At 38.5% G+C, this 61,106-nt stretch overlaps 4 protein-coding genes and 1 long non-coding RNA gene across 8 annotated transcripts in view; 2 read left to right on the forward strand and 3 right to left on the reverse strand.

Moving 5' to 3' along the window:
• Window positions 1–3,699, forward strand: part of LOC103138467 (uncharacterized) — a 9,555-nt gene extending 5,856 nt beyond the window's left edge. For both annotated transcript variants that reach the window (XR_001662208.1, XR_476284.2), the window contains exon 3: window positions 1,957–3,699. This is a non-coding gene — a long non-coding RNA (uncharacterized LOC103138467). The remainder of the gene's footprint in view (window positions 1–1,956) is intronic.
• Window positions 3,700–4,531: 832 nt separating this feature from the next.
• cdkn2c (cyclin-dependent kinase inhibitor 2C (p18, inhibits CDK4)) lies at window positions 4,532–8,750 on the forward strand. Of its 2 annotated transcripts, none has more exons than XM_016671802.1 (4): window positions 4,532–4,629; window positions 5,110–5,189; window positions 6,088–6,214; window positions 7,960–8,750. In XM_016671802.1, the coding sequence occupies exons 3-4, from the start codon at window positions 6,089–6,091 to the stop codon at window positions 8,317–8,319; spliced, it is 486 nt and encodes a 161-aa protein (XP_016527288.1). In that variant the 5' UTR covers window positions 4,532–4,629; window positions 5,110–5,189; window position 6,088; the 3' UTR covers window positions 8,320–8,750. The 2 variants fall into 2 exon arrangements, with proteins under 2 accessions (XP_016527288.1, XP_007552724.1); XM_007552662.2 differs by lacking the exon at window positions 4,532–4,629 and adding an exon at window positions 4,638–4,984.
• A 3,191-nt stretch (window positions 8,751–11,941) lies between these two features.
• rnf11b (ring finger protein 11b) lies at window positions 11,942–23,727 on the reverse strand. Its single transcript, XM_007552663.2, has 3 exons — window positions 23,168–23,727; window positions 15,015–15,184; window positions 11,942–14,166 (listed from the first exon to the last, which is right to left on the reverse strand). Exons 1-3 carry the CDS (start codon window positions 23,288–23,290, stop codon window positions 13,995–13,997), a joined length of 465 nt encoding a protein of 154 aa, XP_007552725.1. The 5' UTR covers window positions 23,291–23,727; the 3' UTR covers window positions 11,942–13,994.
• A 1,251-nt stretch (window positions 23,728–24,978) lies between these two features.
• ttc39a (tetratricopeptide repeat domain 39A) lies at window positions 24,979–54,370 on the reverse strand. Of its 2 annotated transcripts, XM_016671834.1 has the most exons (21): window positions 54,110–54,370; window positions 52,308–52,358; window positions 52,097–52,147; window positions 51,752–51,808; window positions 44,243–44,347; window positions 35,571–35,702; window positions 34,364–34,404; window positions 34,038–34,105; window positions 33,888–33,952; window positions 33,623–33,722; window positions 33,278–33,343; window positions 31,876–31,984; window positions 31,717–31,784; window positions 31,578–31,637; window positions 30,747–30,908; window positions 30,373–30,464; window positions 29,206–29,326; window positions 28,439–28,550; window positions 27,688–27,802; window positions 27,415–27,531; window positions 24,979–26,772 (listed from the first exon to the last, which is right to left on the reverse strand). In XM_016671834.1, exons 1-21 carry the CDS (start codon window positions 54,160–54,162, stop codon window positions 26,658–26,660), a joined length of 1,860 nt encoding a protein of 619 aa, XP_016527320.1. In that variant the 5' UTR covers window positions 54,163–54,370; the 3' UTR covers window positions 24,979–26,657. The 2 variants fall into 2 exon arrangements, with proteins under 2 accessions (XP_016527320.1, XP_016527321.1); XM_016671835.1 differs by lacking the exons at window positions 51,752–51,808; window positions 52,097–52,147; window positions 52,308–52,358; window positions 54,110–54,370 and adding an exon at window positions 50,080–50,504.
• Window positions 54,371–55,272: 902 nt separating this feature from the next.
• LOC107836327 (epidermal growth factor receptor substrate 15-like) overlaps window positions 55,273–61,106 on the reverse strand; it is a 9,463-nt gene continuing 3,629 nt past the window's right edge. Inside the window, exons 2-4 of the mRNA XM_016671803.1 lie at window positions 60,572–60,750; window positions 60,280–60,479; window positions 55,273–57,432 (exon numbers count right to left, since the gene is read on the reverse strand). Coding sequence (XP_016527289.1) covers window positions 57,292–57,432; window positions 60,280–60,479; window positions 60,572–60,750 — 520 coding nt within the window. The 3' untranslated portion in view covers window positions 55,273–57,291. The remainder of the gene's footprint in view (window positions 57,433–60,279; window positions 60,480–60,571; window positions 60,751–61,106) is intronic.

The following is a 61,106-nucleotide window of genomic DNA, read 5'->3' on the forward strand; positions in this document are numbered from 1 at the left end:
AATGTACATTATGCAGCAAAGGAAATTAGAAGATCGGACATATATCCATTATGGAGATGATAAGTTTTGGACGGGCGATGTGCCTCGTACTCAGGGAAGAAGCTTTTTAGTTATCTAGCTTTGCTAGCAAAGTCGTAGCTAGCAGTTAGCTAATAGCACAACAACAGCCTAATGTCAGTATGATAAAAATACTGAATCGATAGATAAGAACAGATTTTCCTCACCTGGCTGTCTCCTCCCGCTCAGTAGTTCTTTAGAGAAAAGGAGACGCAGAGGTCTGTCAGTGTCTGTTGTATTTCATTACCTCTCTGCTTAAACTGCGACTCCGTGCTGAAGCAGAAACGATACTTCAACGTTTTCCGTCATCTGACAAGTAGCAAGTCTACTCCACTTTATTCACCAAAAACGTTGTTTTTTGTATATATATATAATTCACCAAAAACTGTTCTGTAATCTGGAACGTTCGCTACGTTGAGCTCCAGTTAGCCGCCTTATCTCACTGCGCGAGAGGCAACTGCGTCATGCCTCACGGGCAAAAGGTCAAAGGTAACAAGGTGACCGGAAGGCTTATTATGTTGTACAAAAAAAATAAATAAATAAAATAATGTTAGTACATGTTATTTCAGAAGAGGGCTTTGAAAATAATAATACCAAAAAAAAACAAAAAAAAAATGACCAAAAGGGCACTTTGGGGTAAGGTGCTCAAGCACCCCCAGCACTCCCCTCTGCACGTGCCTGCCCTGATCCTTGTTCGATTCAGGTGCAAGAAAATCTGAAAAAATCTGGTAGAATAATCTTTATCGTTGGTCGCCAAAGTTCGAAACTCGCTCTGGAGGCCTGAATTAGGCTGTAAGGAGCGTCTGGTCAGCTCGTTTGTACCCGACTTTTAAAGTGGCCAACATTGCAAAGACTAGAAACGGAGGAGAGTCGCCTGCACCCCTTCTGTTTTTTTTTTAATTATGTAAAGCACTTTGAAATGCCTTGCTGCTGAAATGTGCTATACAAATAAAATTTGATTGATTGATTGATTGATTGATTGATTGATTGATTGATTGATTGATTATTGTGCCGTTTTCTAGCTTCAAAGAAATTAAATCGAGCGGAATGTTTTATTTTATTTTCTTTCATTTATTAAATCAGGTAAAAACCCCATTGACATCCAGATCTCATTTGCAAGAGGGACCCGGGCCGAAATCTGCTATTTATTTGTTGCATTACTTTTATGCGCATATAAACAATTTACGCGAACCAAACTTGAACGTCAGCGGTTTGTTTTTGTTGTTGTTGTTGTTGTTGTTTGTTTGTTTGTTTTGCTTTTTTTTTCCTTAATGGAAACTTGGGAGATGATATAATTATCTTAATTCTGGAAGATAAGATTATGTATTTTTTTAGGCTGTGATTATCAACACACCTCCGTAAATGGCCGCAATTTACTGGTGAGCTATTCTAAAAGCCTCATCTGCAGATTGTGACCAGCTAACACATTCAGATATAGTCTAAATCTAAATGCATAATGTGATTCCATATTAAATGTCGCGATAAAACATACTTTTACAAACTTTGAAAGAAAACTTTAAGTTGGAGGCCAACCGCTCTGCAGGAGCGGCTTCCCGCATCTCTTCGTTCCGTCTGATAATTTCACTTTTTTTTTAATAAACTAATCTCCGTAGTGCGCTGTCTCTCAAAAGCCCAAACAGTGCACGACGTTGCAATCCAGGGAATAAATATAATAAACACTTAAGTCAGATCTAGAACTCAATGTCATTTCCATTAAACAGCGCTATATTTTCCTGAGGGAAGCAACAAAAAGGCAAAACACTTTTCTTTGTTCATGATATGAATGACGCATGTTTCCCATGTATTTCTCACTGCATTACAATACAGTTTGTAAACGTAAACGTTTGATTTATAATCTAATTCAGTTTTTCTCTCTCTCTCTCTTTCCCTCTATTACAGACTTAAGAAAAGGTCAGTGAAGATCAGGACTTGGAGTTTGTTGTCAGAAACATTCTGACATTTACACATGGATTCATATATATATATAAGTACAACTGTAAATGTGTGTTTTCCAAATTAAAGCAAACAAATCCTGCTGTGAATATACACAGCACCACAAATTCCTTATAACTACATCTTCTCTGACAACCTCTGAAATCTTTCGTTCATTTGCTCTGGGACCAGTAAGGCGAAGCCAAAGACTGGAAGTGAACCAATGACAGCCCAAGACCGTGTTCATAATTTTCTGCTGTCTCCACAGATTGTGGCTTTCAGTATGCGTCTATTGCTATTGCAACAACGCCATAAACAAATGAGAAAAGAATCATCATCAGGTACGATTGTCACTTGATGGGTCCAAATATCACTGACAATATTTCATGTTTTCCATTAATAAAAATATATTGTGCAACATATTCCGTTAGGAAAGAATTAGGTTCACTGACAAGTGCCTTTTAGCTTTTAGTAGAGAGGCTTTACTTCTTGTGAATTTAACAGGAAAGATGAATTGTGAAAGTGACTTCCTCTGCTGAGATTATAAGAAATGTCAGAGCTATGTGTGCGTACATGTGGGTATTTCACCAAAGTTATGCAGTCGAACTGACCACCTATCTTTAGCCTTAACAGAAACACATGCAGGGGGTTACAACATTCCTGTTTGCTAATATTTAATCTTGGGTTGCTTGTTGGAACAGCATCTCTTTGGGTTTTTTTTATATATAATAATCACTATCACCACTATTATGCAGTCTGGATTTATATTAAGTTACTTCCCAGATTAGTTGAAGGATATATCTCTAAATATAAAACTCTTGGCGAGGTAAGGAACCCTCTAAGACACTAATATGCAGACTGAAATGTCAGTGCACACGATCATTTGCCACTGAAAATAAGTATTTTTATAGTTTATTAAATGCATACAGCTTACCCTTTAGATGAAGATCATTATGTCCATTAGAAGTCCACTTCATTTTAAGCTGTTAGATGTCAACATCCACAAAACGAACTTGAATCTAAATGAGACAAACTGAAGGTCCTTGATTTCGAAACTAAAAATTGGAAGTAATGAGTAACTGCTTCCTTCTTTACTCTGCAGAAAGGAAAGAGGTATAATAGCCTTACGTTTTTGTTCAGTTGCATTTTTGTTATGAGCTTCTTGCCTAATTAGTCAGTTAGCACACTATAAAAGCTTTCTCAGTCATCTTCATCCCAGGGTCTTATTAAGCCACCCTTCCAGAATCATTTGTTGGTAACAGAGCATTTTCCAGTTATCTTCTCCTCACACTTACTGGAGGACAATATTTTGAGTAGCAAACAAAGGGGACCCATGATCTGTTCACACACACACACACACGCATACATCCACACACACACACAAGAGTATGTTTACAGTCACAATTCCCCATTCATGCAGAAGTCATCCATTCATGGTTATTTTGAAGCAAAATTTTACAGATGTGTTATAAAAAGAGAGAAGTGCCCTTTTGTGTGGACAGACAAGTTTTTTGCAATCATTTCAGGAACTGGTTATATCTTGACCTTCATTGATAAAGTCCCAAAATGACTTAAATTAAGTTTTTTTTTTTTTATGTTGTTGTCACAATTAATGAAAGGAAGCACAGTCCAGTCTGTCGATTTTAATCATGTTTTAAGCAACCTATTCGGAGCCCTGAAGAGCTGAATTGAAAATGGCACAATTAAAAATAAAAAAACAGTGTGCCCTAAAATAATGATACTTTTTTTTTTATCACACTTTGTAAAAAAATGTATATATACATATATATAAAGACAAACGGCAGGAAATAACATAACCCTGGATTGTTAGGGACTTTTTCATTTGAAAAAAAGATGAATGTGCAGAAGAGGGCAGCTTGCTGCAGAAAGCCATTTTGTGGAAAGAGAACGGTATGAAAGAAGAATGTGTGTGTGTATGTGTGTGTGTGGGAGGAGGGGGCGGGGTGGTATTTACTGTTCAGGGCTGTTTTTGCTTTTACTGTCGTTATTATTTCTCTGCAGCACATTTGGGATTTATTAAACGTGCTTTATAATTAAGTAAACTTGAACATTAAAATACAGGTATCGCTTCCTTGCTTTAGGTGCGGAGTGTTAGACTGGCAGAGCCCATTTTGTCAGCATATTCAATCAAGTTTGAATTTGAAATGTGTTCCGGATTTTATTCTTTCATCAAGTTCGTGACCCGCCACGTTTATAGCGGAGATAAAAGGGTGGCACGCTCCTTCACAGTTCGCCGGCGGATGATCTGGTTAGAGGTGACGAGGAAGCGGAGACGGCAGCGCTTTCCTGTAACGTAGAGGACAACGCGCTTGTTGAAGAGATGATGAGGACAGAGAGGAGAGAGACAGCACGATCTGTTAGAGTTTTGCGCAAAAATAACTTCTAAACTCCGAGAGGTTCTTTGACAGCTATTATAGCATATTATACATATACCCTGACTTTATTCAGAATCCTCTTCAGGAGCATAGTTAATCGTATCCTGCTGAGGGCACTGCTGTGTTTGGCTGATATAAGTCACATGATTGAAGTGCACCAGGACTGGTGGTCCAGTTTTGAGCCGCCATGGGCCGCAGACCACACCCCCACGGAGCAACAGTCGCTCCTCTAGGTGATAAAATGGTGCGTATCCATTTCTTCTTCTTCTTTTTGTCTTGCAGCTAGGCTTCGCCCAATCAGGCCAACTTCATAGTTTTTAAAACAAAGCGCCTGAACGTTAACTTGCCTTTGAAGTCAAACAAAAAGGAGCGCTTTATTCTTCCTCACTTTGAACCTAAAATACACCATTTTCGCATCACAGGGTATTTTTAGAGGGCTATTTCTGTTTCTACCCTGAGTATTAATATTGCAATTGTTCGTTCGGGTTGTGGTCCGACAGCGTCATTCGAGCTGTAATCTCTGGAAACGACATGTTTCTCTATGATTCAGCGATATTTGGATCCAACCTGGACTGCTGATCGTGCCTGATGATGCCTGGGTATAACTTTATTGATTTGAGAAATGGGACATCAGCCGTTTGTTAATGACAATATGGTGCAGGATTGCTTTGTCAAGTCAGTTTAATTCAGTTTATTTTTTTTCTCCCCATGTTTGACTGACTAGCTTTCTTACTTGTAAGAAGTCCCTAAAGCTGGTTGCCGAGTAAGAGGAAGACATGTGCTGCGATTCAAACCTCATTTCAAGTAAGTTCCACACTTTTTTCGTTGTGTTTGTAGTTTTATTTCTTTTTAAGCCCGTTTTGTTTTTATTTTTTACGCACAAAAAAAGAGCATATTTATTGTAGTGTGGTAAACTCATCTGCAACAGGTGTGGCTCCAAAGATAAATGAGCAATGCCTTCAAAATTTGAACATGAATTTATAGTTGAGCAAAACATAGGCTAAAGAAAAAAATATATATATTTAAAGCATTAATCTTAGGCATATTTTAGAGACTTTAGCATTTGAGAAAACTACAAATAAAGCACCGTCTGTCTGCATATGCATCCATGTTAGAGGAAGAGTCCATCAACTTTTGGCAGACATTTTAAGACTGCTAAAAGTCTTAAAATGTCTTTTAACACATTCATGTGTTTCTCCCACACATGAATGGGAGAATCAAATTAATATTATACATACATATACAGTTTATGGAAGAAAAAAAACACTTTGAAGGTTGTGACTCTTTACTTCTTTTTTTTTACATGTATAGATTGTTGAGTGGTGCACTACCAAACATTGTGTTGCCTTACTGCCGTTTATTTTCATGTTAAAAATATTTATGTTTTAAAATACTATAAGTTTCTAGGTATACTGTGAGATTAAGTAAAATGTTAACTACCCTAATTCATAGTTTGTAATTGTATGATGTGTGATGAAGAATGGATGTAGCTTTGGATGCATGAAATTATATATATAAAAAGAAATGATAATAACAAAACCCTAAAATTGTTTCAACCTTTAATATGCAAAAATATGCCCCTCTTGAGGTCATCCGAGCAGCAGGTTTTAGGAAGAGGAGGAGAAGAGCAGGAGGAGGTGAAGAAAAGGAGGGGCCTCAATGATAGGACCACAAGACAGACACTTTTTCTTTGTTCAACCAGGATGGCGTGTCGAACAGACCTTCTCTGTAATGCCTCAGCATGTGGAAAGCTGGAAGAAGTGTTGAATTTATTGCAAGCTGGAGCTGATGTTAATGGACTGAATGCGTTTCGGAGGACTCCTCTGCAGGTCTGGCTAATACTTCACTTTCTCCTATTTAGTAAAATTGACACCATTAAATCAACACGGTGCCGAGTATTTAGTTTGTGGAAATGTAACTCTTTCAGAGTTATTTCAACAAAAGAGGGTAGTTTTAACACTTGAAAGAGGTAAAACTACTCGGTCTCTTGTTTGCTAAAGGCTCCAGTAGCACAGTGTTGATTTAACTGTCATTTCCTGCTTTTTCTCTCTCTATGTTCAAAAGTCAGCTAAGTTAAAATTTTTTAAACTGTGTGCTGGAGTTATATTTATTTCATATTAACTATGTTGTATATTGCAAATAAAAAATGTCTAACCTAAAGTAATTAGCAGTTTTTTTTTTCTCAGTCTTGTGAACTCAGTCATAACAAAGAGAGATGTAATTATTTTATTATTTATTGCTATTTGTTTGGATGATAAATAGCCGATTAAGTCTGCACTAAAACATTTTTGAGATGAAGTGCAAGTCGAGAGAAGGAAGTTGTCAGTGGAAAAATACAGGCCTCATGTTCGAGGTGAAGTCTTGCCATGCTCCAGATTAAATGAGAGCTATTTTCACAGGGAAAATTTGCACTGCCATTAATAACATGTTTAAATCTGTTTTTTTCATGTTCATCAAGTAAATTTTAAACTATTTTCACACACACACACACACACACACACACACAATCTCTTTCTATCTTTACAGGGACTTTGCATTGACTTCCATTCATTTTTCATTTAGGGGTGGAAATTAAAAAAATTCTACCAGCTACTGTGGTAGAGGATGGTAAAACTTCACCTCTAACATGAGACATGTATTTTTCCACTTGTTGAGCCACAGAGGCTGAGGGAATGGGGAGAGAAAGGCATTTCCCAGGAGAATTTCACAATATCACATATGCCAGTTTTTTGAATAACTGGCATATTCAAAAACTATAAAAACATTTTTTTTTTAAAATGCTGTCACAACCTCAAGACTGGACATATACACAAGAAGGGACAACTTAAAGATATGCATATGGAGTCCGTATTCTCTCTGAAGTAAGATGGAGCTTTCTGCACAAGGATACTGCTTTCATGCTGTTCGTGAACTGAGAGAGGCTCACGGCAGTACTCTGCTTCCTCACCACAGTTCCTGCAAAACGTTTCACGTTATTGGATAACCAAAGTCTCCAATAACAAGGAAAAAAAACGTCAGGTTTCTGGGTCTGAAAAATTGCCAAGTTGACTATAGTTCTCAGCCTTCATCTGACGATTAAGTTCTGGAGTGTCCTTCCTCCAACAAAAGTAGTCCTTTTTCTTTTACTACAAGTATTGTTTTATGTTAATTTTATATGATCCATCTTTGTTATTTAAGTCAGTTGAATCCATATTCAATACTGGCATGCAAATGTTGCAGGAAAAACCTTACATTAGAAATTAAAATTAAAACATAAACTCCCTTCAGTTCTCAGTGTTTGATTTTCATTGTCGTGCCTTGGGTCCAAGAAAGTAACGGAATTCCTATATTGTCCTTTTTATATTATAGTATTGTTAATCAAGCTGACTAACTTTAATTTCGAGTGCACTCCCACTATTTTTGTCTCTGTTCTGTGAAAGTGCAAACTTAAAAGCCGTAATTTATTCAGCTCATGGGCACATGACAAAATTATCAATTAACATAACTTACAATCAACTTATAAAGTTGTTTGACAAAATAGTTGTCAAACATCCGACCAGTTCACTCGTCTCTTTTATTTTCCTCATGTTTCCAGGTGGCGATGCTCGGAAATGCCAACCTCGTCGAGCTTCTGCTCGAGGCAGGAGCTGATCCCAACGCGCGAGACCCGACCCTAAACCTGACCGTGACTCACGACGCCGCACGCGAGGGTTTTGTGGAGACTGTGCGTGTTCTGATAAATCACGGAGCGGAAGTGAATCTCGCGGACGAAACCGGTAACCTGCCGCTGCATCTGGCCGCAAAGGGGGGACATCTGGAGATGGTCAGGATGCTCCTGGACCTCACCGAGGACCCCCGGAGGACCAACGACCTGGGACACACCGCGCTGAGCCTGGCGCGAGACTTCAAGCACGAGGAGACGGCTGATTTCATTGAACAACATCTGGGGCCCTGAGTGACGTGAGGGAAGGTCTTGTTGCTAATTTGTGTTTATTATAATGGGCCCTCAGAGGAAGAGCAGCTCTTGTAGTAGTGGCATAACAGTCTAATTGTCAGAAGGCAAATGAAAATGTTATTTTTATCAGAGTCACCTCTTGTGACCAGACTCTACTCACCAAAGGTGAGTAAATGAAAGAAGTCTTCAGTGTCGCACTCTATTATCTTTAATAAAAGGGCTTTTGCGACAAGAGGTCACTTCCTCACGCACGTGATTCCAGCAGAACCGCGGCATTGTTTTCGATTGTTCAATAAGTTTGTAGCTTCTACTGTTGCGTCTTCTTTGTGCTGAAGTGCTTTATAAATAAAACGGAAATACGTCTTTATCATGTGACATCAGAAGCCATACTGATTGTAAAAATAAATAAAGAAATAATGCCCTTCAACAGACACGCCTGTGTCATTTCTGCTCAGTTTTCTCAAATAAAGTCTATTGTGAAAGATGGGCCTACGGTTAAATGACGGTCAGTTTCAAATCACTTTATTTCCAGAATTTTAAAAACGACAATAAAAAGTGACACATGATGCAATAAGTAGATGTCTTCTTCGAGTCTGCGCCACAAACAAAGACAAAAGCAATTTTCTGAAGCCGATTAAGTCTGACCAGGTAATGCGGTAGATCCACAGCGCTGTTCATATTTTTTGTACACGGTAAAGATGTGTAAAATGCCTTAAAATACATTCGTTTTATTGCAGGAGCGTAATCTCACGCTGAAAATTGTACAAAACGTCCAATACATTTATTTACTTGCGTAGAAAACAATTATTGACCAATTATTGGCACCCCTGCACTTTTCAATTCAATTCAGTTTAAAAAATTCTTAATTTATCCGAAATGGAAATTAAATAACCAAATGTACCATCTTTTGTCAATAGAACGCATCACAAGAAGAGGGATATTATTCCACTTTGCATAATTGGAATAATATACTGCTCAAAAAAATAAAGGGAACATTTCACTTTAATTTTGTGTGTGGCTCCAAATCCAGGCCTCCATTGGTTAAGAAATTTGATTTCCATTGATGATTTTTGTGTGATTTTGTTGTCAGCACATTCAACTTTGTACAGAACAAAGTATTCAATGAGAATATTTCATTCATTCAGATCTAGGATGTGTTATTTGAGTGTTCCCTTTATTTTTTGAGCAGTGTACTTTGCGTAATTATTACTGAGGAGTCTACGTGCGTCTACGTGCGTAGACTCTTTTGGGAGGGGAGGGGGGGACAAGCAACATTTTAGGGTATATTTTGAGTAATATATGCCCAAATATTTCCGTTTGATGCCACATGTATTTTACCAGATAATCACAAACTACTTCTTGTTGCATTAAGTCTATTTGTTTTTGCGGCCTCCTATTCTCTCCACCAGTTATTTAATAGCTACACTATTTAATGAATTTTCTGAAAACGGAGCACTGCAGAACTGGATCCACTATATTATAATGCGCGCAAGGTGAAAAGTAGCAATTCGACCTGGAATGGTTAGTAAAAACATGTAGGCCCGTTTCATTTCGAGTAAAACTTCGGCTGCATTCACTTAACATTTGTTTATTTCTGGTAAAGAAAAAATAACTAATAAACGCAAATTAGAGAGCCGATTCTAGTAATAAGCGGTTTTTGGGTGATTACTATATTCTGACGTGCGTAGACTCCTCTGTTCTGTGGAGGAATCTTTTTCTCATTTGAAAAAGAGGGGGCGGAGTTCAGCCATATATGGACCTTTATGACGGAAGTCCCTCTCACGTTCAGGGTTTTAATTGGCTGGACAGTGTTTGCAGACTGACCTATCAGTGGTCTGTTCTGCGTCTGAAACGGCATTTAAAGCAGACAAATACGTTTTCTGTTATGCATATTTCAGGACTGCTTGTAACTGTAGTAATTTGAAGTTTGTAAACTGAGACATCTAAAATAAATCATTGTCTCTTTCTCTCTTACAGATTTGAAACGTGAAGACCAGGACCTGGCGTTTATAACCAAATAAAACAAAATTATCGCAGAGCATCTGTCTTCATTACATGAACAAGTTAGAGCAAATAACATTTACCATGTTTTCATTTTTCCCTCTGTTGCGTGCTTACCTTTTTGTGTTCAAATTGCCTGACAATCACGCAATCTCCACTGCAGAGGAAATTATCGTTTTAATATGATGTAAAGGACTTTTCTGAAATAAGAAGTGTTTTCAATCAAGCAATCACGTTTTAAGCAAACTTGATTGATTCATTTAAGACAGAGCAGGCAAAAATAAGCATTTAACAATGCAATGTTTGCTAAGTAAGCACATTCAAGAGATTGAATGCGTTTACTTGACTTGCAACTATGCCAATAGCACCCAGGTGGTCTGCATCTACAAAGAAATTTATCCATAAATTATGATAAATCAGGATCACTAACATTACAAGATGATAACTCAATTGATTGCCTATAAAAACCTATCAGTTTCTGGAGGTTCCTGTGAGAACAGCATGGACCCATCATCCATAATTTGATAGGAACGTTTTTCACCATTAACCAACCAGCAGAGTCAGAGCAACGATGATGATGATGTTAATAACAATCATAATAATAATAAATAAAAGGATTAATGTCCACTTGCTAAAAACTTCAGAAAGACCCAGAACTAGCAGGTACACTTGTTTGAACACAACAATATACTAAACTGCAATGGCATCAGTGTAAGCTTATTGTACCAACCTCCACTGCAGAGGGAAAAAAACACAAAGTTTGCAGCAGAACATTTAAAGTCAGTAAAGTACTGTGAGAATACAAAATAAACTCCTTGTATACGATTACCATCTTGCTTGGGGAACAAAAAAAAACAAACAAAAAAATCACTATTCACTATTCCTGCAGTGATGTTTGAAGGTGGAAACATTATGATGCGAGGCTGTCTTAACAAATGGCACATATGGTATATTCACATAACTGAATAAGTGAATCAACAAATGTACTAAAAAGGTCAAATGTCAACAATAAAGGAGAGATGACTTTCTCAGCAATGCAATTATCCTAAATACACAATGAAACTCTCACATAGTTTCAGTTAAAAAAAAACAACTAAATAGCTAACTTTAATTCAACAGAAAATCTGTAGAAAGAACTGAAGATTAGTACAAAGACGAGGCCCAGAAAACTTTCAAAAATGTATATGGGTCAATAATCATTCCTGGACAATGAAACCTGTTTCTCCATAGAAGATAAATCTTGCAATAACAAATTTTTTTAAAATTAATATTTCTTCTCAGTGCAAGTCCACAAGACTTCACAAATTAAACAGATTTATTTGAATTTGAATTGTTTGGGACATTTCATATGGGCTATAGGCCAATAGCCCATAGGCTTAATTCATATTAGCCTATTTTGAAACAAATTTATTAATATGCTGACATACAATACTTTATTTCCCTGCTGTAATTATGGAGTCTCAGAAGAAATTCATTTAGGCTCTTATGAAGTTTCTAGAAATGTCTTGAATCAAGATTAAGAGTCATATGAATCAAATAACACTATATGAGAAACTGAAAGCTGTTGAGTTTTACAGGTGAAACGGTAATTTAGGGAAAGCAGTGAAGCGCCCCCCAGCAGTTGTGCTTCTTTGTATTTTTATTTGCTTTTAATACAGAGCATATGCATATTTAATCTTACAAGAAAAGTTCTTACAAGCATTCACAAACACATACATACTCCATCCACATGTGAGAACACCTTGCCATTTTGTTCTTTCGAAATTAAAAAAGGAAAAACCTTAAAATCACCCAGTCAAGTGAGTTTGGTCAAATTTCAATAAATAGGTCACCAAACAAATGAGTCAGAGTCCAACAGTACTCCATTTTGTGATTAAGCAACATCTTGCGCAAAGATGTGGAGACAAAGGAAATGTTTCAGTCTGTATGCAGACTCCTATCCTGGGCCAAAACTTGAGATAAAGTAGCTGGAAAACCTCTAATTTTGTCACATCAGCAACACTAAAACTGAAGTAGAGAGCACTTTGTTGCCACATTATTTCCAAAAAAGAATGAAAAGTTGCATCATTCAGCAGTCTCTCTCACATGTGTAAAGTATAAGGCCAAGAAGCTCCACCTAGCGGATGGAGGACAATATGTACAACAAAGATATAAAGTACTGTGCAAAAAAACAAAAGTACAGATGGCTGATCAGCTTTCTATGAAGGTTTCCAAAAATACTCAGGGTGGGAGCCTTAAAACCTGTAACATTTTTAACTCTCAATGAGAGCTCACTTGTTTTCTTATTTAAAACATGATCCAAGTTATACCAAGCAGGGCAGAAGGATAATATAATAAAGTCATTTAATATTTTTGTGCTCTTTCAGGTAAACTGGGTGACATTGAGAATGGAAATGTAAAAATGTAGCAGATCAATAAAATTGAGGCCTATTTGTGCCACATAGGAAAATTACATTTAAAAAGAAATATGATTAAATAAAAGACAACTGTTCCTAAATGCAAACTACTAAACATTTTTTTGTCTTTGTTTTGATGAGGCCTCAAAATGTTTTCTCTTGTATTTGGTGCCAGTTTATAGATGCAACGACTCTTATGGGGCTTTTCATATAGCAGATATTGTTGATCACATTGTAAAAATGTTGATTCTATTGCTCTAATCCGACTACAATGTGCAAAAAAAAACCAAAAAAAAAAAAACCCAAACAGCTGTTGAGTTGTGCTTTTGCTAATAATCTGAGGGATGAATCCGAACTTTTGACAGGACAGTTTCACCAGCAATCCATCACAATAGTAAATAAAGAACATACACTGCATGTCCTTTTGTTATGTCCACACTCTTGGTGAACACAGATTCAACAAAGCCCTTTAAGTTGGAAAACAAAAACAATTCACAAAACCACAGGACAGTCAGTCAAGCTGTTAACCAGTCATATTTGACAGAAAGGATCTGTACAGACAAACAGAACTGGGCCTGTGTGCTGAAGACGACTAGCGAAGGCCTGTGGTATCTCAGCACTAAGCATCAGTAGTCTTAAGTTGGACGTCCATCTCAAATTATCCCACCTGCAGTCCGCTTTGCATCAGAGACAGTTTCTCAGCTAATGTGACTCTGCAGTTCTCACATCTGCTGGAGATCATCTCTTTTAGCTTTTATTATGAACGCCATCAGTTACCAGCAGTCCACGAGACATGATATGCAGCCCAGTGATGAAGGTCAGATGTCTCTCGTCACTTCTGGTGGACACATTTCAGAGGCTGGAAGTCAATGACAGAATTGTGCGCGCGTGTGTTTGTGTATGTGCACACATTGTATGTTTAAAGTCTTCTTAATCATGACGTTTGCTCTGGCACGCTTCAGTGCTCTTCTCCGATTCCTACCTTCACACCGACTGTCTGCACTACTGTCTTTACTCCGTCAGTCCTTTCTCAGATACAGTCCTGCCCAGCAGGCTAACTGAGGAAATGTTGCACAAACACAGAGTCATTTATATGCCTTCACATTTAAGTACATATATCAGCACAGAAACAGAATTGAGCCAACATTTTTAACCCTCCTCAAATCAGGACCTAAACTTTATAATCTTACTAATCCAGGATATAAGTTAGCAGTGAGGAGGTTTAGGTTATATGATGTGTGGGTAGATTTTGCTGTTCCAGCGTGGTCCAGGAGGCGGTCAGTTGGTCTCGTAGGAGGAGAGCAGTGCTGCGTCCACAGGCTCCATGCAGGAGGGGCAAGTGAAGGATCTCATCAGCCAGTCGTCTATACAGTCCATGTGGTAGATGTGCATGCAGGGCAGGAACCGGATGGGGTCTCCATAAACAAAGTCCATCATGCAGATGACACACCTGTGGAGATGAACACAGAATCTCGGTAACAGCCAGCATGCTTACTAAACTGAGTTTGTGCTGACAAACTCATGAATGCAACAGATTGGTTTCTGTTGCAGTCATGAGTTTGCACAATATTGCACATTAGGAAATCTTGCGACGGCGATATTATTGGTAAATATTGTGAAGGACTCCTAAAACATATTAGCCAACAATCCAAATCCAAACGATCTTTTGCGACATGAATGTTGCAAACAATGATTTTGCAATGACGATATAATGACGAAAACCACTAGGTGCAGCCTAACCAATCATATTTAACATGAAATATCTGTCAAAGATGATTTATCATAAAAAGTATATTTTTTTAAATAAAAAATAAAACAACTTTCATTTCAGAGCAACTTTTAGTCTTTTCATCTCCATCTCCTCTAAAGCTCATATATGGTGTAGAGTTACACTCTCAGAGCACAAGGAAGAGGTGAGCAATAATTAAATGAAGGTCGTTAGCCGATTCTTAATTGGATTTTGGTCTAGACTTTGGCTGGGCCACAGAACCAAAACAATACTCATTCTGGGTGTGTGTTTAAAGTCGTTATCCTGCTGGAACATGAACCTCCTCTCAAACCTTTTCCAGCCTCCAACTATTCTATTCCAGGATTGACCTGCATAAAGCTCCATCCATATTCCCATACACTGACTAGATTCTCTGTTCCTGCTGAAGAGAAGCATCTCCATCAGGTGATGCTGCCACCACCACCACCACCATGTGTCACCACAACAATGGTTTAATCAACGTGGTGTGCAGTGTTATTACATGTTGGTAACCTGAATTTTACCCCGATCAGCGTTAGGTTTGTACTCACTCTCTGATCTTCTTTTCGGAGCCATCGCGGCCTGGGTCGTACACACCCTTCGGGAGGTGCTGGATGAGTCCAATGCGTTGAGCGATGCGGACCTGCTCCTCTTCGGTCAGCTGAGTGGCCAGTCGGGCCTGGCTGGGAGTTGGGTGGTAGACAGGCACGTGGATCTGCTCCTGCAGACAGAGAGTCTCATTAAAATATATCCAACAACTATCTAATGGCGTTGATAAATGTGGGCAGTGAAGGGAAAGTCTTTTGGTAAATATTCATGCTACCTAAAGTTTTGTGAGTATGATCATGGGAGTCATACATGTGGGGGATGTGTGTGTTTCAACACTCACTTGGTTAAAACATCCTCACTTTTCCTGTAGATTTGCTCAAAACTTGCACTTCCAGTCTGATTCCACAGCATAAATATGATTTTATATTTGTGCTGTGAAACTGATCTGAACGAATACACTTGGGTGAAATGTATGCGCCCTTTTACAACTTAACCACGAGCCAATCACAAAGATATCTTTCATCCACTCAGAGTGCTCCTTACAAATACCGCATTCACTCAAATGACAAAGAACCAATCGCAACCAGCATATCAAAAAACTGCACTAAGCAGAGGAGAATTACAAAACAGTAGGACTTAAGAAAAACAAGAGGAAATAATAAAATACATTTTGTAGCTTAAGAATATTTAGGTAAGCATACAAATACACTTACATATTACATTATGGGTTATATTTATGCATCTCAAGGTACTATGTGGCATGTAAAAATATTTCAAACATTTTTACAGTAAATTTTCAGACCCAGTCAAAGTAGCTCATAATCCCTCCACCTCAAACTGTACCACACTTCAGAAGCCACAAGCCTTTTCCGCTTGGCTCACATCCCCCACTACTGGCCCAGACTGGCAGTGAGCCTCCAAAACTGAACTTTATCACTGGAGGTTAGACTAACTTGACAACAAGCCTGGCTTACTAATATCTACTCACTTTATGAAACCCACAGACAGCGCTCATGCATAAGACAAAGCATAAAAATTGTGTATAATTAGGTAGTAATATACAATACCAAAATCACAGAAATACATCTACAAATCAAAGATGTTTAAAGGCACTGACGTGTGAAATTCCTCGATATCTACAGTGAACTTACAAACGAATGAAAATACTCAGTTGAATGTTTAAGTTTCATGTCCCCACACAAAGCCTTTGTTGTGAGCGTGACTGTTACCATCCTGTAACGACTTGTGAAAAGTTTTCACTTCACTGCTGTCAGCAGCAGACGGACCTTCCAGTCATAATGTGAGGCTGTAGGTGGAAATAAGTCAGAAGGTGGTAGTGTTTCCCCAGAGTTTGCTTGAACAAGCGGAGGCCACTCTGCCCTCATTTGACTTGCTGTCAAACTGCAGTAAAGTCTTAATCTTTAAAGACTTTCTAATCAGCTCACACAAAAGTATTCATGCCCCTTTGCATTTTCCACATTTTGTCAGCTTGAAACAACAAACTTATTTCACTGACACTTTATCTGATAGAGCAACAAAGAAACGCAAAAGAAAACTTACACATGTGCAGAATTGCCGTAAAACACTCATAACTATCGTGTCAACAAATTACCTCATCAGAGATGGAAATCTGCAGATTTTCAAGAATTACCAGAGAACTCTTCATCGTTTCCCTTCTTGGCCAGCCAGTCAGATGGGCGGCCATCTTTTGGTAGGCTTGCTATGCTCTTTACAGTAGACTGAACAGTGACTTGTGTAATGTCCTAAGCTGTACATATTGTTTTATTACCCAACTTTGCTTTAAACTTCTCCAGAGATTTTTCTTCTACCAGTTTGCTGTGGTCCTTGGTCTTCATGATGCCATTTGTTCACTAATCTCTACAGAACTGCTGGAGTTATTAGGACTGTGTAATAATATCGATATTGCAATATATCAACATTTTCTTTCCTAGAAAAAAAAATCAATATTCATCTGCAAGTATCGTAACATCCAACTGTCACCTTGCTCACTCACTGCTTGCTCCACCAGGAGAGTGATTATACACATTTCCTTCCAAATTACAATAATGTATTACCCAGCAATATAAAGTGCATAAACAATGTGGTTGTAATGTTGACATGCTACAGAAATTAAAGTGATAAATGTGTCCTATCACAGAGTTCTGTGCTAGAAACCAATTATGTCATCTACATTTTTGAACACAGTGTCTTCATTGTTGTTTTCCATTCACTGAACTGACTTTGCGGTCTGGACCGGTTCCTTTCCCCCTCCGTCTTTGCACAAGATCAAACCCTCAGCCGTTACTTATGGTGCATGTTCTGCTTCCTCTTCTTACACTTGAATGAATTGACGGTTATCTTCTTCTTTTTCAGGTTTCAGAACCAAAACATAATGCCAGTGTGAGGCCCCAACATCCAATCACAGATCAATAATCCCAATTTAATGTAATGTTTGTAGATATTTTGAGCAAATTGAGCGTTTATTTATAGAAAAAGCTCTTTTAGAGGTGAATAGTTTTTTGGAGTCAGATGTAAAAACATACCAGCTACTAATTGGGCTTCTAGCAGCAGAGCATTTAAAACCACAAGTCAGCAGATTTTTTTTTAAATTGGCCGAGCTTCTCTACTGCTCCCCCGGCTTCTTTAGTTTACAATGAAGAAAAAAAGGCTGACAGTATGACCAGGATAAAAGCTACAAACAAGGCCTCACAGTGGGCAACAGCTGTGCTTGGGTGCTCAACTATGCGATGGTCAGCAGTTCCATTGTCACATATCTGTCCCACTTAATGCCTTGCATGTCAGCTGGACTGACAGCTGCTAATTGAGTGACGTCAGGTTAACCAGAAGAGGAGTTAGAAAGGCAGAGGGAGGTGAAGGATGGAGCTGAAGAGCAGATTTTGATCTCATCTGCTAAAGATGCCGTACGTAGGCTGTTAAACCAAGCTCACAAGAAACTGTCAGCCTGCCAGACTCGGGCTGCTAATAGTGAGCGGGAAGAGGGCAGACGCATGACGCATGCAGTTAAAATGAAAGGAAAAACGGATAGTCTTCCTCTGTGGGCAAGAATCTGCTGAGAAATGGGACTTGGTTTAACCAAAAATCGTGTTCAAGCATGCAGATCATTCCAGTTTACACCATTACTCACTCCAAATGATGAAACATTAAACATCTGCTTACATGAGGAGTTCACACGTTAAAAAAACAAAACATAATCCAGAAGCGTTTTTGAAACATCTTTTTCAACATTCAAATACAATTGCAAATGCTAAAATTTATTTGCTGAAACACTATATTTTCTTGCAGCCTAGTAATTTATATCAGTGAGCATTTAAGGGATGAAACAACTGAAGCATAAAGAGGTCACAACCTCTGACATCCAAGATCTTTGCTTGTCAACTTCAGAGTCTGATTGTTTGAACAAGACACCTGCACACAATACAAGGAAAGCATTCACATCAGACGCAAAGTCCACGGACGTTAACGTCACAGGAAATGTTTGTCAACATGATAACAGGACAGACAATACCAGTACAGTACATGGGTATGACATCACATAATTTATTTAGGAAGCTGGGTCAAAGATACACACTCTGTATACAAGATGTTCTAAATTATGCAAACCTCAACTAAATATGAAGAAAAAAAAACATTATTTTTGCTATAAAACTTTTTACAAGCTAGAACTGGCAGAGCAGTTCAGGTTATTGTGTATGAATAAAAAGCTTCAAATGTCAGCATGAGGGCTGTAAATATCAGCCGAAGTGAAATGGGTAGACATAGGTGAACAAAATAATGCAATACAGGCCTCGTCTGGAACATCAAACTTGAATTATGTGTCACTGACCTCCAGCACAATGTCCTTGCCAAGCATGAAGAGTTTTTCTAACCTTATTTGGGCAATAGTAATGTAAACGGGGGTGGTGGTGAAAGTGGTGCCTCTTTTAAACGAATCAGAACATTAAAAATACATAATCCAACCTTTCACTTCAGTGTGAATATCAGAGACTCAACATATCTAAGACATGGTCAAACCACAGTTAACACACTACTGCAGAAACACTGAGTTTGAATCAAAATCCTCTTAATTTCACTAAGAGCAGCAACTGGACTGCAGCAGTGTAGCCAGGCAGTCTCAACAGTGTCAACACACAGATTTGTCTTTATTGATTTATGACTTGAGATTCTATGCATATTTGTTCAGCAAAAAAAAAAACACTTCTGACTTTTCCTTGGAAAAGTCCTGTTCCTCTGAAGTCTCTTTCACAAAACATTTCTATTGTAAAACCACCAAGACCTGAGCTTCCCCTGGTCACGCAAAAGTAAAGCCAAGTTTTGAAGGAACAAACTGGGAGTTTGGCACCACAGGGGCACTGATGTCAGCACAATTCTTAAATATGCGTCAGAAGTCCTGTGCACTTCTTTTTAGAGCAAAGTTAGTGACACAACCACCGAGTACATAATTCAAATGTAAATTATATACATCACACCTTATTGTCTGAACCTATTTCTAGTTTTGTTTAAATTCTGTGACTGGCTAGTCACACAAATAATGCCTCATCATTAGGCAGCCTGGCCTCCTTTGACAGCACACACACACACGCAATGAGGTGCATCACCTCTCAGAGCTCCAGCAGTCTGTTGCTTACATAACGGCTCGCTACTACCCCTAATTACAAGAGATAAAGATAGTTACAAAGACGTTAGTCCCAGACGACGAGCCTCAGTCAAGTCTAAAGTCTTTGTTTTTGTGACTTGGATCAGACTCTGAAACTCAGTTCACCATCACCCTGGATGTAGCATCTTTTTAAGGTTTGTTTGTCTAGGTGTGGGATGTAATTTTGTCGTAAGGTTTAATACTTTGATGTGCAATTACAAATTACTTCAGAATAGTAATTCAGATTAGTTCACCGAATAATTTCAGCGAGCTAAGAAAAAAAAGACTGCATCATAACGTTTGTTACTCTAAATGTGTAGGAGTTGCATTTTTATTTCCTGAAAATCTGAATTTGTTTTAGGAAACAGGTGAACTAATTTATGGGGTTTTTGTAGCACATAAATTAGAAAGCTTAGTTTACATAGAACATAATCCTCATTTCTACAATCCACCATAACTTACTAGACGTTGCTGGTCTATATATATTGCTCCATCACACCAGTACTGCTTCTGACACAAAATCAAACCAACTACAGTTTCTTTTTACGATGAGTAGACTTGGACATTTGTGTTTAAGAGCTCTACACATCCCTAGATGTGATGGGTTGAATGATAAATACGTTATCAAATTCTGGGTGAACCTCAAAACCCTACATTTACAGAGACATTGTTTGGTTTTCCAAATGCATTTTTGGTAAAATGTCCAACAAAGGCTGAAAGCTTTCCAATTTGATTATCTCCCAAAGAAGGCGGGCGTCTTTGCACCCGATATCTCAGAAACTCTGCCGCAAACACAAAAGCAATCTACACAATTAAATAAATAACACAGTTACAGAATCATACCACAAAAATGTAAAGCTTAGGCAAGCTACTTTTTGATTTTCAGAATCAATTATTATAAAATATCAGAAAAATTCAATGAATGTTTTGAGGCAGAATCAAGAGCACAATGGAGAGCTGCCTAAATATAATAATTTCAAATAGAAAACAAGGAAAATACTTGATTCTTTACTACAAAAAACTCTTCTTAAATATATTAAGCTGAACTTTAGGCGCAGAGAAACAGACAAGACTGTGAAGGTGCCAAGTTACCATTAAGAAGTTGGGAGATTTGACAGAGTTTAACAGCCCCGTCAAACCTCTTATGAAACTTTGTCAGTTCAACCAGACCAAACTCTAAACAGACTTCTTCTAAAGAACTGAAATATTGACTAAGAGGGCTATTATAAAAAAATGCACAACACGTGTGTTTATTATGTCATCCCTCTTCAGACCACAGCTGACTGACCTAATTACACAGTGGGAGGGATATGCCTGTGTAATAACGGGTGGGTGATTAAAACAAAACAGAGCCTCTCCTAAAGGGGAAAGTCATCTGCATTGCTTTGACAGACATGAAACAAAGAGCTGAAGTCAATATGTCTGACCTGAAATGTTTCACCTATAGACTACATGATGTGTCCTCAGTAACTTCGTGTTGTAACAAAAATGCGTTTAACTACATAGTCAAGTCACACTTTTTTCTTATTACTTGAAATGTGAATCCCAAAGAATGGGTCAAATAAAGAAATATAATGAAATTATAACAATGGCAACTTTCTGTACTTGGTAATTATTCAGTAATATTTTTAATGCGTTCAATAACACATTAAAAGGAGGAGAGAGAAAAACCCTGCAAATCCATTCTGCACTTACTTGATGGCAATAAGGGAGTAAACTTGACCTCAGTTTAAAATAGTCCAATTAGATGCCTTACAGTCAATTTTTCTTCTGTTGATTAAACTGTTAAAATGTGTGTAAATAAACACCACAGAATTCACCTGGGTATTTTGGAAATCCAGACACTGCTTAGTTGAGCAAAAACAGCAGGAGAGAACAAAAGCAGATTATGGACTGTGGCATAATCCAGTGTTTAACAAACCTGATCCTCAAACCGCCCTGTCCTGCATGGACCAGAAACATCTAAAACATGTAGGGATGTAGTAGAAAAAACATAAATTGTATCAAATGCAAGATCATACACACATCTAAACTCAAATTAGAGAGACCAACTAACCCAACAGTAATAAGTTTGGACTATGGGAGGAACCCGGAGAGAACAGGCAAACTTTAAGAAGACACCAGGCTGGGATTTGAATCCTAAACCTTCTTGCTGTAGGGCAACAGTGCCATTAACTACTCCACTCTGCTGCTAAATGACATCATGATTCTTTATGTTTTTTTACTTTATTAAAAAGATCATGAAAAATGAGCTAGGTGGTGAACAATAATCACAAGTCAATTACTTAAACCTGGCTGAACTGCGTTAAGAACTAGTTCTTGTTATGTATGAATTGGTAAGCTACCATCCAGGATAACCTTAGACACTATCTATAAGCTTAATCAAAAAGGAAGATGTAGACGTCACCTCAGAGACGAGATGGTGTTGAAGTACAAATTCAGATAAGCACACAAAAACGACAAAAAAGAAAAAAGAAAAGAAACCGGCACCAGAACACGTCAGAAAGTGATACGATTATAATTATTCAGATGTGGAGGATGTTTGAAAACCCCAGACTCTTCATAGAGTAACCAAAATGGTTGACCAATAATCCAACAAAAACTTAAGTAAAGGTCCACTGCTTGGTAGGAAATGTCTGGTGGGAAACAGCTGCTTTTCATACATGCCATTTTATTTTAATGTATTCATTTTAATTTTTTTATTTGTTCTGTTATCTTGAACATCAGAAACACTCTTTCAAATGATCAATAATACAACAAGTTTATGTTGTACTGACATTGTATTAAGTCTCCCATACTTTAAAAATGTGTATCCTAAACCTGATGATAAGCTCTGGCTTGACTGAGTGATTCATATAGCTACATCCCAAAATGGACAGAGATAATAACATTAACAACAACAAACATATTTGCAGTGACAACATGCTCTACATATGTACAGATGACCAGGCTACAGAAATGAGGTCACCAGGCAAACAAAGTTGGTCCCTGAAGGTTGTCAGTCAAATGAAGAGTTGAGTAACTTCAGCTGAGAGAGTCAGCATTTTACAAAACTAAAGTATTACAAGTGGAGAACTGTCCATGTTAAGATAATAAAAATGAAAGCACATATTTATTTTATGATTCTCCATTTCAACCAAATCTTCGTGATCTGGTTTGTTTCATTTTAAAAAATGACGTTTGCATATGAATGCAAAGGGAATTATTGCTTCATTAAAACTATGCCCAAAGGAAGGACCTGGGGATAAGAGGATTAGTTTCAATGCCGTGAAGGGACAGGGTCAGTGGGTTGGAGTTCCTCCTGAAGGGTGATGTTAGATCTGTGAACAGCTGATACAGCTCCACATGATGTTTGTTTAAATAAAGGCAGCCATCAGCTGCTTTACAGACGGGTATGACCATAATGACATACCACTAAGATGGTCCAAAACTGAAAAACATCATTATTTGAAGTTCAGCACTTAACATACTATGTGTGGTTGAGGTTTGTTATAAACTTACCTGATAAGGGGGCGGTGGCTCCTGATCCAGGTCAACACCGTCTCCATAACTGGCTCGGTCCGACTGGGATTCATGTAGCAAAGATATATCATCCGAGGTCGGAGATTTCAAACAGTTTCCCATCTCCTTCCTCTTCTGTCAAACTGGACCCCCCCCCTGTCTGTGTCGGCGGATTTCACGGCTCACTTTAACAGAGAAGGTCAGCAGAAGTGTCAACGGATCGTTTTTCCCATTCACAGCTGAGAAATATCCTCTCCCAGACGATGGGAGGTCTGCCTGCTTCAACAACAAAACATCCTTCAGATAGCAGCTAGCCGCACAAAAAGCTAGCCAGCTAACACCAGCTTCGACTCCGAACGAGAATGTTTATACGCAAGATACAGAAAATAAAAAGCTTTGACAGTATTTTATATCTACTAAGCCAACCAAGAGAAGCAAATATCCAAGTCCCTTGTTGTAAGTGACAGAGGAATGTGCATTTTCCCTGTCTGAAAGCTGGCCGCTTGAGAGGGACTTTCCAATTTGAGAGCAGCTGCTGAATAACGACAAAGGTGGTGATGTAGCAACGCCAAGTACCGCCCCTTTAAAAAACTAACCAATAGGCGACGACTTACGTTCACGATGGTCTTGGCAACAACCAATCAGATTTGTGGTCACATTGGCTTACGTCGAAAACATAAACATAGACCTTTAATCTGTAAATGAGTCGTTTTTCTGGAATACACTGTTTATTATTATGAATTGGAGGAAGGCATAAATGACTTACTTTAAAACCTCTTTTTTCAATAAATAAGGGGACTTAATTCTAAATTTTGTACAATATTTACCTTTGTGACAAAAAAAAAAATCAACGTTTAAGGATGAATATTATACCTTTTGTAGAATTGAGACAGATATCGTAATATGTTTATTTTTTAACTTCCCTCTCTTAGGGGGTCATGGCGAAATTTCTCATTGAAAAGCCAAACGCACTATCAAAATCAGACCTACGTGTTGTAGTTGCGTTTAAATGTAGCGATTAAATGTGCTTCATAATTAATACAAAGCTCTTGTTGGAGAAATTTCAAAAATCAGTGCAGTTGGGGTTGAAGGTGGGTGTCATTTTTAAAAACAAATTCTCTGGTGGTAATTGTTGGTACATTTAAAAATAATTGTAGCTTAAGCATGTTTTCTGTTGTATACTTTACCCTTTTTTTACCATCATCAGAATATCTACAAACCACTTATTACTAATTGTCAACTTTCTGTTTTCCTGGGGTATTACTATGAAACACAGAAGCCATTCGCTGCAAAGCTGGATGAGGAACCAATTTTGGCAGGATTCACAGTGAAAACAGTGATAAAGAGAAATTTTCCAAGCTCACTATGAGAAGACTGCATCCAGGACATAAGAGCGGTATTTTGGGGTCACCAAGCCTTCCAATGTCATATTAAACAACCTCTTACTGGGGAGTCGCAAAAAACAAACTTTATCTACCATCACACATGTAAATACAAGGGCTATGTTCAATACCTGTTGGGAAGTTACCTGAAATTCAACAGCAGACATGTTGTTAAAACCTTTTTCCCCAATACTGCATTAACCTGCTTAAGTAAAAGGTTGGATTTTACTAAAATTCAAAGTTGAGATTAAGATACTGCAGTAAGGATATAAATTAAGCAAGAGTATCAACATATTTGTCTGCTTCTTAGGCAAATAAGAAGCAGACAACAAAGAGGCAAGATGTGCCTCTTTGTTCTCTAATCAATACTACCTCGTACTGTGTGCTTTCAAATATGATTTTAGATGGAAAAAAGAAGACAGTTTAGAATGGAGTGTTCAGTAAGACATTATAATTTCATCATAAATTACAACAAAAACATTTACATGAGTCATTCTGCTCACTGGGTAACCATGCCCAATATAATATACAGACTGTAAACACCTACAACTTTTAGTTTAGAATTTTATCCATGTACAGCATATGTAAAATCAGAGGGAAAACAAAAATATACTTTCTACTAATTGTGTAAAGTTTAATATTTTACTGAAGCATTCCATAAACTGACTGGATTTACATTTATATGATTACAATTCCTCCACCGTTAAAATGTGTTTCACAACTGAAAGTAATCAAATCATATCCCTATATTCTCTTGTATAGAAATAAATCAAAATTTTTCCAACTCTTCAGACCCCACTGGAGTTCATAAAAGGCTGTTAGACGTACACAGCCTTTCGTAATAACCCATCCACCAATCAATTACGAGGAGCAACCATATTTGTTATACACAGACACTCTTCAGCAGGATGTGGTTGTAAGTTTGGTTCCTTTTGTAGGTAGTTCTAGGAAGGAGTTGGCTCAACTCCTTCCTAGAGGGGAGAAGGGAGCCAACAGATAATTCTCGCAATCTGTGAAGGCTGTAGTGGTTTGTGGTGAATAAGAGTTTCCTTCAACATGTAAAAGGGTGCAGCAGGCGGACAAGCAAACAGCCCTGATCACTTTGAAAGGCCGGTTTGTTCAAGCTCAAGTAGCCCTGGAACCAGTCCCACACACCAGGAGGCAACAAAGAGGGAGTCTGCCTTTCTAAAAGACATGTTTATCTGTCCCCTTAAAACAGGACAATCTCTGTAAAAAGGTGCAGCTTGCAGTAGGTAAATCTAAAGAACATCTGCAAGTCTGCTGGCATTTTGACTTTGGCAAGTTGAGTTATTTGGTCTGCGCAAAGAGAAAATAGATGCTTTCAGAACTGGTAGTTTCAGTTTCATGTCTGAAAAAAACAAAAACAATGAATGAGTCAATGAAAATAAATTCTTACTAACCACTATTTGACGTGCTTCTAATAACTGAACCCCTAACCCTGAAATTTCCAATAAAAGGCTCCTTAATTCTGGAAAACACAGCGAACCAATAATTATGCAAACCTATTAAAAAAGAATTTAAAAAATTTGGTCAAGTTGGCTCTGAATTTTTATACATAGCAAAATATATGTCCATGAATAGATTTTGGGAATCTTTTAATAAATAATTACGTCTGACCATAACTCAAATAAAAAACTTTGCAATGTGCAAATGTACACCAGATAATGGTGGGGGGAAAGCTTGTATACCACACAAATTTGACTTTGTTTGCCACTCTTTATGTTTTTAAGTGAGCAGCCATGATGGAAGTCCACAGCATTTTATAAACACATGACCCACTTCCAAACTCGTTTCTATTCAAGTCAGATCAGCAAGTGAAGCTCCATGTGATATTTCTCTAAAAAGAGGATGCAGAAACCAGAGGAAGAAGTCAATGAAGGCCAGTCAGAGATGCAGATGTCCATGCTAATTTGACACATAACACCAAAAATCAACAACAAGAAAATAAACAATTGCCTCCAGTTTTGATGAACAAATAAAATAAACACTTCAGCCCAAACGGGCTGCAGCTGGTCGGGCTGGATGTTGCACTGAGGGGTTGCAGAAGCAGACAGCTGTCACTGCGCTGGTCTGCCCTCCTCTGCCCGTTATGGACTGGAAGGAACATGGACGCCGTTCTCCCCATTTCCCTTAGCTTTGTGCAAAGCAGCCTGGATACGGAAGTGCGTCCGTGACTCCATGGAGTAGTTTTTGTAATTGTGCCTAAAACAGAGCAGCAGAAAAAAAAAAGACAACTTAAAATATGTCAAGTGATACTGTGTAAATTATAGGCACATAATGGATAAAAATATTTTCTGTTTAAATGTAATTTAAGTCATTTCTCTCTACATGTAGATGAATTTGTACAGTTAAGCACAAGATTGTTACCACTAGCAGATTTAGATTTCAAATTTATTAAAGTCAACCAAAACTTTTATTTGTAATGAGAAGGATTTTGCTCAAAAGCCAGCACGTTTATCTGTTTAAAAATGTTATTGATCTGTTTTTATTTACATTTTATTGAGAAATGCCTTTCTGAGTAATTAATGAAAAAACCTATACCGTATTATAGAAATCAAACCATTGTTATAGTTGTTGATCAGATTTTCATTGGTATTTTTGAGATTCATCTTTGGTGAGGACCTCCAAGTCTTTGAGGTTGGAAGGCCTCCAATTTTTAGTTTTCTGCACAGAGTCTATTAATGTCAATTTGGAGCGCTTGCTGGGCCGCTCCAACATGTCAGAATTACTTTCAGTCAGAAGAAACATGGTGCTAAAATTGAAAAGTTACTTTGAACCTAAATATGCTACAGGAATGAATCATTTGGGTTCTACTGTAAATATTTAGTGACTTCAAACACTTACTTTGCCGTTTCTAGAAGTTTAATAGCTTCGTCCCTTCTCCCCTGCTCCAGGCACAGCAGACCGTGCTCAAGCAGGGCATTGGGAACCAGGTAGTGGTCATATTTTATCTGAGTCTCACTGCAGACAACAACAAAACACAACAATGCCAGTGTAAGTGTTGTGCTGTGTGCTTCTTGTCTTCTAGAAAGATCCTGTTGGTTAGTTGCACAAAAAAAACATGCTTTTCTCAATTTCTGCTGGCTGCAAAATACTCCATCTGTGTACGAGGCTTACTTGCAGAGGACGAGGGTAAAGTAGTGTTCGGCCTCCTCTCGGTGTCCCAGGTGCTTGAGACAAAGGCCCTTCAACAGGCTCAACAGACACTGATCGTCTATGGTGTATTCAGTCCCTGACAAAGACCAAGCGCCAAAAACACAACATGAGTCATCGTGTCATTTGTTTAACGATCCATGCAGTGCCTTATGAAAGTATTCATTGTCTTAAACTTGTTCACACTTTGTCAACTTACAAGCACAATCCTTCACATGTTTCATTGGGATTTTAGGTGAAAGATGAAATCGAACGATCAAATTGGTGAATAAGTGTAATATGGAAGGAAAATAATCTGTGGTTTTCAAGATTTTTCACAAGCAAAAATCTGAAAATTTACATTTGAATGAGCAAAAACAAAGTTCTCATCTAAATAAGACAAACCTGGGAGAGATGAAGCCAAAAAAAAAGTCTTGCAGGATAAATTATAATGTATTGATTCACAGGAGTTTATTATAAAGACACGCTGAACTCTTCAGATTTTTACAAACAATCTGGTTCCACTTTGAAATAATTCACTATTTTATGCTACTCTATAGAAATACATTTAAGCTGAATTTAAAGTTGTTACATAAATTACGCAAAGATTGAACTTTAGAAGGTAATGCATCAAATACACTGGATGAATTGTAGCTACGGTTTCACAAAAATGTAAGTTTTACAAATGATCTTAATTTAAATCTATTACTTTATGTCACTCTAGAGTTTTGCATACTTGGGAAGCTTTCAAGTGTTGCCTGGGCTTCATCCAGGGTTTTCAGAATGCCCTCAGTCAGGTCTTTGTGTTTTCCAATGACTGTGTAGCCGTTCCAGATGTACATCATCTCCTGGACATCATCCAAAAAAAAAGGCAAAAATAATTTACAGGTAGCAATTATCATCATTTCCTATTGTCAGAGCAACGTGTGTTGTCAGCATCTCACCAAAACTCACTATGACGACAAATACTTTAGAAACTAAACGCAACAATGTTTACGGCAGATATCTGAATTTTTGACTGGTTTATTCCAATATTTACCACTACCTTGTGTAGTTTTATAAATATACATCTTCACTTAACAGCCATAATGCAACTGAGGAAAAGCTGACCCAATGGCATTGTTTTGACACACCACAGGGACTTTCAAAGGAGTACACAGTGATTTTTCCAGTACTGACCAGTGCGTATATAACTGGTTTTAATGGGTCTAACATTACAGAGCATCTTTGTTCTCTAAGAAGCAAGATTTAGGTCTCATTAGAGAATAAATGACAGCTTATGAGAGCAAATATTCTGGTTGCAGCTTTGATTCATTTAGTCTATGACTTTCTTGGACAAGAGCAATGTCGTGTGAAATTTTACTGATCGAAAATTATCAAGCAGGATGTCTTTGACAAACATTTAAATTTTATCAACATTGAAACTCCGTGTGTTGATTTATTTATTTTTTGACACGCCACGGGGACTTTCAAAGCAGTACACAGTGATTTTCCAGTACTGACCAGTGGAGCAGCTGGGAGAGGAACTGGATTTTCCCCAAAGTAGCGGCGGGCTTTCCTGATCGCAAACTTCTCGGTTGGCAAAGATTTTCCTGCAATTTTCTGTTTCAGTCCAGGGACCTGCCTGAAACACGATGCAAAAAGAAGATAAATAACAGCAACGTGGAGACCATGTGAAGAAACTGTAGATCAGAACTTCTTAAAATATCCCACATTTATCCTTGTGCCTGTTTTTTTTTCAACAAGCAGTCTGACTTTTGTTGCTTTTCATTTCCATCCTTCACACACTTACAATTCAAAGAAAAAAAAACCTTGTCTGTCTCAAGGAAAATGTGGGGTACTTTTCATTAAATATAGGTACTATTGCCACATTTTTTTATTTTATTTTTTTTTTTACAATTTATTGTCCTTTTATTTTTGTCAGTAGCTACTCTGCCACATCTACTAGGTTCTTTTTGTATTTGAATGCAAAAAAAATGAAAGTAATATGTTCTTATCTGCTTTTATTGCTCACAGTAGTTACCCTGATCACTGAGCAGAACAATTTGCAAATTTGCAGTTTTTTTCCTAACTTGTAGCCTCAATAGTCTCAGCTCAGACATGACATCATTGTTGATCCGAGCCCATTCTAATTATGAGACAAAAAACCAGTTATCTTCTAATTGCTCTAACTGTGGATGTTGAAGAACAAAATAAACATCCTAACAGAAAGAGGAGGTAGAGCATTTTTTGTTTAAAGACGGACAAACTGAAGTGCAAATAAATAATATATTCCTGCAGCTTTGACTGTGTTTTACATGTGTAGCAGCCATTTTGGATGCTGAAGAGGCAGGACTTTCCAGGACTTCTCTGGTTGCTCTATTCCATTGTTCCAACTCCAAACCATTTAGAGAACTGACTACAGTTAAAAGGTGACCCATCTATCTTCAAAGAGCCACGGATGCTAATAAATAAGACAAAATAAACCACATCCCTGCCAAACTAATCAAACCTGTGTTTCAGCTTTAATTTTCTACCTTTAGGTGATTAATTTATGACCCACTTTCTCAGCTTTACACATCAACAACAACAAAAAAGACTTTACTATGGTTCTGTGCATCTCTAAACTATCAGAATAAATTATCTGTTTCCCTTTGCTGTGAGTAATGTGAGCATTATCTGGGTTCATACCTGAAAAGAGTTAGCGCGCTCTCCCCGAAGGTAAGGCAGTCATCGTCAGTCAGCATGCTGAGATAGGCTGCTTTCATAAAAGCATATGTGGCCTGAGGGAAAATAAAACATGCTTACCATCAGACCTTTAGAAATGAGGAAAAATAAACCCACAAAGATCTGGGATATGTCAACAGAATTTAATTTTTTCATGTTTCTCTCCTGAGCTAAGAACAGATTCACAGCATCTGTGCTAAATCTGTAGTGGAAATATTTATAGATGTGCATCAACATGAAAATAATTCACTCATAATTAGAGAATATGATTTAAAAAAAAAAAAAAAAAAAAAGCATTTTTCTTCCAAACAAATACGTCTCAGAGTACGTAGTCAGACCTTGGACCACGAGTTCTCCTTGCTAAGCAGGTCAGCGTAGAAGTAGGCCATCTTCCAGTGCCTCTTGTACGTGAAGCACCACATCAGCTCCCAGTAGCACATGTGGTGAAACTGTTTCCACTGCTGCTGAGCCTCACAGCACTCCTCAAAGAGCTTGATGGCCTGCACACAAACACACAACACTGGTTGTATAATTCACTGAGCCTGTGCATTTTGTAAATCATTGAGTCCTGCAAAAATGAATTATTTCCAACATGTTGCTGGTTCAAGCTATTTAGTACCAATTTTATCTATTGTATGAATTAATTTTTAAAAGTTACATGTTTGAATGGATTTTTTCTACATGATAAAATGAAAATAATCAAATAATTCAAAATAAAAAAGATAATTATGATAAAATTAGTTAATTTAGTTTTTTTGTGTTTGCAGTGTTGAGTGTTGCACAAAAGAAAGCTTTAAGTCAACAACAACAAAAACAACAACAAAAAGAAGAGCCAATCAGAAATTGTTGCTTTGGTCGCTAGGCAGAGTTTGTCTACCCTGCTACTGTCAGACACAGACTGCAAAAGTTTAAATGTTACAGGTGTGCAGGAAGAAGCCTTGAAGGTTGTCTTTAAATTGTTCTCCATGTTGATTTCATAACTGATCTCTTTTTATTTTTGTACCTGTCTCAAAGCTTACGAGTCACATGGACATAGAAAAATGTCAGAGTATATTTGTGCTGCAAACAAGAGTGGTTGTCTCGTTGAAGCACCATACGTCTCCTGATTAGTAAGCAGGTAATTTAGTGACATTAAGACTATTGCTTTAAGGCCCACCGAAGGTACTTACTTCATCCAGGTTGCCTTTAATCTCCTCTATTCGACCAGCAAAGAACAAAAAGATGGATCCCTGCAGAAAAGCAAAATATAAAATGTTATGGAACAACACAAGTCATAAAGACAAAAGAATTAAAAGTAGCACTGCAAACCTTGGGGTATTTCTTCAGGTATGGTTGCAAAAGTCTCTCTGCATCTTCAACGTCTCCTTCTCCTGTGCCTGTGAAAAACATTCAAAGCTAATTAAGTATGGTTTGTTTGCAGTTTTTTTGTCTTTGGCAGCTTGTTGTTTGTGTGTATCTTGGCTTTACCCAATATGAAGCTCATGAATGTGTGATAACACAGCAGGAGCATATTACACAGGAACGACCTGAAGGTGCTTTCTGCAGAGCCTTCCTGAAGCTGTTGAAGTCCAAACTCCTGCGCAGAAACACAAACAGATAAAACTAAACGTGAGTTAAGTCTCTGCTAATGGAAGATCAGCTGGAATACAAGCAGTAAAATCAGAGCATGACACTGATTCTGTTTTAATGTGACAGCAGGACGAAGGACGTCTGCCTGGTTTTAAACACGTGAGCCTGATAAACCAGTCTGCTGCACCGCTGCCCTCTGCTGGAGAAGTCAAGTCACAAATCAAGCTCGGGTTGCTTTTTAAATTGGTTACATGAATAAAACTTGAGATATTAGAAGCACACTGATTGGCCATAAAAAGGGAAACTTTTAAAGCGACGATATTGTACTTGCATTACTCATCATGATCACAGATTCAAAATCAATTTTGCAGCTGAGGACTTTCATTTCACGCTTTAACTGTGTCAGGTTCAACACCGTCATATCAGTAGTTATTTAGTGTTTCACCAGTAACCATAATTTACCACCAAATTATTATCGCTATATTAAATTAATTATTTCTATTTTATTACACAATGACCAGAAGGGTGTAAAATAAAGAGAGCAGAAAGATCCTATTCAATTTTAAAGACTTAAAAACAAATATTCTCTTGTGTCAGACAGGACATTAAAGCTACAGGTGGACAAAATGTTACCAGAAGGACGTTGGATCAACTGAATCACATATTCGTCACATACAGACCAGTCTCATGAAATGAGCTGCTTGTTTCTTGTCACAAACACTAGAAAAAGTCACAGCTCAGTCTCTGCTTTAAATAAACGTTTATTGACTTTAAATTATTAAAGAATTTAACCTCTTATGTTTATCAGACAGTTTTATGGCACAAGAGTTTTAGATTCCAATGAGTTTAGGAGCAAACATAAGACTTATCTTTTTGGTTTAGCCTTTGGTTGAATTTCAACAATAAGGATTTTTTTTTTTATCATTTAAAGTTAATTATATCTACTTTAAGCTATATTTTGATTGTATTCAAAGTATTTATTTTGTTTTAATGATGTAAACATAGAAGTTAGATTACTTTCAATTACTTTATTCTTCTTTTCATGAATTATGATCTTCCTGTTGCCCCTCATTGGTACTTTACAAAACGATGCGCCTCAGGACTTTTGCTCTCTGGTGTTTCCTCATTGTTGTCAGCAAAAATGACATTTCCTCACATTTCTGTACACTTTAAGTTTAATCTTGGTTATCTAATTTAGTTTGCTTGTTTCTATGCAATGTGGAGCCCTTTGTGTTGCCCTCGGTTAGTATGAAAATGGACTCCTCAATAGGAACCAAGTCGCTGGTTAAGTTTAACTCACCTTATTACCGGAGAATCCTACAAACTCCAGCAGCTTGAGCGTACGCGTGGGCAGCATGGAGATCATCTACAAGAGGCAGAGAAGTACATGAAACACTGAGATCATCACAGGACATTGGTCTGTTGTTAAAGTAAGAATGAGTCACAACTACTCCTGACTTTCCAAACCAGGACTTGAACGTGGTCACGTCAGACCATAATGATTCTTTATGGGGTTTTTTTTGGGTTTTTTTTTTGCTTTGCTTCTAAGAATCTGAAAATGTTAAATCTGTGTTTTAAACATCAGATCTCTAAAACATTGCATTCACTTTTGCACACTGATAGTTGTATTTTCCCCCACACGTACTAGATTGAAGGCCCCAACTCCCAGTTTCACGCCGCCCTCAAAATGGCCGTGATTGTCGCCGTGGGTGTATCCAGTCGACTTCAGGACGGTGTGGAGCTCTCTGAGAGGACAAGGTAAATCGGGAAAAGGGAACTGATGCTCATTATCGGATGTTGCCAAAAAGTGCGAAATAACACAACTCAAAACAAAACAAAACAAAACAAAAAGTTCATAAAGAAGCAGGACAATTTAAAAGTCAGTGTATGGATATGGTTGAGAGTCTCACTTGTATGTCTGGTAGCTGTTCCTCACTTTAATGCCTCCTTTGATGAAGCTAATCATGTTTTCATCCTGGACAGAAATGGAGCTAGAAGCTTATATACAGACGGATTCAGCTGCACTCTGCAGTGTTTGTGTTTGATAGGCGATGGCTGACCTGAAGGAAGGTGAGTGCTGCCCTCTGCAGGAGGCATTCAGCATAGCAGACCTCGGCATGCAGTTCCTCTGAGGTGAACATGATTACATCTCAAATTACCTTCATCAATACTGCTGACAGTTTGGGTAGCAGCAAAATACACACACACACACACACACACACACACACACACACACACACACACACACACACACACACACACACACACACACAATTCAAACCAACACACTTTTCTCAGTTTAGACCAACACACAAACATTCAAGAGGCAAAAACATGCAAAACGCTGACATCTGACAAACTGAGGTGACATTTTTAACTCTCTGACCTTCTGTGAAGCTTTTTGAGAAGCTTGACTTCCTCCTGTATCTAAAAGGGAAAGCAGACAACGGCAAGTTTTAAAATATTGACTAATCACTCTGGAATCACAGAATAATACAAAAGTATTCATACTTCTCTTTTACATGTTGAGGCATAAGAACCGCAAGTCAGCGTGTATGTTATTGGGATTTTATGTGACATACAGCAGAGCTTTACCTTGCTGTCAAGTGTAATGACAGGTTAACAAGGTTTTCAGTAGTATTTACAAATCTAAAAATAATTCATGTGCATTTTATAGGTAGAGGAGTCGACCCAGATTCTCTTTATTTTTGTGAGATAAGTTGACACATGAGAAACCAATCTCAACCAATCCATCAGTCTTATCAAAAATCAGCCACTGCCCCTTTTTCTCTGCTCTGAGAGAGGATTGACTGACTGACCTGCCCACCAGGTCATGTCTGCATGTGTGTAGTTAATAATAGTCACCCAACTGCTGCCAACTCAGTGACTTTGTCGCTACATTTAAAGACAATCGGTTTGGGCCGAAATAGAAATCGGCAAGTCAGACATTTTAAAGATCGCGTTAGGCCAGAAAACTGTAATCGGTAGATACAAATACATGCCGCACTTTTCCGATTATTTTAATTATTTGCAAATAAATGTAAAAAAAAAAATAAAAATTGAAAATCTGCGTGTAAGTTTTCTTTCAATGCACAGCAGTGTCATGCGATCCAAATAAAAACATTAAGGTTTAAGGCGGTAATGTGACAAAATGTAGAAATGCTCAGTGATGCATCACTTTCATTCAGTTCTCATGTGTTGAGTGCTTTTGGTAATGCTAAAAACCATCAAGAAGAAAAGTGTAGGTCTGATCTCGTGTTTGTGTGAAAGTCATGCTGGATTCTCACAGGAGTTTAAGACCAACTTTAACAGATCTCTGTAACATTTTTCTGCTAATTGGTCAGGATGATCTCAGCTTGTTCTTTGGCTTTTGGTTTGACGTTAACCACAAAGCTCAGCGTTCGTAAGAAGCATCTGAATCGGCAGCTTCACACCAGTCATCCAACAAAAACGTCAGGCAAGCCGTTCTGCTCCAGGCGATGTTCACCTCGTTTGCTGACCAACGTAGAGAGGAACTACACTGCTTTTTCATTTATTTATTTATGGCAGGTCAAACAGCTGTATTTCACTCTCAAGCTGTGGGAAAGTCTTACCGCTGACAGAGAGTCTGCGCCTCCTTCATCGTACTGCCCGCACTCAGAATGTGTTGGGGGTCGAAGGTCATCATGGCCTTCATTTCTAAAATAGTGGCGTAGGTCAAAGCGTGGTACATGCTCTCTTTGGATCTGCGAAATGAAAGCAGGGCGGATAAAGAGCTTTAAATCAGATACATCAGATAGTGAAAAAAAATGAGAGAAACATTTTATTTTAAGTCTGATTGAATCTGAGTCACTTTTTGTTCAACAAAGATTGATCCAGAGGGTTTTAGTGAAAACATCAGCGACATTTTCTCTGTGGATCTTCTTGTTGGACTGGTTCAGAATCTGGTTGCTCCAGTTTTAAATCATCATCATCAGAACCAATTTTGACCAACGTGTATATACACCAAATGTATATATACATGAATATACACCAAATGAATTACGGTCCCCTGCAGAGCTGCTCCTCTGGAGTCATCCTTGTTGGTGGTCCCAATGGAAGCTGAATGCGTAGCATACGGTCCACTTGCACGTAAAACGTCGTGGTTTTGTTTGGCTTGTTTTGCTGACAGAAACGTTCAGCCAGGAATGCAGCCGGGTTGCTCTGACTACACTTCACTGCACCATAGAGCCATGTGACCTGCCCATGTGACCAGTCAGCTCAAACCGGTCGCACGCTGACGTTTGCATTAAGCGATTTTCACAGATCACTGAAAATTAGCACAAAGCAGAACTTGCATCATCAGAGTCAGTCATAATGAACCCGAGCTCCGTTTGTAAACGTTGTAAGACGGACGAATGAGCTACAACCTCGTCCTCTTTCTCATACTTTTAGATGTTTGTTGCCTGAAATATAAATCGTGCTCAATGATATTAGTAAAATAGCAAAGATAAATATCTGAAATGCTTTTAAATCGTTCCAACCACGTCAGACCTGTGTGACAACCAGAAAATAAAAACACTGGCACTCGCTTTACATTTCCATTTTCCCAGGGTAACATAAGCATGACAGCATCCCCGACTCAGAAACCCTCAAGTTTTGGACATTAACTTAGCTGTCTGACACAGCTGGTTTTTAAAACAGGGGCTTGGTTATTTTTAACACAATGTTCCATGATGCAAGGGAGGAGCTGTAATGTAATCTCTTTCAAACACTCCAGGCACGCCTTGGACTCAGCTCTGCAAACGTCAACTCAGTAATTCGGGAAGTGTAGCAACAGTGGGAGCATCACTCATTCTTTACAAAATGGACGAGATTAGACAGCAGACAGAATCAGAAAGACCTCATAAATACAGATAATCCTGCTCTTGGATCACACTGATCATTTAACAAAAATAGTCCAAACTCAGACACATCTCTCCATGTGGTAAATTGAGTGTCCAAGTTTCTAGTGGAAGGCAAAAAAGAAATAAATCAGAAAATAACATTTTGTAAATAATAATTAATGCGTTAGTGAGAAATAGCAAAGACTGTGCTCCGTATTTGAAGACTGAAAATAAAGTACATGACAGTAAAACTGACCAAACACTTGGATCGGAAGCTCATCCTCCTCTGAATTAATTTTTAGTGGCTGTTTGTTTAAATTAACCTACCGTATGTTAACAATCAAACTTTTGCAGTTTCACAGTCAAATGTATTTACAAGAAACCACTGAAAAACATTTGTGCATCTATTCCCATTAGGGAATATTCAAAAATCAAAATCAAATTATGTGTGCACAGCTTGGAGAACTGTATTGTAGGTTGTACACATTGCTTTGTTGACAGAGTGGATTGTTCCTTACAATGCAGATGTTTTCGCCCTTTATTGTAATGTTTGCAGTGAAAAAGAAACTAAGTGCTGCAGCAGCTCTCTGTGTCACACAACCTGCTCCGCACACTGTGACAGCTGCATGTGTGGGGGGGAGAAAGCAGCTGAAATATAAAATTTTATGATGCACAAATCTTTTCCCACAGGTTTTATTTGAACATGACTAAAATATGGGTCAAATGATCAATAAGCCACATCAAATGAAGAGTATAAACTAAATTAGACCACTCATCGGCATACCAAAAGCAAGATGTGAGTTTACTGAAGACCGTTGTTGCAAGTGTTGAGTCAGAAACATCTCTAGAGGGAAATGATAAATCAATGTGTGTTTCAGGCTATTTCTTAGTAGCATGCTTTAGCATCTATTTCTTAAACAAGCAGTTGGGACTTTATTTCCTAATTGCTGTAAGGACAAACAGACGCTGCAGCATCTGGACCACCATAGTTCAAAGGAACACAATAACAATTTTTTATATGTAGATCACGTAACTCTGATTAAATATTGGCGATTTTACAGCCTTTTAAAGTTACTCAGTCAACATGCACATGTAAGCCTTTGATTTTATTGACTTTGTGCTGCATTTGGATTATAAATCTGCGTTAACCACGTCTAATCCCAAATGACTTTGATGGGGGGGAAAAAAAAAACAAAAAAAAACTAATCGAGACATCCCTAATCGACCCTTAAACTATTCATCCCCAGCTGCAGAATAGCTTCGCAAACAACCTATATATTTAAAACACCTCGCCCTCGAAAATGAGATTTGCCAGTAAAAATAATGGTGACATAAAAAAAGCAAAGCAAATAAGCTCAACTCAACTAAAAATCACCAGAACTTTCTCCACATTAAACTCAAAACAACTGCAGTCTGAAAACTGTTCATGGCAAGGATCTTTAGTAGCTAAGAGAGCAACTTTGTGCTGCCACAACCTGCTGCGGATGTGATTATTAGATGGGATTATTAGCCAGACTTCAGCTCATGGCAGAGTTCCTGAGCAATCTGTTGATGGCCACTCGATGTGCCTAGATGGACTTTGTGCTTTGAGTCACTTTTTGGATCTTCAGCCAGGCTGAAGCTTTGGCTTCCTCCCCACCACTGTGGCATTTTCTTGATGATTTGATTGAATCCATTTTGCCCTTTAAACGCTGCATGTTTCCAGCGCCAGAGGAGACAAAGCAGCTCCAGAGCATCACCAAGATCCCGCCATGTTTCACTGCAGACGGGGCGTTTTTTTCACTATATGTGCTTTAGTCTTCCTCATTTGGACCCACAGGCATGAAAAGATATAGTTTTGGTTCAGTCTCAACACTGCTTTGGTTTATTTATAGAGCTGTGAGCAAATCGGAGCCGACCTTTCTAGTGCTTTTGGGCCAGCAGTGGTACATGCACCGCAGTTCAGGCAAGAACTGCTTCATTATTTAGCATGCACCTCACCGTGGAAACTGAAACCTCAGAGTCTGCTGTCGCCAAGTCTTGTTACACGTCTGTTTCTTCCGACTATATGTTTAAACACATTCAAGGTGCTTTCTCTGTTTTAAACCCTTTTCTCTTCTCTAAACTTTATGAACTATTCCTTTTAAGGCATCACTCAGTCCAGTTTCTGGAGTTGATCCGTCTCACCTGATGAAACTGAGGAAGTCCTTCATCAGTGATCATGCGCATCAGAGACCACATCTAATATCCCAATGAATGCTTTTGTGAAGAATTAAAGGGTACCAATAATTTTGACACTGCAGTAAAAAAAAAGTTAAAAAAATCCTGATCTTAATTTGCATGAAATCCTCATAATATTAGTTTTATTTAACCATTTTAAACAGTTCAAGTTTGACACACAATGTTTTTACTGACTTTTTAATAAAACTAACTCTGCTAAACTTCAACCAGACCTGTAAATAAATGTAGGCAGCATCATTGTAAACCCATCCAGATATTTGCTGTTTTGTACGTCCTGTCACGTTGTAATGCCATAAGTCAGCTGACTGTCCCTCGTTGGGCTGCTCTCGATACGCTCACTGAATTAGCTTTGGTAAAACTGAATTAACCCCTCACTCTTCTGTTCAATGCAGTCCTTCACCAGTCAGATTACAGGTCTAATGACTCATTCCTCCCATTACATGGACACAGCACCTCTGTTATCACCGTAACTTCACTTCCTGTCTTTGACAAATGAGTAACTTTAGAAATACAATAAATCAACCTAGAGTACACAAAATGACCAGCTTTCACGTAAGCCGATAATACAGTTAGCAATCTTCAATAAAAATAATAAAGAAAATCTAATCAAAGTAGATTGAATTTTACAAGTTTGAGTTAGAAGCAGAGTTATTAATATCAATGCACATAGCAGATAAAGTCAAAGGTGGGACAACTGCAGAGCAGAAATTAGAAACATCTGGACTAAACTGTGAGAAGTAACATGGTTCAGCACACAGTTAGAGGAGTGAACAAAATAAAACCTTTCACCCATAACAGAAGGTTCTTAAAGTTACCTAAAAAGTTGTTGACAGGATTGATTTATTATATTTAAAGTATATAATAATTCCTGCCTGTATGAATCATTTTAGAAGGCAAACCTTCAGCTTAACAATAAAATATCTCATCTTCCAAAAACGTTTCTGTTTTCCTTAGTTTACTTCTGGTTCAATCTGTGATATTTTGACTTTTATAAGTTAGCTTTAAATACAGTTAGGACCAGCATAGACCAGATTTATAGTTATATATTTAAGTTTGTCAGATTAAAAGCTTCTTTTTAAAATAAAAACCTCAAAGCAGGTGTTAAACATAGTTTAATTAAGCCTGTATTAAAATGTTTTTCTTTTGTTATTGTTGATTTGATGTAATACTACAATCTTAAATGTCATGTTTTAATTAGCTGTAAGCAGAAAATCATCATAACTCTGTGTGTAATTTGATTATTTCACGTGTTTCACTTAGTAAATCGAGTTACTGAAATACATAAACTTTTCAAAAATATTCGGATTTTTTTTATTACAACTGTGTAAGACGGTGCATCGCAGCTTCTTGCCACCATAGCTGTGACAAACACTTATCGAACTCGACATGTTCAATGCGTTCGTGTCAGTGCGACTGAGTGTGCGCACATGTGAGCTCTCGTCCTAGCCGACTGGGAACAGATGGAAAAACGAGAGATCAGAAAACAAGAAATGGGAAAAAAAAACTCTTTCACGTTGTCAGAAACACAACTTAACATCAAGCAAAGTCGACTGAATTTTCAGGCTCTTTACTTCCAAATAAAATCTTTGACAAAGCAAGTAAACTACAAAGTAGTTTCATCTTATTTAGAACACCTATTTAATTATTTTGACAATAAAGAAATGAAGAAGTAGACGTCAAACTTTTTCTTTCACATAAAAAGCTTTAAACTACGACGCATGACCAATAACAAGTTCATGTAGTTAAAAACTATTTACTATGCAAAGAGGCACCTAATATTGCTTTTCTTTCTGACATTAAATTAGGGTGGACTTTTCCTGTTTTATGTCGTTTAGGATTACCGAAATTATTTCTATTTGACAAACAATGACAGATTTTGAGGAGTTATGTTCTTTAAATTCAAAATCGTACATAAGTTTCCTTAATATTTGGTAGAATTGCCTTTTAAAGACTGTATGACTTTTATCAAATATTTTGAGTGTCCTTCTGCAAAACTGGAAGAATAGTTTGCAGGAAGTTTGAACCACTTCTACTGACAGAACTAGTCCAACAGAAATAGGTTTGTGGGCGACTTTGCCCACATGCAACCTTTTAGTTTTGGCCACAAATTACATACGAGGCTGAGATCAGAGTTTTGTGACAGTCTCTCTAAAACATTGATTTTCTTGTCTCCAAGCTATTTTGTGACTAATTTAGCAGCATCTTTGTACATTTGGAAGATCGGTTTGTTGTTTTTATGTCTTAAGCTGCGGCTTTAATGCTCCCCTATAGTGATGCTTCCTCATCATGCCGTCTATTATGTGAAGTTTTTTTTTCTTTTCAAGTTCAAGTATGGTCATCATCTTAACATCTCTTTGTCTCTGTGTGCATTTGCAAACTGAAGTTTGACGATTTTTCAGTGATGGCTTCTTCTGTTTTGAGTGGCTGTTTTACTCAGCTAGCATCTTTACAAGGTCTTTTGATTTTGTTCTAAGGTGGATTTACACAACACGTTCATCTTTGGGACACCTTCACTGTCTCCTGTTCTTACTCATTATTCTACTACGCAGGAAAACATTGTGGTAACTCATCTAAAACATGTAATTTTAACATCAGAATATGGGAAAAGTAGTATTTAAATTTGTTCCTGCACCACTAAAATAAATGAAGACAAAAATTACAAACGCATAGCACCAGGGGACAGAAGGCTCTTCTTACTATACAATAGGACAGAAAAGTAAAAAAAAAAAAAAAAACTGGGACAAAGGAGTGGCCCACAACCCTCGAAAGCTTCTATTGAAAGGGAAATATTAGTTACAGAGTGATAAAAGTTTTGATAATAGCCCACAGAATAAAAAGCAAACAGTGGCGTAACTTGACTACAGCAGTAGAGAACAAAACATGAGGCTGGGCGGGACTGCACTCTGTCCTTGTAACTTTATTAATGCAACTAGAAGCAAGGAATCCTGGGAAACCTGCAGCCGTCACTGCTGTATCTGTTACAGGGCCAGGACTGTTTTTGGTTTTCAAAGTCATAGACTCTTCCAACACTTACTGAAATAAAACAAAAATAATAATCAGGTTTTTTCTCTTTTTTAAAAAGAGGAGAGCCAAGTTTCTAATTAGAACATTTTGGGAAAATAAATGTTGCCTTTGTATCGTTCATTTTGAAAAAGCAAAGCAGAAATACTGGAGACTTTACAGCAGACTGTACAACACACCTCTGCTGTGCAACAATTACAGCCCCACTGGTAGCAGATCTTAACGTCTGTAAAGTGATCTCGACTTATCAATCTAATTAAAAACAGAGGTCATCAAGGTAAGCTCACAAATACGCAACACACTGAAATATTAAATACCTGGGTGAATCTAAATTTGACCAACCCCTGACATTACTGCAGAAAAGCGGTCTGGGATCTAAAAGCATAATGAGGTGTATCGCTCCATCTAGTCACAAAAAGCAACAATGTGCCAGCACAGCCAAATGCAAGCAAGACGTAAGAAATGCATCAGCTACTGCAGTCATGTGACATGAGTTCATTTTTCACTGTCTTCTTTCCTCACATGGGGTCAAAACTCCCACTTTAAACTCTGCTTGCCAGTTCGACTTTTACTGAATAATGGAAATCACAAAAAGTTATTCTTCTCCAGTTTTGAGTGAAATATCTGGTGCTGATCCATCGATCCAGTCTACATAACGGCATAAAGTTTGACTGTTTCTATGACAACATTAGTTGTGTTTACCCTACATGTTCCTCTGTCTTTTTCTTCTGTCACCGCAATGTCACTCTGTTTTCCAGCAGAGCTTGAATGCATCACAATTGAATAATTATGACCTATTAAATAATGCATTAAAGCAATCCTCAGCACTGCGGCACTGCACACAGTGACGAATGCAATATTTTTATTTGGTGCAGCTGGAATGTCTTAAAATTTATATTTAAATGTTATTAACATGATTAACTGAATAATCCAGTTTGTCCTTTCTATAATTTCAGCTCTTGTTCTCATCTGGATTTTGACTGCTGAAGAAGGATTCAGAGGAAATATTCAGTGGAGTTAAACACTGCGAGGCAGTGACAGACAGAAACATATGACAGAGATTAAGTGGACATTCATGAGGAAGCTGGGATGTCATGTGCTGTACATTAGGCTAACGTTTTAGAAATTATAAAATATACTTTAGAATTTAAGCTTTCAAAATACAGTCATCTTGAGATAAACCCAAAATTAAAAAAAACATTTCTAACCTACCAGGTTTGCCACATTTGGACTCATTCTTTTAGGGACAATTTTATAACAGGGTTACTGAAGAAAAACAACAGCAGAAGGGAAGAGGAAATGCAGCGTCTGAAAAACGCAGGCAGAGAAAACGGGCCACAATCACAGATCTGGGACACTCAAAGAGGAAAAACGTCCAGTGAATCTGCCCCCAACTTCTTCATGAAATGTTTATCCATTTGGAAACTTTGTAGAAGAGTCAAAGGTCAGTTATTGAAAAGCGAAATTAACTCTTGTGTCCATGACAGTTCTGTAACTTAATTTTAGAAAGCCTTCAGCTGCTTTGTAAAATACTGAGTGGCGTCTTCACTCCTTATACATTCATATGTCCTGCTTTCCAGAACGATGCTCAAGTGACAACGAGCTGTCAAACAAAATATCTTATTTTAATAGGAAGCCATCACACTGAAATGTAGTTTTTGGTTCAGAAATCCTGCCATGTAATCCAGGTCATTGATCAAGGTCATTTAACCACTGCGTGATTTCTGTCAGGAAGTTATTTAAACCGAAGCCATCAGGTCCCATGAAAATGTTACAGATGAATTTCATCAGCATAAAGACGACAGATAGAATATTAATCTCTATATAAAATAAAAGCCGCGTCCAGAACAAAGCCTTGAGGAATCCCACAAGACAGAGCTGCCATTTCCAGTAAAATCCAGAGGATGTGCATGGACCAGATCAGCAGCCTCAAAAGTAGAGGACAGATCCAATAAATAAATAAAAAAAATCACAAAACCTTCCCTGTCTACTGAGGTTAGTTTTCAGGTCGTCCACATATGCTCTCCCTGCTGCTCAAAGTGTTGCTTTTTCATCGCAGGACATAAGTCTCAGAAAAAGATCATCTTTCTCCACAAAACATCAAAGTTTTTACATATTTCCCCTTTAAGGCTGGAAGCCTGGTGTGATGTGTCGACGTCGGTTTTAGGCTGTGGTCTTACTTGCTCAAGAGGCGGGCCTGCGCCTCCTCGAACTCATTTCTCAGGAACAGATCGAGGGCGGCCATGCAGTCCTCCAGGGCCACAGACAGGTCGGACCGAGAGCACCTGCAGGACCAGACACATCCACATTAAACCGAGCTCACAGTTAAATGTTTTACAATACGTGTTTTCTTACATAAACCAGCAGAGCAATTTATTTTTAATACAGTAACTTCACTAGCATATCAAACATGTTAGTCTTGATGAAACAGTGACTTAAATCTGCATCTCATTGGATAAAAACAGCAACAATTCTTCTTTCTAGCAGGTTTTCTGCGTTCTCACAGGTCAGTCACTGCTGACCTGTGTTGTTCTTCCTGTTGATTGCATTTTGCACAACACCAGTAACTGTGCTGAAGATAAGAAACAGAAACAGGAACAGAGGCTGCATAAGGCAGATAGATGAACCGACTCAATGAGAGTGTTGCTAACCGTTTTTCTGTTTGCATTATGCTGCAGATTACAGAGGAAATCAGCAAAATTTAAAGCTCTTGCAAAGCTACCCCCCACCCCCTTTTTTTTTAAGAAACAGCACTTATGGTTTAGATTCAAACGTGGTCCCAGTCTGATACATACAGAGAAAGATGGTCATATAATTTCAGGGTGGCGGTGCAGAAGTTTCTGTACCGCCACCATCAGTTTGGTGGCATCAGTTTCAGCCCTACTGTGGAATCAATCAATCAAATTTTATTTGCATAGCGCATTCCACCAAAAAGGCAGTTCAAAGTGCTTTATGTCGTAAAAGCACAAAAATCAACAATTGAAACATTCAATGGTAACACTTTATTTGAAGGAGTGCGCATAAGACTTACACCACACTGTCATAAACATGACATAACACCTGTCATGAACATGAACAAGAATACATAATAGTGCCAACTTTGCATGATTTGGTAAATTATGATAACTGAATGCAAAATTGCCATTTTTAATGGACTTTCAATGCAACTTTTAGAGCAACTTTGCATTAAAAGCGTCATTATTTACCGAATGACACTTCATGACAAATGTCATAAACATTCATAAAGACTTCTTTGTGTTCATGACAGGTGTTATGTCATGTTTATCACAGCGTCATGTCAGTCTTATGCACACCCCTTCAAATAAAGTGTTACCCATTCAATTTTTTCCAAGTACCATCATTAAATGAAGCATAAACAGCATCAATATTTTTGTCAGTTTATCAGTGGTGCAACAGAAGGATTTTCGGTGCTGAGCAGAGCATACTGGTGAGTCCCATTTGTACAATAACAATAGTAATTTAAAAACCTGGTCCGTTGGTTTGTGTGCATGTCTAAGAAAATGCAATCAGGAATGCTGGTAAAATGTTGAACACTGTGAGCTGACCATGTCAAAACTGTACAGCCCACATCCTCAGAATCAGTGTTAAATTATTTTATAAAGCCATTTGAGTTGCTGCAAATTGTTTTTGGCAGCATCGAAAGTACATTTTACATTTCAACTGCAGCCTAGAGGATTCGCAACTTTCCTCAGTTTTTAAGCAACTTATATGTGCGATTTGGGGGTATGCACGCAACTCCCAAGCTGGAATCCCTGTTGCACCTGTGAATGTATCATTCTTAATCAGCATTGTGCCTGTTTACAGATTGTGGACTGTTGGAGCTGCCTATAGCAGACCCATAAGCACATAGCAGCTGCAGTGGCAAAAGCATTTTAATAAATTAGGCCACTTGAAGCGTTTAGAGGCCTGGTGAGGGTGTGATGAAGTTGTATTCTTGGAATGCAACCAGCATGACCAGCCCATGCAGGTGCATAAAGGACACACCTCATGGTTAAGCCACTGGACCAGCTTCCTCCATGCAGGATGTGCTCCTAAAGCCACAATGAACCAGCAAAATTACAGACCGGAAGCTTCTTCCTCTTGCTTCAAAACTGTTCCACACTCCATAGGATTGCACTGCATATTTAATGCACACAAGAGACTTCACCAAGACCTTGCAAAGACCCCCCCACCACCCGCTTTATAATTGATTTCTAATGACAGACATGGTGCAGCCTCCGTCAGCGGGGAAGGCGACACTCAGATCTACACAAACAGCTCCAGTCTCAACGACAGACCTAAACAGGAGCTGATCATGTGACAGACCCAAACAGTGGTGGCTGATACATTTTTACATTCCTGTCTGCTGGTCACACAGAGGAACAATAAAGTCATGTTATGAAGGCGCACTATGATGGAGCCCAGCCTGCACGCTGCTCTGTGCAGGCTGGGCTAATGACATGCGGGTGACTGCCGCCTTCACCGTCTGACCAGCAGCAGGCGAAAAGCTCTGTTTCCTAAAAACAAAACACACACAGTGAGCTGCTCTAAAGTAAAGACGCACACATATGAAGACACACACACACACACGAACCGTGTTTCTTTCTTTACGCCTCAAAGTGTGGCAGACAACAGAGCTGAAGTCATAGATTGTGTTGATGGAGCATTAATGATTGTGTTGCAAGTAAGTTATATTTTAAGAAACGACTTAAACTATTAATTGTTTTCTACAGGATGAATAACAACCATTATAAGAATAAATTTAAAAAAAAGAAAACAAGCACTCATACATGTCACATGTCCTCCAACATGTGACCACAGACTTCACCAAGCCTGTCCAACCTGCACTTTCCCTCATGTTTACTCTGTGTAGCAACTTTTACACGTATTACTTTCATTCTTTATTTTAGATAAAGCTCACCGCTTAATACTTATAATTCTGTAAAAATGTATTATTTTCGGTCTGATCTACAGACGCAGATAAACCGAGCCGACTGTGACCCTGTGAGTTTCACCTCATTTAGCATTACGTGCATTTAGTAAAGTTTGGTTTATCTGATTCAGATAAAGTGACTTACAAAATGTGATTACAGCAAGTCCAGTCTTTGAACTCATCAGCTAATGTGTGCTGACCTAACCTCTCATTGTTCTGACTTTCGGTGTAACCTGATAGTTGTGAAGCTGTGACGTCTCGTGCTTGTTTGTTCACTGTTAATGTTTAAAAACAAAGAAGAAGATAAACAATAAATCCTTGGGACTTGAGATTGTTTCTTAGATCATTTATCTCCACTGCCAAGATCTTCACACAGGATTTGTGCGTAAACTAATGCGATTGTTAGAAAGAAGCGCGGCTGCAAACAGAAACCACACAGCATCCAATACCCAAATCCTGTCCGCTGCACACAAGCTTTGTATATTCAAATTCATGATATGCAGTGTGTGCATATTTAGTTACTAAAGTTCATATATAGCTTTCAAAGTGTTAAAAGTATGCTTCTCGAAAACAACTTGGTAAACAGCGCTGGCGCCCCTCATTGTTGTGTTTTCTCCCCGCTCCTCTTCTCTCTTTTCACAAATGACGGCTTCTGAACCTTTCTCTGGATCTGAGATGGTTGTCTCACGTAGATACTGGCTGGAATCAGACCCAGAAGAAGCTGTAGCTCCTGCAGCAACTCAAGAAGAACAACCTGCCCAAGGAGCTGCCGGTCATCTTCTGCACCGTCATTCAGTCCGTCCTGTGTTTGTTGATCACTGTGTGGTTTGGCTCACTCACAAAACAAGACAGGACCAGACAATAAGTCTGCACAGAAGGTCATCAGCGCTCACTTTTCCCTTCAGGCAGGATTTGTACAGTCCTAGGGTCAGGAAAATGGCAACCAATACATCTGCATACCCCACACATCCTGGACACAGACTGTTTGGACTCTAGAGAGCGCTGCTTGCGAAAAACAAGCTGCCGCTTAACACAACTGACATAAAGTTCGCAAAGCACAAGTTTACTGATTTATCAGGAATAATTGCCTTTGCTAAAAATGCTATCGCTCATAAAATGACCAGAACTTCATGGCAATAAAAAGCTGCCCACTATTTAAAGCCCTTTGAAGACGTAAAGAGCATGGACACAGTCTGAATTTAATGTAAATTTATTTTTGCTTAAATGTGTGCAACAATGCAAGTTTATTTATACCATTTCCTTCTAATATAACAATAACCTATTGTATGATGATCACAAAAAGAAAAATCCTCTTTTGATCACAACAGACCTGTTGAATCAGTGGCAGCTGCCAAGTCTTCAGGTCAGTTTGTGTCTTTTCTAATTATTACCCCCATTTAATGTCGGTGTGCTGCCAAATTTCAACCATTTCGCAGCTGTTTAATTAACTGTTACAGATAAGTTTATCTCTCTTGGAAGCCAAATGTTTTTGATGAATTACAGAGGTAATAATCGTTATTTTCACAACATTTATGCTATAAAACATTTGTATAGCTTGTGAATCCGGAATCCTTTTGAGCAAGTTGATTTATGAAATATGAAAATTTATATTCTTAAAGAATTTTTTTTATTGAAATAATAAAAAAATAAAAAAAACATTTCCTTACATGACTACATGTTCTACTTTAAACTGCTGGTTGTACAAGGAGGTCAAAACGTCCCCCGTGTTGGTACAAATTCTTGCACAGTCAGCATGAAAAATTATTTAGTTTGATAAAAGTCAGCAGTGAAAAGACTAAAACGGCAAAGGTACAAAACTGCGAAGGGACAAAGTGACCAGTGAGCTCAGCTTAACAGACCAGGATCAAGAAAACACACTGCACAGCTACAATAATATGACTCAAAGAATGTGTTATTAGTTATTTCCCCTTAAAAAGCTCACATCTCAATAAAACTGAATCTGATTCAACTGAATTCAGTCGCATTCAGTTCATGGTAACCAATCAAGCCCAGTTCACACTTCATGTCCAATTCAACCCAAATTCATCCCCATGCCATTAAATCCTCTTCAGTCAAATCCATTTTTAATTCACTTCGGTCCAATTCAGGTAAATTCTGTTCAGTCCAGTTCAGCGAATTATTTATTCCAAAAAAGATGAAACGACTCATTATCCAAGTCATTCTTTAGTTTTGTCAATTTTAACACCAAATTCTACCATTAAATAAAACAACAGAGTTATTACCTGAAACAAGCCTGAGCCAGATGAGTAAATGTGGATTTAAATGTGCATCTTAATTTAAATTAAGGGATTGTTTTAGGTGTTTATTCTAACTCCAACTCTCTTGCGAATCAGCTACAAGACAAGGCTGACTATTTGCAGGATGATTGATAACTTATTTAGGTTATTTAAATAGTTTAAATGACTCCTCGCCTCCAAACCAGAAAGTCACTGTGTCACCTGAATCAGGACTGGAAAACCAACAGGACTGGAACTGCCTGGTTGGGAAACAACTTTCTGGCACTTTCAGGCTTGAGGTCACAGCAAGCGGAAAAAAAGAAAGAAAGAAAATATATCGCCATTAAGTGAATGACGAATACCTTTGAAACAAGGAAAGAGCTGCAGACAGGAGGGGCGAAACAAACAAAAAGAATCCGTTTGCTTCAGGATGTGCATACCACACATTGTCCCAATAATTCAATAAAGTTTCAAGTCAGCAATTCTGTTAATTTCTCCAGAGAGCAACTTGCACAATGCTCTTCATTATCAGGCAGATGCACACGTAAAACCATCACACCATGTGGTCGCGCACACCAGTTTGCAATAACACACACACACACACACACACACACACACACACATACAAACGCCCACGTAGCCCCGCAGCAGTGACGCAGCATTAGTTTGTCGACTCAGAGCTTTCGTCCTTCTCATTCCAGCTGAAATAACAATTTCAGAAGCTTTTTTTAGGTAAAAAAAAAAAAAAAGAAGAGCGATCTCGCCTATTTGCTTAAGCGTCATGGTTAAAAAGACATTTCCCCTCATGTGATGAAGCGGAGCATGCAACATGCAGCAGAAATCTTACCCATTTGACAGACTCTCTTCTTCTTGTGACATTTCCATCTGGCAAAGTGTGTTAAAGGAAAGACACGGAGGTAGCAGACAACACACAGAAGATTTGCAGAAGTGAGCCTCGGGCCTTCACCGGGTGGGGGGGGCAGCGCAGAGTAATAATGATCTGCGCTTCTTTCTGTGGCTGCAGAGTCAAGAGCAGAAGCAGCAGAAGAGAGGAGAGGGAGACGAATGAATGAGCGAGGAGGGGCGGGGGAGAGCGAGGGAGGGAGAGAGGGAGGAAAAGGTCGGAGGCAGCAGCAGCAACAGCAGCCCTTAATGAGATTGGCATGACCATCACACACGAGGAGGAAACACACGACCTGTCTGTGCTGCCCTAAACACACACTCACACACACACACCAACACACAAACAAAAAGCCGGGACCACCTCCCCTGGTCCCCAGCCTCACTGCAGTCTCTGCTCTGATTGGTCAAAGCAAACTTAGGGGTGGGCTTTGAATGCCCATAGGTTTAGAGCCTGAGGACTTTTATGCTAAAAAAAAAAAAGAGTTAGAGTTACATCATATAGTTCTATATAGTTCAGTGTGCTGCAGCGTCAGAGTGAAGACTGCAGCGCGTCCTGAAGCAAAGGCCACGGATGCAGCACAGCAGCTCCCGCTGGTCATGAACGAAGAGCCGGCACTCTGCAGGCAGCAGAGCAGGAAGAGGCTGACTTCATCTACCCTCACACGGCTGTTCTGCTCTCCTGCTTTGGTAAATAAAAATGTTCTGAATGACAAATGTTTGGTTTTCATGCAGCCTGGGTTCTGTCTGTGCAGGATTCAGGTTAATATAATATCCTGCTGCAGTCAGATTCACTAATATAATATCTGAAAGAAAAGCTCTTCACTGCTAATGTGGTGTAAAGTTGGAGGAGTACTCTGAAAAGTGTGGCATGCTTTTCTCCTCAGCCTCTCTGGTGAAATCACCTCATCAAACCATGCTATGCTGCATTTACAGCTGCTCTTTTTTATTTATTTATTTATTTATTTTCATTTTTTACTTAGGAGCTGAAGCTCAGCCAGACTGAAATGACATCTCTTTTGAACAGACATTTGCCAATTCTTGCTCCAGATCTAGCCCTGGGCTTTGACTAGGCCAAGGGTCTCCATCTCCAGTTCTCGAGAGCTACTTCCCTGCAGCCTTCAGGTGCCTCCTTGCTTCAACACGCCTGAACCAGGATGTGGTGGTTTGGAGTCGGAGCCAAACCATGGAGTCTTTGGCTCCGACTCCATGTTTAGTTGTTCTGTTGAACCTTTGCTCCAGCCTCAATTGCTTTGCAGCCTCTTGATAGCTTTTCTATCAGAGGTACTTTGCATTTGGATTCCTCTATCTTCATATATATTCTGACCAGCTTCCCAATTTCTGCTGACCACAAAGCTACCAGCATATGCTAGTTTTTTCCACCACACAACATTTTGAGTGCTGCTCAAAAAAAAAACTTCTTCCACATGATTGCTAAGCCTCACAAACTTTAAATATGACTTCTAACAGCTTTCTTTAACTATTGGCTTCCTTATACTCAGTTTTTTTTTTTATCAAAACAATTCTTGCTGATTTATTTGTAGCAAACACTGCCAGAATTTCTGCAATCCAACCCAGATTTTTATTTATTTTTTTTCGCATTCAGAGCGGAGCCCTACCCGTTTGATGACGGGTCCATTGACCCCTGAGCGTCGCTGTTCTCTGGCAGCTGTAACCTGAAACACAGGAGCAAAATTGAAGGTGTTCAGAGAAAAGCAGCAACTCTCAAGGGATAAAACCAGCTGAAAGCACAGCTTTTGTTTGAGAAACACAAGCGTGAGAGCCGAAGAAACACAAGGCAGGGGTAGATGCAGACACTCCCATACTGCAAAGGTATTCACAACGATCTAATGAGACCTTTTCAGATTTTATCTACTTGACATTTTAGGTGATGTTAATTTCTATTAGTTTTGATCCTCTGTAAGTTTCACTAAAATATTCCAGAAGAATCAGAAGAGACTTACTTGAAGTCGGTGATGATGGGGTCCAGCTCTGGACCACTTAAAATGGACAACCTGGAATCAGAAAAACGGATCAGTCGCATCGCCTCCAGAGCATCATCGTCATCATCCTCATCATTACTGGGTTGCTTTTGAGAAGCAACGTTTCAATTTAGCAGTTCCACTCCTCGTTGTGACCGTATGAAACAAAAGAAATGAATGAATGCGAACATACCGGCTCGGGGAGTCTGGGCTGTCAGGGATGTCTTGTGCCTGTTCAGCGACTCTGTGAAGACATCGCAGAAAATATAAGACATGAACTCCCGATGGAGCGAGGAGGAGATCTCAGGAATAAGGATTTATAAGATTGTTGGAGATAAATCAAACGCTTACAGGGAAAGCCTCCCGGAAGACAACAAACCTTAAGCGTAACAGTTTAAAGATGAAACATTAAGACAAAGGGCAGCCACACAAATATGGAAACCTGTCTTGTTTTATAGCTCAACAAATATTCAGCAAAGGCTGCAGTGTTTTCACACAAAGTATAACATGCAAAGTGCCAATAATATCAAGAAATTAGCAAAATATGAAATGACTATGCTATTGCTGAAAATTTCAGTATCAATATCAGACATTATCACCACCATCTTTCTAATAATTTTCAGTTTTTTTATCATTAAACGATCTGAGCACCACTCTCAGATTTAACATCGCAGACGCTGAAGAAATGGATCAGGTGGGGCATTAAGGGCAATTACTGTCAATCTAACATCAAACACGTATCATCAATACGTGTTTGATGCTGGATTGTCTGACACTTTAAATGCAACATCCAACCCATCATCAGTTTATTTCATCACAGGTTAAACTTACAGAATGATTTGCTGAGAAGACATTATTCCAACAAACATAAGAACATATTCTAAGAAATGAAATGATCCAACTTTATTAGATATGTTTATGACATTACCTAAAATGTGGTCTCACTTCACATAAGTTGCCTGAGTTATATTGCCGCTGCACTATAATTTCATATTACACAAATATTATTTACCTCAATTTTCTCCTAAATTTTCCCCTGATATATTAAGTCTCTATACACTGAAATCCTGATGAGGGTTTAGTTATGTATCCAACTCAATCCCATGATCGTAGCATGACATCCAGCTCAACAGGATTTGGCACAAGAAATAATTTTTAAAAATGTAAACAATCATGGAAACATCTATCTAAATTAAATATCTATATCATTCTCTCATTACTTAAAATGTTCTTATAAATAAATTCTTAAGAAATCAAATGTTTAAAATGTATTTTTTAGAGATGCTTGGCCATGGTGTGTTTTTGTTGAAATAACCAAATGTAAACATCTTTTTAATAAAAATGTTTGCGAGTAAATAAATCGTTTTAGTAAAGTAGATATATGCAGGTTAAAGTCATAGAAACTTTTCAAAGATGCTACATACATTACACACTTTAAATTATCATTTTTGTTGCCCAGACCCTAATTTATGAGGTAAAATGGCAACTTTATCGTTCAAAAAGTCTGTCAACCGGAATATCACATTTACATAACAATAGAGAGTTGAAGTAATTGCAGATAATGTGAATCACAGCATATTTAGACGTATAAAACCACATTGTGTTCATTTGCACTCCTTTCCATTTGATCTACGTCAGCGCTGCTGACTATAATCCCCGTTTACCGCATCATGACAGTAATGCCGTCCAACAGGCTGCAGACTGGTTACTGCGACAGGAACCGTAAAGACAAACATTTTCATGAACTCCCTTCTGTCTCAAATGGTTTAAAAGTTTATGCCGTAAAATTTAGGAGTCCAAGCTTAAACTCGTAAACACGAAATGGGACACAATCAGCAGGACAGGAGTTTATATGCATTATATGTAGTGTTGCGTCCACTGCGGCTCGGTCTTATCTGCCGTGTGATAAACTAAATAAGACAAACACATGATGAGCGTCATAAAACACCGTATGACAGAGCCTGGTCCTGCACTGATTTCTGTCTCTCTACTCACTTTTTGCCGTCATCCTTCCTCACGCTTCGCCTGAAGCTGTTGATGAAACTCATCCCACCGCGCTGGGGTCCGGTGGGACAGCTGAAGACTGCGGACGGAGCAGCTTTTTACACAGTGGACATGGAGGGACACGGACACACACACACACACACACACCGGCGGACAGGACGGGACAGGACGGGACAGGGGCCACCTCACTATCACCTCACACGGACACGAGTGGCGGAAAGCAGCCGCTGAGGCTCTTCCTGCTTTCTGACGTGGTAAAAAGGTGTGTTGCTCTCATCACCATAATAATGACTTTTGTATTTAAATGCACAGGAATGTGGCTCCATGGTCCTAAAGCCCTCCAAGTTAAACAACCTGTTGATAACAACCTGTTGATAACAGACTATTAAACTTCAAACTGGTTATTATCGCTGGATTCTTAATTTAAGCATTAAAAATAATAATTAAAAAAAATCCTAAGCACACATATGTATATATTTGAACGCATCTATAATAATAGAGTTCTCAGAACCTATTACGTAATGATGTAAAAGTAATAAAAAAAAGAGCAGAAATAGATGTCTTAACACTTACTTTATAATTTATGAAATTATCTTAATTGCTACAGCTTTTCAACACTGCCAATATATTCAGAACAGAAAGGTAGATTGTGCAAATCGTTTATGAAATTGTCCTATTTGCTACAGCGCCACTAGTGCTTTTGATGGTGTCAGAATATTCAAATTTAAAAGGTAAACACAGTGAGTAAAGTAGATAAAGTTTATTTCACTGTGGATCATATTGAAGATCTTTTACGTGGCTGAATCGTTTCTATTCAACTGAGTTTGAGTCAGGTGGTTGAAATTTGGACATACGGTAATTACATTTTTTTAGTAGGATACTAATCCCAAAAATGCATCAAAAGTGATTTTGCATTGACCTAATTCAAAATGTATAAACCAAACTTAAAAAGGAGAATTTAAATGAGCCAGTATATAGCCTCCATGCATAGTTTTGACTCTGAGTGGGTTAGAGTAAATCTCTTTAGTTGGTTGTTTTGCGATCACACCAACAAACCAAATTTAACAAGAGTCGAAGTAAACATCTCACTGAAACTGGATATTTTCTCTGCATGGAGTCACTGTAAGTCAGGAAAAACAAAACTGCAAAAACTACACATTTTAATATTTATTCGGTTTCAATTAAATGTGTTACAATTTTTTTTTTTCTGGTTAAGCCTCCCGATAATGATCTTTCTTACAAGTTAGAAAATACAAAATAAAATACAATAAGTTCGAGATTTAAAAAGACTTTAAGAGTAAGTCTACAAGCATGAGTGGTTCTGGGTTTGTCTGTACAAAGGACAGTAAGATGGCCTTTATAAAAAAAAAAAATAAGAAAAAAAAGAAACGAACTATTAACACTGGCATTACAGACTCAGGAAACAGACATGCAAATCTTGTATATACAAACTTCAACACGATACTGCACTTGTTAAAAAGTGCTGTTTTTAATCACAGATAGTAGTTGGGTTAAACATAAACAGGACTCATGGTAGAAGTCATAACAGAACCGATCCATAATGCTGTGGTATGTTTGATCAACAAGTGATTTAAAAAGAAACGAAGGCAGTCTGTTTTTCAGCCAAATCTTCCCTTATGAGAATCCAGCTTTTACGTGTGACAAGTACCTGTATACTGGGAGAAAACACCAAATTATAGATAAAAAAAAAAAAAAACTGAGGCAGCTGTTAGTGCGGCTGTGATAAGGCATGAAGATGGAGTAAAATGTGAAGATTTATCGTCACAGCAGGAGCTGGTGAGCTAAATCCTCACAGAGATGCAACACGACATCGACTCAGAGAAAGATCTGCTGAAAATATATAAAAGGAATCCGCCGAGATGCAACGACTAATGGACATAAAGGATAGAAATCTCCTAAAAAAAAATTAAAAAAAAAACATCTGGGAACACCAAGAGAATGAGCACCAACGACAGCAACAGTTTGAAATCTAATCAAATGAGAGATTTATCAAAAGAAAATTAAAACAATTTTCCTTTTAGAGAGAATACTTTTATAGTTTCCCTTAGGGAGATCAGTTTCACTTAGAAAATCTAAACAACACCGACACAAACCCAGAAATTATTAAATGTTTCTAATTTAAATGTTAGAATCCAAACTTTCTGGTTGTGTCTAAAATTAAAGGGCAGGAAAAACAAAATAAAATCAGCTATGCCACACTTATGAAATGTTTCTACCATTTATAAAACTGAGTAATCAGGTAAGAATAGATTACATTTATATCAAAAGTGATTATTTTAATATTCAGCAACCCTAAATGTAGTGTCCCAAACTTTAAATGCCATTGTAAGGAAGTAGTTTTATCCCTAATCTTCAAACATAAAAGAAGAGAAACGAGCGAAAACATGAAAAATACCATCTCCTGCAGAAGACTGATAGAATGGACTTGTTTGTTTTTTCTTCTTTTCTTTACATGCAGTTTACATTTCACAGGATTTCAGGGAATACGTGTAGAAAAGTTCATTTACAGGGGAAAAAAACCCAAAAAAAACAAACTGATCAGATCTCCAGGGCAAAACATGATCGCTCAGTTTAAAAGAGCTACTTAAAATAGACGTACAGACGCTACATTTTGTTACACAAAACCTCAAATTTTCACAGCCAAATGTGGTTTTTGTTTTTTTTTTGCAGGATGATTGAAGAGCACAGAGAAAGGTCGGGGATTTCTGGGTACTACAGTACACGAATGTTAAATCCCTTAGAAAAGGAAAAAAAAAAAAAACGTGGAGTAGTGTTGTTAGTGACGGAAAACGGACCGTCTCAGGCTAGTTCTGAGTGCATGTTAAAATAAGTTAGATTCTGCAGGCTTAAAGGGGAGCTTGTAGCCATCTTGGTTCATTTCCCTCCTCCGTGTCTCTCAACTCTTGTGTCTTCTTCTTCCGTCAAACCCGTGCAGACCAGCAGAATGGAGAAGCGTTTTACTGCGGCGTGAGAACAGTGAGCAGGTCGAAGGGGGCCAGAGGGGCACTGAATGTTTCTGGGAACAGTTTTGAAGTCTCTGCAGGAGCTGCTGCATCAGATCTGTGCACGTCCCCCCCGGTGTCGCTTGCTTTGGTGCTTTTCGGGCCGGGTCAGGCTGTGCGGCGCCTGCCCGGCTGAGGGGAGCTGCTTCCTCAGGAGAGTTCAGACTTGCTTAGAGCGATGGCGAGCTCCAGGTCCTCTTGCTCCTGCTGGGTGAGCCTTGCTAGCCGTTCCTTTTCCTCTCGCTCGCTCTCGCGCTTTGCCCACTCTATCATGTCTTCCTCGGTTGGATACTGCACCCATGAAACAGAGTAAGAACAAACACAGAGGACACGTTGGGTGGAGAATCTTTCTCAAAGTGGACATTTTGACTCGTCAACCCAAAATGTCCATTTTCACACGCTTCTCTTTCACCGTGACAGACAACTTTTGCGACCACCACAAGCACAAAAACGACAGCTGCCAAAGAAACGCGCTTTTCATGGAAGGGAGGAAAAAAAAAAAAGGAAAAAGAAGCATCCACAAGTGACATCCTCTTGGGCGTTTTGTCATTGTGGATTTCACAGAGACATGTGATCGGGATAAAAATCAACGGGCTGAAATGTGGGTAAAAAGCATGCAAGCTGGGATTTCCACTGAGTCATATGATCAACATCACACCCACTTTACAGATCCACAACGGGAAACTGGACAGAAGCTTTAGAAATAATCAGGTCACTGCCCCAGACTGGACTCGAGTCGCTCATCACTCTCAGTGAAAGGAGCCACACTGATTCATCACGTTGTTTTGTTTTTGTTTCCAGGCATGCAAAGAAAAATAACCAATCTGGTCACCAACACACAGGAGCCATGATCAGGATCACAACGTAAAGAGAGCATGCATGATGAGGAGGGGTGGAAACATGAAATGAAGACAGGAGAGATCATGCAGACTTCACAAAGTCTTCACATCTGATTGGACAATAATGTTTGAAGGATGCCAGGTGCAGGCTAAATGAAATCCATGCCGTTAAGATTTTTTTTTATTTTCTATCTCTACTGGCAATTTACTGAAATCTCAGTTAAAAAAAAAAAAAAGTAAAAATCTTTAAAGTTAAATCCTTGTTCAGTGAGGTTGCATAATCTCACAATACAATTTAAAGAAAAATACAACCTTTAATTTGAGCACAATCATTCTGTAATCCTACTTTGACATTGGCTCTTTCAACTAATGTGATATTGATACAAAAGTGGATCACCAGATTAATTAATTTTTTTTTTTTTTAAATCGACCTTTTTCCAAGGCACCAAAGCCTGAATCCTCTAGAAAACACGAGTTTATCCCAAAGGTATAATATATTCTACAGGATTTGTGAGAAAACAATTATTTCAAAGCTGTTGCTGCACCTTCCCCCTCTTAATAATTAATAATTATTATTAATCTTAATAAAGGCTTTTTTTTTGTTTTTTTTAGTAAATTCATTTTGAGTTTTTTTTTAACATCCTTTTTAATCTCCACACTCATAAAACATGTTGAAAATCTAATCATTCAACATGATTGATTTCTGGTTTTGCCATATATTCCTTCCTGGGTCATGATTTGGGGAAAAAAACAACATGAAGCACAGACGTACTTATCTGAAAAACTAAAAACTACTTGGATTTTGCAAGTAGAGAGGTGACGGATGCACATAAAAGCCAGAGATGGTGGCTATGATTCAACACTTTATTAAACATTTCTTTATAACAAACACATAAACACACAAAGAATACAAGCAACCACACAATGCTGATCAGATGAGAGCTGAGAGTGAAATAAGTTGATGAATGGATGACGGTTGGATGGACAGGAGGAGACGCATGAGTTAATGAACAGCAGCGTGGGTGAAGAGGAAAACAAATGATTTGGGGGACGATTGAGGCAGCCAGTCGGAGGAGGTTAGTTTGTGTAGCTTAGGGTTCGACAGAGGCATGCAGGTGGGGTAACGAGATAACATAGGCATGGAAAAATCAAGAATGAAATACAGCCATCCATCCCAAAAATCACAGCTTGACCACCCATTTTTTTTTTTTTTTTGCTGTGTTACAGGAGCAGAGCTGTAGTTAGTAAAATGGCACCGTTAGAAAAGTATTTAGTTTCAGCGAAAGCTCAACCTCTTGGTTGATCCAAATGAAGTCGTTTTACGTTTAAATTCATAACGTTTTAAAAGCGATTCAGTTGAAAAATGCAGGCCTTGCAGCCTGAGCAGCTCCATGTGAAGCTCAATGTTTGTACTCTGGTTTTGATAGTTAGTTGAATCAAAGCTCACAGGCTGAAGGAGTTTTTCCCTCGTGCTGAACTTTAGGCCTGTAGGTCACCGACTACTGAAACTTTTTCATCACTGTCGACCTGATGCGGCATAAAACAGAGTAACCTGCTGGATGAATGCTGTAGCTATTAAAATTCAGTCAATTCCAAGGATAAAAGTGGAATAAAATCTTGAAAAAGGCAGTTTAAACGCAACATGTGTTTTTACCTTGTAAATAACTTTGACTTGCTCGCACATGAACAGGGTGTGAAGTCAATGTGCTGAGTTGGGATGGCAAACAAAAGTCACATTCAAGCAGGTTTCCATCTTTCCATTCACTGCCAAACACGAGTCAATATGTTTGTCAATAACGACTGGCACCACGACTTGTGTTTTGTGCCTACAGATAAATGCAATCTAACTGCAGGTTAAATATATTAAACTATTTATAATCTTTATAACAAAATAAGGAGGGCAACCAGAAGAGTTAAACGAAGTGGAATCCCAGAAATAAATGAGAAATATTTTTAACAATGCAAAGCAACAGCACTGTTATTAGGAAGCTAAAATATAAAAACAGCAGCAGTGAGGATTCAAAACACACAAGATTTCATCAGCTAGCTTCAATAAATGTTGGCAGACATAAATATATATCTATAATTAAGGAAACAGGCAACCTTGTGCATCGACACATAAAATCTTTATTTGTCTTCTCTGGGGATCTGTTGGCAGTGAATGGACCGATTCATGAAGGCTTAGTTGCACATTCTTGGAGAACCAGATGTGATTAATGAGCAGAAAAATAAAGAGAAGAGGGTGTGGCTATTGACATTCAGGAGGAGGTGAGGGAGATGGGGAGAGGGAGGTGCTCACTTTGTCAAAGCTGGCAAATCGATCAGCTTCCCGCACGTTGTGGCGAGGAGGGGAGGAGGGGGCGAAGGGGTCGGCTAAAGGGTCCTTGGCAGGCAGGGAGGAGGAGGAAGAGGAGGAGAAGTCTCCAGAGGTCTGAAGGAAGTGTCCTCGCCGCTTGAAGGAGTCGGAGGACTCTGTCCTAGAGACGGACGCTCTCTTACCTGACGAAGCAGAGACAACTCGCAGCGTTAATCCATCCACACCAGAGGTGGAGCCAATCATGAGTGAAACCTGGATGATTTTCTGAACTGACCTGGAGGTGGGGGAGGCGGTCTAGTTGGAGTACCCGTTTTAGGCGGCAGGGCGGGGGGCACGTCAGAGTTGGCAGGCTGGCTGTCCTCCTGGAACAGGTTCTTGTTGTTGATGCCAAACTGGTCAGGACCGTTTGACTGGAACAGATGGTTCACATAAATATGCTTACAAAGACACAAGCTTTTTCATTACGCTAGTAATTCTACGGCAAATCCAGATGTGCAGTGCATTGTACAAAAGGTATTCATACTGCTTAATTTCTTTCCATACTTTGTGAAATTACAACCAGAACCATATTTGTGTTGGCAGACCAACACAAATTAGCACATAAGTGTGAAGTGGATGGAAAATAATTCATGGTTTTCAACATTGCTTTACAAAAGCAGCAAAGTGACAGAAAAATGAACACATAACAAAAATAAAACAACTTCTGGGTGAATAAGTTGACGCGTCTGCTGTGCTCCTTGTTCGTTGTGATGTGTTTTTTTTTTCACTGATGTTTTTTAACAAACCTCTAAGGCAGGGGTGTCAAACTC

The sequence above is a fragment of the Poecilia formosa genome, unplaced genomic scaffold (genome assembly GCF_000485575.1).
Source record: "Poecilia formosa unplaced genomic scaffold, Poecilia_formosa-5.1.2 Scaffold52, whole genome shotgun sequence".
Classification (NCBI taxonomy): Eukaryota; Metazoa; Chordata; class Actinopteri; order Cyprinodontiformes; family Poeciliidae; genus Poecilia; species Poecilia formosa.

Bases quoted from the DNA above. Each gene is read 5' to 3' on its own strand.
- cdkn2c (XM_016671802.1), top strand. From the start codon at position 6,089: ATGGCGTGTCGAACAGACCTTCTCTGTAATGCCTCAGCATGTGGAAAG. The intron at 6,215-7,959 runs GTCTGGCTAATA...TCATGTTTCCAG, and splicing joins TTCGGAGGACTCCTCTGCAG to GTGGCGATGCTCGGAAATGC.
- rnf11b (XM_007552663.2), bottom strand. From the start codon at position 23,290: ATGGGAAACTGTTTGAAATCTCCGACCTCGGATGATATATCTTTGCTA. The intron at 15,185-23,167 runs GTAAGTTTATAA...CTCTGTCTGCAG, and splicing joins AGCCACCGCCCCCTTATCAG to GAGCAGATCCACGTGCCTGT. The intron at 14,167-15,014 runs GTGAGTACAAAC...TCATCTCCACAG, and splicing joins TCCGAAAAGAAGATCAGAGA to GTGTGTCATCTGCATGATGG.
- ttc39a (XM_016671834.1), bottom strand. From the start codon at position 54,162: ATGAGTTTCATCAACAGCTTCAGGCGAAGCGTGAGGAAGGATGACGGC. The intron at 44,348-51,751 runs GTAGGGCTCCGC...CTGGTCCTGCAG, and splicing joins ATGGACCCGTCATCAAACGG to GTGCTCTCGGTCCGACCTGT. The intron at 33,953-34,037 runs GTCAGCCATCGC...ATTTCTGTCCAG, and splicing joins CAGCACTCACCTTCCTTCAG to GATGAAAACATGATTAGCTT.